Source organism: Martes martes (genome assembly GCF_963455335.1).
Source record: "Martes martes genome assembly, chromosome: 2".
In the NCBI taxonomy this organism is placed as follows: Eukaryota; Metazoa; Chordata; class Mammalia; order Carnivora; family Mustelidae; genus Martes; species Martes martes.
In genome coordinates, this window is record NC_137889.1 from 25,669,885 (window position 1) to 25,741,973 (window position 72,089).

General features: G+C 39.9%; 2 protein-coding genes across 2 annotated transcripts in view; one reads left to right on the forward strand and one right to left on the reverse strand.

Annotated features, from left to right (window-relative positions):
- Positions 1-30,451: 30,451 nt before the first annotated feature.
- Positions 30,452-36,502, reverse strand: TRIML1 (tripartite motif family like 1; the record flags this gene model as incomplete). The annotated part of the gene is made up of 6 exons (XM_080797018.1): positions 30,452-31,002; positions 32,977-33,074; positions 33,266-33,288; positions 34,510-34,740; positions 35,737-35,832; positions 36,077-36,502. The coding sequence occupies 6 exons, from the start codon at positions 36,500-36,502 to the stop codon at positions 30,452-30,454; spliced, it is 1,425 nt and encodes a 474-aa protein (XP_080653144.1).
- A 23,346-nt stretch (positions 36,503-59,848) lies between these two features.
- TRIML2 (tripartite motif family like 2) overlaps positions 59,849-72,089 on the forward strand; it is a gene marked incomplete at both ends in the record, with an annotated part of 13,128 nt that continues 887 nt past the window's right edge. Inside the window, 6 exons of the mRNA XM_080796283.1 lie at positions 59,849-60,037; positions 60,300-60,395; positions 62,230-62,421; positions 63,538-63,678; positions 65,707-65,729; positions 65,915-66,015. Coding sequence (XP_080652409.1) covers positions 59,849-60,037; positions 60,300-60,395; positions 62,230-62,421; positions 63,538-63,678; positions 65,707-65,729; positions 65,915-66,015 — 742 coding nt within the window. The remainder of the gene's footprint in view (positions 60,038-60,299; positions 60,396-62,229; positions 62,422-63,537; positions 63,679-65,706; positions 65,730-65,914; positions 66,016-72,089) is intronic.

The following is a 72,089-nucleotide window of genomic DNA, read 5'->3' on the forward strand; positions in this document are numbered from 1 at the left end:
TTCATTCCTATGCTAACTTAGTTTTCTATTAGGATGTGAACTGGAAACCATACTAGCGAGAAATCTTGTCTCTCAATAATCTAAAGAGAATGGTTCTATAGAATTTGACTATGGAGAATGAAATTTATTTTAGGTTTTAAATAGATTTTTATCAGGTTAGAAATGTTTCCTAATTTGCTAAGAATTTTAGCATGAATTATTATGAATTTTACCAAATGCTTGTTTCTGTTCCTGTTGAACAGTGATGATATGAGATGATCATATGCTTTTTCTTCTTTATTTTCTTAAAGTGATTGATTGTATTAATCAATTTTCTACTATTAAAACAGCATTGCATTATTGCAATAAACCCCAAATGGTCACGATAAATGAACTTTTGTTATATTCTGCTGGGTTTTCTAATACTGTGTTTAGAATATTTATATATTTGTTCATGAACAAAATTACCCTTCTTTGATTTTGGTATTTAGAATTTATGGGGAAACATATTCTCTTTTTAGTCTCTGGATGATTTTACGTCAGAAATTGGGATTCTGGTCTTCATGCTTTCTTTGTGGAGAAAATATTTTTAATGACTATAAGAAAATATATTTATCTTTAATGATTATAAGATAAATCAATTTTCTTATTTCCTTTTAAGTCAGCTCTAAAAAGTGTGTGTGTAATATATACATATGAGATATATATATATATATCATATATGTATTAGTTCATTTAGTCTTTCAAATTTTATTTGCAGTGAATTATCTTATCGTTTTTTCTTTTTAAATCTCTGGTCAATCTATACTTGTTTGTAATTTTTTTTTTCCTAATCAATGTTGCCACTTGCTTGTTCATTTTTTTGTTTCAAATATTTCTCTGGAATGTTAAGAATGAATTCCAGTGTGTGACTCCTATTTTAGTATGAGAAGCTGCAAGTGTTCAGAGGTTAATTTATTGATTTTCCTTCCCTAAGCTTTCTTTAGAAGGCTTCAGATTTATATTTTTTCTTTGTTTGTTTTAAGATAGGAAGAGGGGAGGGGCAGAAGGAGAGAGAATGCCAAGCAGGCTCCACGCTCAGGGCAGAGCCCAACATGGGGCTTGATATCACAACCCTGAGATCATGACCCCAGCTGAAATAAAGAGTCCGGTGCTTAACTGACTGAGCCACCCAGGCGCCCCAGCCTTCAGATTTGTCTTCATTGGGTGGGGATCTGGTCTTCAGTTTTGGAAAGGCGGCTCTTTGAGCCCGCCTGGACTGGAAGAGTTCTATTGGATGGAGTGTGTCCTCCATACTTCAGACACCGGAAGATCACCCATGGTCAAATGCTTGACGCCTCTACCTGGATCAATGTCGAAGAGACCTCTGAATGCAAGATTCAGCCTTCCCAATGGCACCAGACGTCTTGGGTAATTTCAGTTATTTAAATCTGGCAATAATGTGCTGTTCACATTGTCCAAGTCATTCGTTCATGAGTGGCTTTCAAGCCAGGCATCCCTGGCAATGGCAACGTCACAGTTACACCATGAAATGTATTTGCTTTGTAATAAAATGCAGCAATTTCTGCTGGATGTTCAAATACAAAATCCAAAGGATAGAAGAGAAGCAAAGAGAACCAGCAAATAATGTCTCCAGGAAGTCATCAAGGCTTCGTTCTTAGAACTTTCCATTGAAAACAAATGAACACAGGATGGAGAGGGAGAAGGGTGGCACGCAGAACATAAATTATTGCATACCATGTGAGAAAACAAGAACTGAAGGAGAATTATGAGTGACTGGAAGGAGAGGACCGTGTTTGCTGAGCACTTCCTTGTGATTCTGAGTGGGGACACTCCCCAAGAGCAAGCCAGGAAGTCTAGGCAGATGTCTGCATTTGCAGGAAGTCTCATTCCATGCCTGGCAATCCCACGGAAGCTTGACTGTGAATTCTGATATCCTCGATTTCCAAATCTCCTTCTCTTCTAACACATGGGTTTAAAATTATAAATTTTCCTATAAAAATCATTTTAGCTAAAGCCTTCAGATTTTAATGTTGTGCCACACTTTCTAATTTGCAATATAATTGTAAATAGATGTGTTAATTACTTAGAAGTGTGGTTTTTAAAAAAACACATGCAAGGAAAATTTGTATGTTTTCTTACTAACTTCTAACTGAATTACACTATAGGAAGAAATGTGGAGTCTGTGAAACTGACATTTTTTAACATATTGATACTTGCTTTATGACTAAATATATGTCAATATATACAAATTACGTGTATACTTCACTTATTATTATAGGGATCTATGTGTACCCTTTACATAAATATTGGGATTGTTTCTCCTCAAAGGTCCTATATTTTTACTCAGATTTTTTTCTTGCTTAATCTCTCAGTTTCTAAGGATGCTATAGTCTTTCACTGAGAACATAGTTTTGTCAATATCTCCTTATAGTTATACCAGTTTTTGTTTTATATATTTTAAGCTATTCTATTAGTTACATAACCATTTAGAATTACTATAGCTTCGTGTTTAATTGAACCTATGAGTGACTCTTTTTTTCCTCCTACAATGCTTTGTTCATAAAATACATTTTGTTGCTCTTGTTATAACTGTACATATTTCTCTTATTTAGTATCTGTGCAATGAATCTCTTCTGTTCCTTTGCTTTCATCCTCTTATTGTCCTTATGTTTCAAGTGTGTCTTCTACAGAATTGGAATTGTTTAATCACCTCCTGGGGCAACTTGATTCTTTACTGAAAGAGTTCAATTGAGCAACATTAATTATTAGCATTGCTATATTTTTATCCCTTGATACCACCATATTTTTCATTTTCTATTTATCTTACTTTTCTATAAGTTTTCTTTCTGCCTTCTTTTCTTCTTTTTGAAATCATTAAGATTTTTCTCACTCTATTAGTTTCCTTCTACTGCTTTAGATGATATGCACTTTACCCTTTTCGTGGTTACTCTTGTGATTTTGAATATAAAAACTTTATGCCTCACTCCACCTCAGAGCCACCTGTCACACAACTCCAGGAACTAGGGTCAATCAGCCCAGCCCACAGCCTAACTTTTAAGAAGAGAAGAATCTTAAAATGATTTAACCCTCCCAGGCTCCTCCTGGTTGACAAGTTACTTTTGCCCTATATTTTAGCTTCCTCCATGTTTTAGACATTTTTATTATTGTTATCCAATCAGTATTTATTATGACTTATCCACGTTTCTAAATACTTGTACATTTTATTTTTTTCTTGAATCTCAGACCTTCATTTCAGGATTCTCTTTCTTTTATCCGTAAATGTGTCCTGGAGTGCCTGGGTAGCTCAGTTGGTTAAACATCTGACTCTTGTTGAGGCTGAGGCCATGATCTCATGGGTTGTGAGATCAAACTCCATATCTGGCTCTGTGCTGGGCATGGAGCCAGCTTAAGATTCTTTCTCTCCCTCTCCCTCTGCCCCTCCCCCATGCGCTCTCTCGCGCTCTCTCTCAAATAAATAAACAAGTCTATTTTTTAAAAAATATCCTTCAGACAATACTTTAGTGATGGGTTTTATTTTTTGTATAAACACGTTTTTTGTATGTTTAAAAAATGCCTTTTTTTCATGCTTGTTCTTGACATTTTCACAATATACAAATTTTAAATTTACAGTTGTGTTCTCTAAACACTTTGAAAATATAATTATACTGTTGACCATCTCCAGTTGTCATTATGAATGCCAGCTAATAGTCTGATTCTTGTTCCTTAGTAGGCAATCTGTCTTTTTAACTGACTGCTTTCATGATTTATTATTATTACTACTACTTTTAGACTTCACCTTTTATTTATTTATTTATTTATTTTTAAGATTTTATTTATTTATTTGACAGAGAGAGATCTCAAGTAGGCAGAGAGGCAGGCAGAGAGAGAGGGGGAAGCAGACTTCCCACTGAGCGGAGAGCCCGATGCGGGGCTCGATCCCAGGACCCTGAGATCATGACCTGAGCCGAAGGCAGAGGCTTTAACCCACCGAGCCACCCAGGCGCCCCAAGGCTCATTTTTTTGTGTTGCACATTCCATGGGGTTTGATAAATGCATAATAACCTGTGTCCCCCATTACAGGCTAGCTCCCCCGCTCTTGCCATTTCCTCATTTAACAAACCTGCTGTTGTAATCTTGCCATCAATTTGTGTTTTTTTACTTCAGTTGTTTTAGGTTTTATTTCTATTTTTTTCCCCTAAACCATCTGGTAATCTTGGAAATTTCTTCATCCTTACTTATATTTCTCATTTCTGCTTTTATTCATTTAAACATATTAAGCAAGCCCATTTTACATTCATATTCAGCAACTCCAATATCCAGTGTCTTTGCAGGTCTGTTTCTTTTGGCAATTGCTCATGACGACTCCTTCTGATATGTTTTACGACTTCTTTTTATTAGTTCAGAGTTGCTGCCCCTCTCTCTGTGAGGCAGTTCTGAGGCCTGGATTGAGAATTTATTCCTCCAAGGAGTTTTGACATTGGCTTTTCTTAATTACCTGGGAGTCCTATAGACTCTCTGTGCTTTAAAACTATCCGTTTGCTGAAAATTAAAATTTTCAGGCCATCTAAGCAATAGAAATTCAGATTCTCCGCCCAGGTAAGAGCTGGCAAGAGGAATTTTTTTTTTTTTTTTCAGTTCCACCCAAACCAGTGCAGAAATAGAAAATGTTCATTTCTGTTTTCCTCTGGCTCCATGAAAGGGATTTCCAACTCAACTCCCTACCCTGTAAGGAGCAAACATTTTGTACTCCATTGCCTTTGCCTTCTGGAAGGCAAAGATCTGTTTCAATACACCTGGTGCTTCAGGCACTCCTTGGACTCAAATTGTCTTTGTTCCTGACCTCATTTGATTTCTGTTTTGTAACCAAAAAATATCAGGATCACTGGCTCATCAGAGTACCAAAAAAAGGAGTCTGAATATTTACTTGTCATATGTCTTCTTGCATTTGAAGTTTAACCATTCATCTGCATTATGTAGTACAAATAAGTAATATTTAAATAAAATTTAAAATAAGCATTCTTTTTTTTAAATTTAATTATTTATTTTAGAGAGAGAGAGAGCACATGCGTGTAAGCTGGTGGAAAGGCAAAGAGAGAGGGAGAGAAGCAGACTCCCTCCTGAGCACAAAGTCCTGACATGGGACTGGATCTCACAATCCTGAGATCATGACCTGAGCCAAACGCAAGAGTCAGATGCTTAACCAACTGAGCCACCCAGGTGTCCTTAAAATAAACATTCTTACAGTCATGAACAATTGGGTTATAATTTAACCAAAATTCTGCTTCTAGATTTGATGATAATTTTAAGGCATATTTACTTATATTGTCTTTGTCTTCAGCTTGGTGTTACAGTTTTAAATACCAAAAAAAAAAGTCTTGTCAGCTTCAAAAAAAAAAAAGTTTTATATTTAATTCACCTGAGCAGAATAACTCTTCAAAATGGCATTTCATAAAGAGGTAGGGGTAAGGCCTCTAACCTCATTCTACCATAGAAAGCAGAACCTAGGGGGTTTTGATGTTCACAAAGGATTTCTACAGAATAACTAAAGTCATTATTACTCTGTAGTGAAAAGGATATACTATTCATCTTCCAAATTTATTTACAAAAAGAATTTTTTTTAACCTACATAGGAATATAGTAAATTTCAATATCGATTTGTCTCCAAATATGTGATGACGGGGAGAATCTCCTCGCTGGCTGGCCCGTGGCTGGCTAGGTGCCACCCCGCGGTTCTCCCACCCTGCCTGCCACCTCTTCCTTCAGAGCAATTCCTAATCCCTGTGAATTGAAACATTTGCTTATCCACTTGTTCAGACCCTAGTCTGCCCATCATTATCAACCAGTCATTTCTGGGAAGCCATATTTCCTTCCCCTGTTCTGTGGGGGCCCTAGCAAAGCTATTCTTCCCTTGCTTTTCTCACTCTGAACTCTCTAGTCTGCAACGTCACTCATTCTGCTTTTCTCTCTGTGTTATCAGCCCTCCTTGTAGATGTGTAGCAGCGACAGTGGCTGGAGAGGGGGCACCTGAGGTCCTTCAGCTGAAAACCATTTCCCATGTGGGACTGCAGCTTAGCCCTACAAACGTGTTCCTGCGCCCTCCACCACAGCAGTATCTCCCCGAAGATTGCTCTAAACCCCACTTTTGGACCAAATGAAGAGACAAAAAATATTTAAAGTTCAAATATGAGGTATTTGATGAATTAGGTAATTCATCATCCATAAATGTATTTTTATTCAAGAAACAATTTTTAGGGGCTCCTGGGGGACTCAGTTGTTGAGCATCTGCCTTCAGCTTAGATCTTGATCCCAGTATCCTGGGATCAAGTCTCACATTGGGCTCCCTGCTCAGCAAGGAGTCTGCTCCTCCCCCTTCCTCTGCCCCTCCGTGCCCCCCCCAGCACCCACTTGTGCTCTCTCTCTCTTGCTCTCTGCCTCGCAAAGATAAGTAAATAAAATATTTAAAAATTATTTTAAAAAGAAACAACTTTTCTATTTCAAAGCCCCCAGTTGAAAACTTCATTATCTCGCTCTAAGCCAATAATAGAGGACATCAGGATAGAACACAACATGAAAATGCTGACTTTTTGGTCTTAACTGCCCTTCATTTGTTTGTGCTGAAGTTTTCTTTTCCTTTCTATCATAGGGAGTATTTTCTCCTGCTCCTGGAATAATGCCTACCTCCACCCCGGTTTTTTCTTTAAGTCTGCAGCTACCTGTGGTAACTGCATGGCAATCAATTGAAGCTTTAGGCTGTAGGCATCAGGGACTGGTGTCCATACAGGGCTGACTCAAGTGTAATTCATGAAAGACTGAAAGGGAGCTTCCAGCCCCTTCTCCCAGTCCCTCCTGCTTTGCCAAGGCAAAACATATACCAAACTCCAAGGGAGGTGTGCAAAGCCATTTGATACTAGACTTGGTGAGTTTCAAAAGAGCATTCTTTTTTTTTTTTTAAGATTTTATTTTTTTGACAGATAGAGATTACAAGTAGACAGAGAGGTAGGCAGAGAGAGAGAGGAGGAAGCAGGCTCCCTGCTGAGTAAAGAGCCTGATGCAGGGCTCGATCCCAGGACTGTGGGATCATGACCTGAGCCGAAGGCAGGGGCTTTACCCACTGAGCCACCGAGGCACCCCTCAAAAGAGCATTCTATGCACAATCCTATGTAACCTACATTTTCTTGTATCAAACAAGGGGAGGAATCCTATAGACTGGGAAGTGAAAGTGTCTCCATGGGCCCTCCCCTTATCCGTCTCTCTCTCCAGCTCTTCTCTTTCTGTGATTTCCCTGTTTCCATCCCTCCCTCCCCGCCCTCTCTTCCCCCATTAACAGACTACCTCCTTCTCTCTTGCAATACAAATCTTGGGCCCGCTCCAGATGCCAACAGCTAATGGCTCCTTCTGCTGGGTCTGTCACTGCCCGTTGCTGTCGCACTGGGAGGGAATCACGCCCACAGTGAGAGTAGGCAGGCGAGAAAGGAAAAAGCTGCTCCTGACAGCTGTTAGCCCAGAGCTCACGGCAAGGCCTGGTGTTCCGTGGAACATAAGCGATTTCACACAACATGAACATCAGACAAGGTCACTCAGTGACTGTGATGAGGGAGACAAAACAAGACCACTTCATAAACATGTCGGAGCACAGATAAAAAACAAGAACACTGGGCAAACCACAAAATGCTTAAACATGTCCTTCATCCGGCTAACAGGAAGGACTAATTCTTCACAGACTCCAGCTCCAAAGGTATGCTCCATTCCTCCTGCCTCCTCGATAAAAATTAAGATGTTTTGTCATAGGATCTTCACCATTTTCTGACAGCACCAGAGCAAAACCATGTGTCATGGATTCCTCACCACAAAACACCAAACCTAAGCCCAAAATCCACGACAAGCCCCTCTAATACTCTCTCCCTGAGATACCCGTGGTGTCTCCAACAGTGTGGTCTCCTTGACGCCAATACCAATAACCACCCTTGTTGAGGGAAGGTGTCCTGGGGACCTTTGGTTGGAACCACTGATGGTCATTCAGACTCTCCGCTGCTCTGAGGGCTGTGGAAGCCTCCTTAAGACTCACCCAAGGAGCAAGTGTGCCTCGAAGATGAGCTTACATTTTCTTGGAAAAGACAGACTAATTTCATATGAGAAAATAATATTCTTCCTGTTACTAGAACTTGGGTCTTCCCTTTGTGGGTCAACAATCATGGCCTCACTGTATTAAAAGATATTTAACTCTTTTTTGGCCTGTCTGACATTCCAGTAACTACCACATTCACCGTAACAGACTCTCTCAGAAACCTAAGAGCATTAATATTACTTCCACTAATTTGATTTTAAAGATCTCACCTGTTTTCCACCTGTCCCTGGTGGTGGAGAAGGGGTTATCTTCAGGACATCTGACCACAGAACACATGTATATACCCAAGTCATTCTTACACAGGATTATTTCCAAATTTGAAGGTTGACCAAAAAGCTCAGTATGATTTTCACCAATCTTTGGAGTTACCTTCATTCTAATATTGTTTTCATAGTTGTTATTCTAAGCCAGTCATCCCCAAGGCACAGTTAGTATTACTTGAGAAGCACAAATAAAGATTTCCCAGCTGAAACATTTCCTTCCCACTAGGCTGCCACCAGGGAAAGAAAGAAATTAACATTTATTGAGTTTCTTCTAAATGTGAAGCACTCTCATAAAAATTTATCTCATTTAATCCTCACAACATGCTGCAAGATGGGTACTATTATCCAAATTTTGACACTTGAGGAGACTAAAGGCTAATGGTTTTCTCTGCAGGACAGGGGCTCTGTCTTTTCTCTGTAATGCCTCTAGGACGGCTCCATGGTGAACCCAGTGTAGGTAGCCCATAAAAGGTCAGTTGAATAAATGAGCCTTGAAAAGGTAAGAAAACTGTTTGAGGTCAAAAACTTTGGAAGAAACAAAGTGAAGACTCAAACCTCATTCTGATTCCGAATTTTGAACGTATATTAAGCCCCTAACACTTAGCTGTCTGACGAAGAAATCTATACCACGGTATAAATATAAACATGGTAAAGTGGGGCACCTGGGTGGCTCAGTGGATTAAGCCTCTGCCTTCAGCTCAGGTCATGATCTGAGGGTCCTGGGATCGAGTTCCGCATCGGGTTCTTTGCTCAGCGGAGAGCCTGCTTCCCCCTCTCTCTCTCTGCCTGCCTCTCTGCCTACTTGTGATTTCTCTCTGTGCGTGTCAAATAAATAATTAAAATCTTAAAAAAAAAAAATGGTAAAGTGAAATGTTAAAAAGAAGAAGAAGAAGAAGAAATGTTTCTAACCACCTTGCACTTTGATCAGTACCCAGAGCATAGTAGGCATGCGGTATTTATCATTCCCTTTTCCTAACTGAATAGCTTCAATAGAAAGTGTTTCTGGAGCCAGGGCTCTCCGGATCACTCAGGCCAGAGATGTTCCTGAGATTTCACATTGGAGAACTAATTGTCGTCCCGATATCTTCATGGCTTGAACCTATAGCACGATTTTCTGAGACTGGATTCTGGACTTCTGATATGTGCCCGCCCCTACGGCAGGTATTATCGTAGAAGGATCAGACAAAAAGCAACATTTGTGCCATAGTCCATATGTGCCAGCAGGCCCTGGGCCTGGTCAACCAGCTAGAAGGTGAAGGGCCTGGAATCCAGCCCCACTTCACCTGACTTCCATCCCATGTCCTGTAAAGGGTTGAAAAGCAAAACAAAGGCGAAGAGGTTAGAGAGTAAAAAGATCAGCAGACAACTGAAGATGAACCCTATTTCTGTCAAAATCAATGAATCTAAGTGCAGAGTCAGGTGGGAAAGAGAGAGAGAAGAGAAAGTTGAGGAGGAGGAGAAAACTTTTCTAACTTTTCACTTCCACTCCTTCACGGTCTGAAGAAACACTTGAGCTCTTTCAGCCTGGGCTTCCACTCAGCTGGGACAATTCGAAGATCTTTCCACACACAAATACTCTGAGCAGCTCTCCCTCTTCCTTGCACAGTGGGCTACTCGGGGTCCTCTGGCTCATCGCAGAAGGAGGCTACTCAAACTGGAGGGCATAACGTGGATCTCTAATCTAACGGGCCCCACGGAGCTTATTGAAATCTTTTATGCTTTGGGTACCTCAGTGTCTGTTTTTTGAGCATCTGACTCTCAATTTCAGCTCAGGTCATGATATCAGGGTCCTGGGTTCGAGCTCTTTGTAGGGCTCCACACTCAGCAAGGAGTCTGCTTCTCGCTCTCCCTCTGCTCCAACCCCCACTCGCTCACGTTCTCTCTCTCTCTCTCTCTCAAATAAATAAATAAATCTTTTAAAAAATTATACTTTCAACTTTGCTTGTCAACAACATCATTTCACTCGTGGAGAAAAGAGATTTTGCCAATAGCAAACCAAATATGTCATCAATAGAGTTAGTAGTATGTGTCTACCCAGATTGCCCCCCTTGCCACTGGCTGTGGCATTATGAGATGGTCTCAATACTTGGAAGTGTCTTCATCCTGGTCCCAAGCAAAGTCTGCCTTGGCCTCTGAAGCTAAGTTTGCACTCAGTGGACACATGTGATTGTGATCCATAATTTCCAGTAGGAACCGAAGGTCTTTCCCTCTCCTCCCTCTTCCCCTCTGCTTCTGCCCTCAATAAGCATTTGTTTTATATTTTGGACCAAATTATTCGCCAAAATTATTCCTCTCATATTACTTCAAACTTGGTGACTTAAACTTCTTATCTTGTAGTTCTGAAGATCAAAAGCCTAAAATTGTTTTTCACCTAGATTAGAATCAAAGTGTAGGCACCTGTGTTCCTTCTGGAAGATCTAGGGGGAAATCTGGTTTTTTGCCTTCTTCAGCCCTAAGAGGCCCCCTGCATTCTTTGGCTCATTGTCCCTTCCTCCATTCTTAGAGCTAGGAGACCAGTTAGTATCTTATCTTCCTCTGCTCTCTGCTTACATCCTTCCTTCTTGTCCGCACTTCTCCTGGGCCATCACTTCCACTTCTTCTCCTTCCCAGTGTCACCTGACTGAATGGTTACTTCAAGTAGTCATAGCATGATACGCAAAACTGAGTGCCAATCGGTATATTTCAGAATGCATCAGCCAGTCTGTAAGTTTTTTTCAGGCCTAAGGCCAGTGCCACCCTACTGTGTAATCACAAGCTCTGTGTGGTCACAGGAAGCTAGCTTGGTGGCTTAAAGTCTCTCTTACCAGGCATGGGGGTGGGGAGAGTTAGCTGTATCCCTTTCCCATAGAGAGTGGATCCAGGGTCCCAAGTGCACGGTCCCTCTCTCCAAAGAAAGCTTCCAAGTTCCAAAGAAATGCCTAGATGCTTAAACTTTAACACTAGCCCACCTAAAGCCAGAGTATGTGAAAAAGTGACTATTTTCCCAATGCTTTTGTGAAGTTTAACATGGGAAAAAATGAGGAGTTTGGCACAGAGATGATCTTGATCCTCAGTGGAACCTTAAAGAGCAGGAGTTCCAGTTTCACATCCTGTCCTATAGAGTCAGCTCTGCTAGGATGTGACACATGTGTTCCCAAATCACCACTTTATGCAGAATAATGCAATAAAACCCACAGGAGTTACGGGTTTGTGGGCATAGTACTTAAAAACTTTCCCAGTGACACAATACAAAAAAAAAATATATATATATATATATATATATATGCCTAATAAATATCACAACACAGTTTCACACTTGTTAAATAGTTAAGAAATACATAAATGCTACAATAAATATGACACTGTACCTTGAAAAAGACCTGCAGTCTGCTTGGGGACATAGGCATCAGAAGGACAGCAATTGTGAGTTACTGTGAAGCTGTGAAAGAAGGGAGGGTGATCCAAAAGGAAGGAAAGGAGGGAAGTCAGGTGTGAGGTTGTCATGCCAAATGTGAATGGGTGTGGCTCTAACACATGCCGTGAATTGAGGTAGCTGGCAGATGTTTGAGGGGTGTGTGTGTGTGTGTGTGTGCATGCACTTGTTGTGCATTCCTGGGTGGCTAGATTCAGCTAAATGCTGTGCTCACCTAGTGTTTCTCATGGATGAAATCATGTGTAAGCAAACATGAGATTCCTGTTATGCTCAAATTATCCTTTGATACATCAATTCTGCTGGAACAAATTTACATTTTCAAAACAAGAATTATAGCAAAACTGACTGCATTTTTGTGTGAGTGTTCTGATCAGATCCTCCTGGGGGAGATATGCTAAAGGATAGTAGCTTATCAAGCTATTAAACATAAGTTGTTTTCAGTTATCTGGCATCTTGGGGTATTACCAGACAGATGGTGAGAACTAGGATTCATTCCCTGATATTAAAGGCAAAAATCAAGAAGAGATTGTAAAGATGTCTCACAGAGACACAGGAGAAAGGGTAGGTAAGGGAAAGTTCCACTGAATTCTTGGCCCAAAAACTTGCAGCTGCATAGCATATAATTATTCCGATTGTCTAACATTCTGGCAATGGCAAAACTATGGACCCAGCAAAAAGATCATGGTTACCAGTGTTTAGGGAGGGAGGGCTGAATAAGCAGAGCACAGAGGATTTTCAGGGCAGTGAAACCATTCTGTATGATGCTACATTAGTGGATACATGTCATTATCTCTTTGTCCAAACCCTAAGATTGTATAACACCAAGAGTGAACCCTAATGTAAACCATGAACTTTGGGTGACGATAATGTGTCATTGTAGTTCCATCAACTGTAGGAAATGTAACACTCTAGAGCGGGGGGCGCTGATAATGGGGGAAGCTGGGCATATGTGGACAGCAAGGGATATATTGGAAATCTCTGTACCTTCCATTCAATTTTGCTATGAGCCTGAAGTCTATGTTTTTAAGCCCCTTCTTTGATAAGAACTTTAACGCAGACATTACAGATATGTATACAGGACAAGCTCAACCCAACTATTAGTTTTCATCAAAAAATCCTTAAGACTTCCTCAAGTGATGTCATTTCTCACATAGAGGTTTTCCAACCCTCACTGTGCAGTCATGGTGCCCTGAGAAAAGTTGAGAGCATCCGGAGGAGAAGTACCAAATTTGTATTTCCTTTTTTTTCCTTCCAGTTATTTATTTTTTTAAATTAACATACAATGTATTATTTGTTTCAGGGGTACAGGTCTGTGATTCTTCAGTCTTACACAATTCACAGCACTCGCCATAGCACATACCCTCCCTGATGTCCATAACCCAGCCACCATATCCCTCCCACCCCTTCCCCTCCAGCAACCCTCAGTTTGTTTCCTGAGATTAAGAGTCTCTAATGGTTTGTCTCCTTCTCTGGTTTCTTGATTCATTTTTTCCTCCCTTTCCCTATGATCCTCTGCCTTGTTTCTCAAATTCACATATCGGTGAGATCATATGATAATTACCTTTCTCTGATTGAATTATTTCACTCAGCATAATACCCTCTAGTTCTATCCACATCATTGCAAATGGCAAGATTTCATTTTTTATGGCTGATTAATATTCATATATATATGTATATATATATACATATATATATAACACATCTTCCTTATCCTTTCATCTGTCAGTGGACATCTAGGCTCTTTCCATAGTTTGGCTATTGTGGACATTGCTGCTATAAACATTGGGGTGCACACACCCCTTCGGATCACTACGTTTGTATCTTTGGGGTTAATAACCAGTAGTGCGATTGCAGGGTCATAGGGTAGCTCTAGTTTCAACTTTTTGAGGACCATCCATACTGTTTTCCAGAGCGGTTACACCAGCTGGCATGCCCACCAAATTTGTATCTCTTACACTGATCAGGCACAAACATCTGTTACGGGAGACTCCTGTGCCTGAACCAGTTTCTTCTTGAGAAAAAACTTGAAATGGTGGTTTCTGTACCCTGCAGAGAAACAAATGAGCGCCTCAGTGTGAGTGCACAAGGGACAGGTAACATGCCCATGTTTCTGAAAGTGCATCCAGTGTGGGTTTCTTTTGCAGGCAGGCAGGCAGGAAGGAAGGAAGGAAGAGAGGGAAGGGAGAGAAAGAAAGGAAGAAAAGAAGGAAGAAAGGAAGGAAGAAAAGGAAAAAAGTGGGGGAAGAGAAGGAATGTGCAGGGCAGTGCTTGAAGACAAGAGGTCTAATCTGGTTCTAACCAAATACGGAGAGATACTGGAATCAAGTTGAGGAGAGTCCATCCTGAATGAGAGAGAAATGGTATTTTTGGTACCATTCATTGACTACCTTCTCTGGCATGCATGCTGCTTTCTCCATGTTTTGTTCATCATCTTAACAACCGCAATGCCAATATATTCTTTTATTTATTTTTATCTTTTTTTGACCATGAGGAATGTATTTTATTTAAGATTTATTTTATTCATTCATTCATTTTTTAATTTAATTTATTTTTTTTTCAGTGTTCCAAAATTCATTTTTTCCTAGGGAGCACAGGGACTCCCCCTTCTGGTCTCCCATCTTGTCTCCCTCGTTGTCATCACATCCAACATCCCTGGCCTTGTTGCTCTGGACATGGAACTTGTTTTAGCTATTTTTTCCCCTAAACTTCCAAGCCATCCTGTCATTATTTAGGTTTAGTTGTCACAAAGATAGATGTGTATAAAAGAACCATAATTTTAAAGGATAGAACTTAAATAAGAATTCTTTGGCCTCTTACCATTATTGTTGCTTTTAAATTTTTGCTTTCAAGTTTCTTAAATTCTGCTTAACTCTACAATCTTACTATTAATTCAGCTCCACAATTCCTTATCCACTGTTTCAAAATTCAAAGCTAAAAGTGTTTTTCTTAAGTTTCATGCAAACTTACACAGAGGCCAAACCTGCCGCACATGGCCAGGAAGATATCATCTCAGTATGAATAATCTTACATTACACTACAGAAATATTAATTGATTTGATTAGTAGGTACTGCTCAAACTCCACCGGCATGTTACACAACACAGAGTATGTGTAAATTATTACTTTTCTATCAAGCAAAAATTCTGATTTCCAAAATATATTTAGCCCAAGGTGATAAGGAATTAAAAACGTGAATGATTTTCAAAACATTCCTGCAGCCAAGAAGCAAAAAGTCAAGTTTCAGCGTAGCCACCGAAAAAACTGCTGGTTGCCCCAGACGTGTTCTCTCTGATCACTTGGCTACCCAGAACGTTGCCATCCCGTGCAGACACGTGTGACCACACGCCTAAGGGATTCTGAGATGAAGGATACCGTGCAGCTGCTCTGTCTCATGATTCAAAGTACATCTCTTGCTCTGGACTTCAGCTTTTCCATACCCCGAGGCTCTCATTCTCTTGAAACGGTCAAGGCTGAAACTAACACGGAAGCTACGGGCTGGGTGTGGCAGAGACCACTCTGCTAGCTGCAATCCCTGCGTGACTCTGTAGGTGGAGGCTACTTTATTACTAAGGACTGTTGCATGAGAGAAAGGTTAAACTCTCTGCTGTTTAACCTAGTTTGAGGGTGTCTTTGTTGCAGCACTTGGCCTTCCTTGGAACTACTGCAACAGCCTAGGCTCAGGAGATCATCAACTCAAAATCAGCATGTGTTGACGTAGTGAGGCTTTTCATTATTTTAAAAAGAGAGAATTTGTCCACAAACTTTTGAGTAGGTTTCTTAATTTAAATAAGATGGCCTTTCAGCTCATTGATTTTTTTCCCCCTCTCTCTCATTGAATTTTAATTAGCATGCAAAACAATTAGCTGCTCAGCCTTGACCCAAATTGACAAAATTGTTTTCCTTTCCTTTGTTTCCAGTCATTTAATAGGAAGTTTCTTAACTACCAACTTTTCTCAAACGTTTTTTGGTATTTGGGGGTTTTGTTTGTTTTTTCCCTCTCAGGTAAAGTACAGAGTTCTCAGTCCTTGAAGCTGTTGTTGTGTAGAAGTCAATAAAGGAAAAGGCAAAAATAATCTTGAATTTCTTTTTTAAAGACCTTTTTAAAGGATGATAAAAAATAAACATGTACAAAATCCATTCTTATAAATCCTGGGGATTATTTTTTTTTCTTGATTGACCTTGTGATTCCCCACCAGTTCTTAATCAGACTGGTCTTGAGCCACCACTTATTATTAATATGCTAAAGGCAAACATGGTACCCAAGATGTTGACACTCTATCCAATTATCCCAGATTGTCAGGAACACACTGATGGACATCTCCATCTGCCAATCAGCAAGTCCTCAGTCCTATTGAGAAAACTATTGGTTGTTTCAGGATCCAGAGTACTGATACTTGGTTTGAAGTATTGTTAATACCTTCTGGTGACTTAATAACCAAGAAAATAAGATTTTACTAGAATGATCCCAAGTTTTATGACTAAATTTTATTGCCATTTAAAGATCTTACATTTTGTGTCCCCAAAAAAACAAACAAACAAAAAAATCATTCACCTGTGCTGGTTATCCAACTAGAGAATGGAGAAGGAGAGGAAGGAAACTCAAACTTGGGAAGGAAAAAAAAAAAATGAGTCAATTATAACATGCTAATCCTTCCCGCTAGTAATCTTTTTTCTCTTAGAAATTATTTACAAATGGGGGCGCCTGGGTGGCTCAGTGGGTTAGGCCGCTGCCTTCGGCTCAGGTCATGATCTCAGGTCGTGGGATCGAGCCCCGCATCGGGCTCTTTGCTCAGCAGGGAGTCTGCTTCTCTCTCTCTCTCTCTCTCTCTCTGCCTGCCTCTCTGCCTACTTGTGATCTTTCTCTGTCAAATAAATAAATAAAATATTTTAAAAAAAGAAATTATTTACAAATGAATTATATACCTTAAAATAGTACTATAGTCCCCAGTACTCCAGCAACCACTGCCTTGATTCCAAAGCTTTCAACAAACCCTTATTCGACATTCTTCCACCTTCCTGGTCTGCTGCTGCTGCTGCTTCTTTTTTTTTTTTTTAAAGATTTTATTTATTTATTTGACAGACAGAGATCACAAGTAGGCAGAGAGGCAGGCAGAGAGAGAGGAGGAAGCAGGATCCCCACTGAGCAGAGAACTGGACTCGGGGCTCCATCCCAGGACCCTGAGATCATGACCTGAGCTGAAGGGAGAGGCTTAACCCACTGAGCCACCCAGGTGCCTCCGTCTGCTGTTCTTTAAGCTAAATGCAGAGTTTCTTCTAAAGCTCAATACTTGACCCTGTGTTCTTGATCCTCAGTCTTTACTAGAATTAAGTGATGCTATCTTACAATTTCAGGCGTAAATTATGTATATGCCAGGAGTTATTATGTATATGACAATCACTGGAAAAATCTTTCCTCAAGCCTTAGCAAAACTGATTTTTATCCCTAAAAAATAAGTCAAAGGATTCACTCTTCTTTTCATATTAATGTATCACATGCTCCTCTGAACTGCAGTGCTCAGCTACACAAACTGGTTCCTTGGGGAACCTGCATGACTTACTCGGTTAGGCATCTGCCTTCAGCTCAGGTGCTGGGATCAAGTCCCACATAGGGCTCCCTTCTCAGTGGGGAGTCTGCTTCTCCCTCTGCCCCTGATCCCCACCCCCCACACACACACTCAAGCTTTCTCACTTTCTCTCAAATAAATAAATAAAATCTTAAAAAAAAAAAAAAAACTGGCTCCTTCACCTAGCTAATTTCTACTGAGGAATAACATGACACAATGTTAAAAAATGGGCTCTGGAGTTAGTAGACCTGGTTAGATATCTAGTTCCTCCACTTGACAGATGAGTGGCATTGGCAACTTCTTTAACCTCTTAAAGGCAGTGGAAATATTATGCGTGATTGTTGGTCTGTAATAGGTGTTTAACACATGTAAGGAATTATCTTCATCTGGGATACATTAGCGAAGAGCTATCTTATTAGAGATAAAATACATATGCATAGAAAATATCTCCTGCAGTTCTTTTTGTCTGACCTCATAAATACACTAAATAAGTTTCAAAGCAATGGCTCAGAGTATCTGAGTGGGCTTATTTATCTAAGCACTATGCTGTGATGATTAACCGTGGGGATAGAAAAGCAGGGTACAGTCCCCAAAAAGCCACGCTTTCAGGAAAAGGATAAGGATCTGAACCCAAACACAGAACCAAGATATTCTCCATAAAGTGAAAGGTAAAGATGAGAAGAAGTATATAGAATGGAATCTGATTCCAGGAGCACAGTGCTAAAGCCCTCCTAAACAGATCATGTGTCTTCCACAACTTGCTCTTTTTATTTTATTCATTTCTTTATTTACTTGGTGGATAGGAAAGCAAGGTTTATTGAGTAAAGTCAGAGTACAAGGATTCCAAGGAAGGAGGGTATCCCAGGGGGTTGCCCCGGCTTGCTCTTTCCAAAGACTTATACTTAACCTCTTCCCTGTAGGAGATAATGAGAAAAAAAACAAATCAGATTATTTGTCCAACTCCTGAAGAGTTAATAAGTATAGCTTTGTACGTTTAGTATATGAAGGGTTTGGGGTTTTTTGTTTTGTTTTGTTTTGGTTTTGTTTTTTGTTTTTTTTTTTTCTGCAACTAAGATAATGGTTGAAAATTGCAGACTTGGAGCTAGCCCACCTGAGAAAAAGGAAGGCAAATTTCATGAATGGCCTTGTAATGGATTTGTATTTTAAAAAAGAGTCCGGAGATTTTCAAGAGCAGCAAAGAGAGGTAGCAAGAATTTGGAAATAGAGGGACAATTGAGAAAAGGTTGCCCTATGATGATAAATGAATTGAGGGAAGTAAAAAATACATTTAAGGAAAAATAATTCCCAGTGACGAATTTGTAGACAAGAAGCCTGGAAGCCAAGTCAGTTTTGGAAGGTTTTAGAGGCCACAAAACCAGAAAAGGTGCACTACCTGAACCTTTGGAGTTACTTTTGTTAAAAGCCAATATACTAAGCTTTAGTTCCTGAGGGCAACAACTTAGTCTTGGCTGGTAAATTTCCTACTGGAGAAAGCAACCTTACTTTGATGGTCTTGGTGGGTCTCAAGATTTCTATCTGCTGTATCAGCATGTCCAAAACTGATTTTATCTTTTCTCCTTAACCCTTTTGTGTTAATATGGGTACTCCAAGAAACAGACACCAAAGGGAATTAAATGCACAGGGATTTTATGAAGGCAAATGCTGATGAGGTCAATAGCATGCAGATAATTATCCAACCAATAGGTCTCTATACGGAGAAGACCTGCTGTAATGTTTGTATATTACTTGTTGTAGTTACTCCCACTATAGCCTATTTCAGGCTATCAACATGGTGTCCCTGAGCCCCAAGTTAAGAAGAGATACACACAATCCTCTTGAGCTGGTCCCAGGCCAGGGGGATCCAGTATACCCTTTTACAAGTGAAACAGGTGCTAAGGATGCACCCCAAAGTGAAGGACATAGGGAAAGAATGTTGGATGGGAATTTGGATGACTGCTTAGGCCAGCCAAAGTTTGGCCATCAGAGAGAATTCTGTCTGTCCCAGGAATGAGTCTGCATTAGTATCCCTTCTGCTCTGGGTCAAGAGAAGCCTGCCGGAAGCATGGCTCATGCACAGATGCTTTGATGGTTTTCAAAACTCAGCAGCTGGGCCCTTCGTCAATGATATTCCTTGTAATTAGGGGTCTTCCACATGCATTCTCATGGCCGCCATAGCTTTCAGACTTCTTTCTCCCACTGAAATGTGTTTCCTATTTGAATGCTCTTACCTCATAAAGGCTAACCAAGGGAGCAATGAATTTGATAAAAGTTGACTAAAAGCATGTAAGGAAGAGCAAATCAGTCCCATCAATTAAAAAAAAAAAAGCTGATGTCCAAAATAACATGAAAATTCATGAATGGAAGTCAATCAAAGTAAAAAGTAGTAAGTAAGGCAAATGCTGAATAAAATAAGACAAATATAACTTCCAGGGAAAGAGTACTTTGTGAAAGACTCACATTGAAACAAAGTAACATACACATGAGCACTTACATTTCAATTTAGAATAACAAGCTCTCATTTAAATTTCTATGGGCAAAAGAATCATGTAGTAGATATGATTTTAAAGTAATGATTCTACTGTGTGGACATGTCAAATACTACTTTGATTTAGTTAAAGGAATGCACCCACACTTTTTGTTTTGTTTTGTTTTGTTTTTAGATAATAGAGAGCTTTAAAGTAAAGTCCAATAGAACCCTGTTCCTCCCCTCTCCTATTCAAGTCCTGGTCTCTGGCATTGTCGTGATGGACATTTTGATGCGTCTCCCAGATCCTCCAGCAAAGAAGGCCTTGCCGTCCTTGTTGCTGAGAGGACCATGGGCAGAGAGAGTGCAGCTATGAGCCCCTTCAAGAAATGAACTTTTGGGACTTCATCAAGATAAAAAGCTTCTGCATAGCAAAAGAAACAGTCATCAAAACAAAGAGGCAACCCACGGAATGGGAGAAGATATTTGCAAATGACAGTACAGATAAAAGGTTGATATCCAAGATCTATAAAGAACTCCTCAAACTCAACACACACAAAACAGATAATCATATTAAAAAATGGGCAGAAGATATGAACAGACACTTCTCCAATGAAGACATACAAATGGCTACCAGACACATGAAAAAATGTTCATCATCACTAGCCATCAGGGAGATTCAAATCAAAACCACATTGAGATACCACCTTACACCAGTTAGAATGGCCAAAATTAGCAAGACAGGAAACAACGTGTGTTGGAGAGGATGTGGAGAAAGGGGAACCCTCTTACACTGTTGGTGGGAATGCAAACTGGTGCAGCCACTTTGGAGAACAGTGTGGAGATTCCTCAGGAAATTAAAAATAGATCTTCCCTATGACCCTGCAATTGCACTGCTGGGTATTTACCCCAAAGATACAGATGTAGTGAAAAGAAGGGCCATCTGTACCCCAATGTTTATAGCAGCAATGGGTGGAAAGAACCAAGATGCCCTTCAACGGATGAATGGATAAGGAAGATGTGGTCCATATACACTATGGAGTATTATGCCTCCATCAGAAAGGATGAATACCCAACTTTTGTAGCAACATGGACAGGACTGGAAGAGATTATGCTGAGTGAAATAAGTCAAACAGAGAAAGTCAAGTATCATATGGTTTCACTTATTGGTGGAGCATAACAAATAATATAGAGGACAAGGGTAGATGGAGAGGAGAAGGGAGTTGAGGGAAATTGGAAGGGGAGGTGAACCATGAGAGACTATGGACTCTGAAAAACAACCTGATGGTTTTGAAGGGGCGGGGTGGGAGGGTGGGGGAACCAGGTGGTGGGTATTAGGGAGGGCACAGATTGCATGGAGCACTGGGTGGGGTGAAAAAACAATGAATACTGTTACGCTGAAAATAAATAAAAAATTTAATTAAAAAAAAAAAAAAAAGAAATGTCTCAGTGGCAGAGAGCCACCTCACTCAAGGGCACGCATATGCAGGGACACCCCACATCGATGGCACATCAATACAGCCTGGGCCAACTCGATCGGGTTTTAGATGACTCTAGTCTAAAAGGCATTTGAGCTCCAGAGCCCCTCCTGTGCTCAGCCAAGGCAGTCTGTCGCTGGGCTTCTATCTCAGCTAGACTTCTCCCTCTGCATATTCCTGCTTTCTTCCCCTCCACTGAGAAGGCCTTGGTCAAACTCAGAGAAGCAGAGAGGAGGATGCCGGTTGCACCAGCTTGGAGAAAGACAAATGGGGAGTTGCTAATCAGCAAGTATAAATCTTCAGTTATACAAGATGGTTAAATTCTAGAGGTCTGCTGTCCAACACCATGCCTATGTTTAACAACCCTATGTCGTACACTTAAAAGTCTATAAGGCATAGATCTCATGTTGTGTTCTTACCATAGTAAAAATAAAAGGAAAAGAGAAAAGAAAGTAAAGAACAGGGAAATAGGGCTATTCCACAGGATACTTTATTAAAACCTGTAGTTTAACCACTTGGAAAATATAAATCAGGTTTCAAGGAAGGAATGAAGAAAGGGAAGAGTGAGGGAAGGAAGAGGGAAGATTCTTGAACTCCAGAACATTCCCTAAGCAAATGAAGAATGTGCATGCTAAACTCCTAGTCGGCACCTGCTCCTGCGGATGGGGACCTGACCTGCGATAAGAAGCAGTCACTTTTTTAAAGTTTTTACCGAAGTAGAATTTACATACAGAAATTGGACTTATAAATTTCCAGCTCAATATATTTTCACAAACTGAACACAAGATGTAATCAAATAAGCAGAGACCATTTCCAGCACCTCAAAAGAGTCAACACATTTCACAGTAACGCTTTAAAATGTCTAATAAAATTTTAACTGAGTGTAACAGTTTTTTAGATGGATGCAAAGAGAAGACAGAAAGAAAGGAGCAATCTTACATTATTTCCTAAGATAGTGCCCAGAGCTCAAACAAGGGAAAAAGAGATTTAGACTTTAAATGCAAAGCTTAGAGTATTGTATGTAGCATGATATTGTCCTCAATATTTATATGGCTTAAAACTGAGCTGTGGGGGCACCTGAGTGGCTCAGTGGATTAAGCCTCTGCCTTCGGCTCAGGTCATGATCCCAGGGTCCTGGGATCAAGCCCCGAATCGGGCTCTTTGCTCAGCAGGGAGTCTGCTTCCCCCTCTCTCTCTCTGCCTGCCTCTCTGCCTACTTGTGATCTCTGTCAAATAAATAAATAAAATCTTTAAAAAAAAAACTGAGCTGTGAGTGATGCTCATTAATAGAAAAGGGCTAGTTATAAAATAAATAGGATGTATGTAAAAGCAGCATGAGTCCCTCCTGGTGAGCTTCGGGAGGGTCTCTGACTTCTGCAGAGAAGCAGGTATGCGTTGGGGCAATGTCACCAGCGGCCATCTGGCCCCACTCTGTGCCTTCCGCAGCAATTCTTGCTCACCCTTTACCGCCCCAACTGCAGAAAGAGAGTCCAAGAAACCCCTGAGGAGATTCTCTTCTCAGAGCAGATTTACAGAGCCCGTTCTTTATTTCCCAGAAACTGGAGAATTGGAAGATGAGAATTGAGGGAAGGTAGAGTGGCAACATGAAGGGGAGGGTACGATTTGAAGTGGATCAGAGAAGAGACTCTGAAGAGAAACTAAGCTCCCTCCAGGACTCTCTCTTTACCACACCCCCCTCACCACACATCACACACACAGAGTACACACACTACATTCCATACACACCACATACCACAGGCACATGCAGCACACTACACACACACCACACACACACTATACCACATGCCACAGACACATATCACACAACACATATACCACAGACACACACAACACACACAACACATATCCCACACCATATACACCACATTCCACATACCACACACACACACATAACACACCCTGTTCACATTCCTCAACCAGAGGGCAGTCTGCCTGTCCTGAGCACCCTGGACATTTGTTTCCTGTCCGGATGGTGAGCAGGCGACTCCGACACTCTGTGAAGAGAGGCTCTCCCTCACCAAAATGAAATCAGACTGGTGGAGGAAGAATTTCCCTTTGAACCAAGAACTTGTAGATCCATCATCAGTGTTAAAAACACACCCCAGAAAAACACACACACACACACACACAACCCAGAAAGAAAATGCTAGCTCTGAATATTGTGATTTACAATTCAGAAGAGTGTACTGTTTGAATCATGAACTGGAACAGTCAATGAGTTATAAAAGGCAATATTTGAAATGCTCAGGAATTTTTAGGAAAACTTCCTAAGGGATGAGGAGGGAGAACTAAAATTAGGAATGCAAAAGGACCAGCAGTATGCTTTGAGGTAGAGCTTCCATCAAGAGTAGAAACCAGGATCTCAAGGGCAGGACTGTACGTAGGAGAAGAGGCACTATTCTGAACTTGGATATAGGAAATTCACGGTCAGAACGGTAGGAAATAGAGCCATAAAAGGCAATATTCAAAAATGCAAACAGAGCCCAGCTAATATTGATGCCAAAGCTCAGAAAGGACCTATGAACAATTAACACCTATTTCATAGTTATACTTTAAATTAGGCAGTGTCCTAAATGCAAGTGTTATGGCATTTGCTGCAACAGTCCTGTGAAGCAGATAGGCTGTGGACCCCTTGTTGATGGTGAAGGCACTCCCCTCGCCCCAGGCTATACAGCTTGGGAGTGGGGAACCAAGGAGGTCTGGCTTTCCTGCCTTTGCCCTTTGGCTTCGCATCCTGTCAACCCAGAGGCAGATACACCATGAAAATAGGTAAACTGTAGCTTCAGGCCCCTTGTGGTCTGACACCCTTCAACACCCTAGGCCTAATGTTAGATTTTGTAACTTTGTATCATTTTACCTTACAAATGACTCCCCTCATTTGTATGAGCTTCAGGCCTCGCAGAAATTGGTTCCTTCCTGCCAGCTTCAGTAAGAAAGCTGTTAACAGGCCATCCCAGGTAAATGAGTCGTAAATCATGTTCCTGTTATTTATAGGGTCCTACTGTGGGGGAAGGGCAATACTTTCCAAACCTCTCCATGCTGTGGCACATATCTAACATGTTTTTATAAGGCTTTATACGTTCTTAACATGTTTTTATGATTTTTTTATTTTATTTTTATTTTTTTATTTTTTTAAAGATTTTATTTACTTATTTGACAGACAGAGATCACAAGTAGGCAGAGAGGCAGGCAGAGAGAGAGAGGAAGGGAAGCAGGCTCATGCTGAGCAGGGAGCCCGACGTGGGGCTCGATCCCAGGACGCTGGGATCATGACCCGAGCCGAAGGCAGAGGCTTCAACCCACTGAGCCACCCAGGTACCCCAACATGTTTTTATGATTTTTTAAACACATCTAACATGTTTGACAAGAAGGAAGATATTCGCAGCTGGTGGTGGCCGTTCCAAGTCCCACCCGCAGGCTGGCGGGCTCAGTGTCTTAGGACACCTCTAATCTCCTGGAGTGCCATTGAGCGAGGTGAAGTGAGTGAGGAAGGCTGTGTCCCACTTCCCCAGTGAAGTGCTTTAAGGACTGACAGAGCTCATGATTAGCAAAGTTCTTACCAGGTCTTCAGAGACCAAAGGAAAGGGTGTGAGACTGCCAAGGAGTGAAAATGAGATTATGACCATAAAGTCGTTTTTATTTGTACTTATTTCCTGGTTATTATATTAATTTACTTTTGAGTCCACAGCTAGTTAACATGCAGTGTGATATTAGTTTCGGGTGTACAATATAGGGATGCGACACTTCCGTACAACACCCAGTGCTCATCATGACAAGTGCACTCCTGAATCCCCATCACCTATTTAACCCATCCTCACACCCACCTCCCCTCTGGGGACCATCAGTCTACTGTTTCTTGATTTGTCTCTCTCTTGTTTCCTCTTTGCTCGTTTGTTTCTTGAATTCCACAAATGAGTTTTCAAAATCATATGGTGTTTGTCTTCCTCTGACTCACTTTGCTTAGCATTATATTCTCTAGCTCCATTCATGTCCTTGCAAATGGCAAGATTTCACTTTTTTATGGATGAATAATATTCCATTGTATATTTAGACCACTTCTTCTTTATCCACTCATTAACTGGTGGGCATTTGGGCTGCTTCCGTAATTTGGCTGTTACAGATAATACTGCTATAAACATAGGGGTGCATGTATCCCTTTAAATTAGTGTTCTTACATTCTTTGGGTAAATCTCTAGTGGTGTGATTGCTGGATCATAGGCAGTTCTATTTTCATAATTTTAATATTAATTTCCTTTAAAATTAGGTAATATATGCTCACAAGTGTGAAGGTCAAAAGGACGTCCATAAAAGATAAGAAAACAATGCATAGAGGTTTTCTTTTCCTTCAATTGATTTTTTTTTTAAGATTATTTATTTATTTGAGAGAGAGAGAGCATGAGAAAGGACAGGTCAGAGGGAGAAACAGACTCCCCACCAAGCAGGGAGCCTGATATGGGACTCGATCCTGGGACTCCATTATCATGAATGAGCTGAAGGCAGTTGCTTAACCAACTGAGCCACCAGGAATCCCTTCAATTGAATTTTATGTTAAAACTTTTCCCCCTAAAATAAGACACCTATTTGGAAACATTTCAACAATTTTTGTGCCAATGTTTTCTATATTTCACACAAGGTTTCTGTGGCTCTTCTGTACCCTTTCTAATAAATTGCAAAATGGAGTCTCTAAGGGGAAAGGGAAGGTAGGGGAAGGGGACTAAAAAAAATTCATCAGGCACCATGGATTAATTGCTTTTCTGTGTTTTCCCATAATCATCACAACACATACCTATTTTCCACATTTTTGAGAAGAGAAAACAAAGGCTCAGAGAGTTAAAAGAATTTGTCAAAGTGGAAACAGTTACCTTTCAATGAAGTTTAGTGTTCCAGCTAAGGGCTATTTATTTCAAAGCCCTGGCACTACTGCCCAATTCCTCCCAGGATGGGCTTTTTTGAAATAAATGCAGTGCTTCTGGCAAGACCATAGGGCAAGGGGAAACATGTTCTCTCACTTGTCTCAAAACTATGTGTCTGCATCTTCAGTGTGGAAATGCCAGTGAGTAAAAGCTTTCAGACTACCTGCAGTGCACATAAAACTTTTGTAGGGGAATGTATAAGCTGGAAACATGCCCCCAAGATCCAAAGGCAGCTTTCCTGCCTGCAGGAGACATATTGGTGAATAATTAGAGATACACGCAGAGGTTTATGTACGTGTGCATTCATCACAGTGTCATTTATAATAGCTACCAATGGAGAACAATCTAAATGTCCCACAGTAGGGGGATGATTCAATAAATTAGGGACACTCATATAACGAAATATTACTGACATTAAAAATCATATTTTCCAAGACAATTACATTTAATGCACAATCCTATATTATTCCTGGATACTGGAAGACTTAAAAAAAAAAAACAAAACAAAACCATCTACAAAGAACATTAAAGGACTAATTGGGAAATATTTAATATGCATAATTTACCAAGTAACATCATTTGTTGAATGTTGAATGTAAAAATAAATGTAATTTAACAAAATGGGTTAATTCTTAGAAAATACATGCTTATATATTTGGGACAAAAAGTCGTGTTTTGAAGAAATACAAGATGCTCAAAATATAAAATTAAGATAATTAATTTTCATGTTGCTTAAAATACATATGCATAGAAAAAAAATAGACACACACTGTAATGTAAGCATTCGTAATCTCTGTGTAGTGAGGCCATTTGCAAGTTTTAAAATTTTATCCTTTGTGCATCTTATCATTCTTGAATTTTCCTACTGGGGCCTACTATTAATCTGTTCCCACACCCTTAGGGTATATGCACAGGGAGAAATTCAAGAGTAGAGAAAGGTTGATTGGGCACACTGCTGACTTCTATCACTAAGAGGACCTTGTAAAGTAATCCAAAGTAAGATGAGGTGTCAAAGTAAGTACTGGAAGCATAATAGGTCTAAGTTACATTGTTGGGGCAAGGGGTAATTAGGGCAGGAGTGTAGATAAAGACCTCATTTGAAGAGTTAATAGTTTTATTAGTTAATTAGATCTTGGGGCAAAAGAGGTATAATATTTTATTTTTATTGTTATTTTTTAACTAGGCTCCATACCCAGTGTGGCGCCCAACATGGGGATTCAACTCATGACCCTGAGATCAAGACCTGAGCTGCGGGGCGCCTGGGTGGCTCAGTGGTTTAAGCCTCTGCCTTCAGCTCAGGTCATGATCTCAGGGTCCTGGGATCGAGCCCCGCATTGGGCTCTCTGCTCAGCAGGAGCCTGCTTCCCCCTCTCTCTGTCTGCCTCTCTGCCTAGCTCTGATTTCTCTCTGTCAAATAAATAAAATCTTTAAAAAAAAAAAAAAAAAAAACCTGAGCTGAGATCAAGAGTCAGTCCCTCGACTGACTGAGTCACGCAGGTACCCCATAATATTTTATTCTTAAGGTACTGTAGGATAAGCAAAGACAATTTAAAAAAAAAATGAAAAAATCAAATTGCAGTCCTGTGTGGGAGACAACTCTTGATGTCCTCTGCCCTCAGGAGTTGACATACCCCCTCTCCTCTAGTCAGTAGGTAAAGAGGGAAATGGCCAGGATTCTGGATTCCATTTTGTAATGGGCACTACAAGAGGCTACTTGTGACTTGCTATCTCCTGGGGAAATCTTCCCCAAAGGAAGGGATAGAAGACAGATTTGGGAGGCAGAGAAAGCATTAATAGGAGGGAAAGGGGATAGCTTGAGGCAGGTCCCACGTGGGACACTATTCGTATTTGAGAAAATGTCTTTGTCAAATGCTCAAAGACAGGTGCAGAAAGACGAGGCCCTGGAAAAATGCAAGGGGGTGAGTTTGCCCTCAAGGGGGTGCAACTCTCAGTTGTTCATTCCAGCTGCTCTTCCTCCCACACCCCCCCACCACATCTGCTTGGCTTAGAGTTTATGTTGCGAAGCCTTGGGTGAAAATTTTCTTGCCATTTTTTCATGGTGTCTTATGCAAACTCAGCAGGGTAAAAATAGTATAGATTCAGGGGCACCTGGGTGACTCAGTGGGTTAAAGCCTCTGCCTTCAGCTCAGGTCATGATCCCAGGATCCTGGGATAGAGCCCCGCATCGGGCTCTCTGCTCAGCAGGAGCCTGCTTCCTCCTCTCTCTCTCCACCTGCCTCTCTGCCTACTTGTGATCTCTGTCTGTCAAATAAATAAATAAAATCTTTAAAAAAAAAATAGTATAGATTCAGTGGCAGGCCCATACAGACAATGCTCTCCATGGGATGACTTTGCCAGAGGAAAAAAAATAGGCTGGTTTCCTTGATAACATCATCCCCTTTAGGACAAAGGAAAAAAAAAAGAGCTATCACCTCAGTTACACCACACAATTCAATATATGTATGTTTAATTTAATTATAATGCACACTAAGTTACAAGGTATGAACTTTCTATTCATTTATTAAAATTTTTAAAAATCAGTGTTTGGGGTTTTTTTGTAATTGAGAAAGATACAGTCCAAATATATTTGTTTGCTGTTCATGATTTGTTTCTTAGCTTTTTGAGGGGATAAATCAAGAGTAAAATTTAATAAAATTTTTTAAAAAGGGGGAACAGCTACAAGTTGTTCCAGGAAAGTGTGATTGGCTCCCCTCCCCTCTACAGTTCTCTGATGCAAAATATATGTGATGTCAGGGGGGAAATGCAAACAGTGAATACAGAGAACAAAAGGGCATGATTTGGGAACCAAAGTCTAGTTCAGATCTGCTCCCCTGCCTGTGAGGGCACAAGATGAACATGCATAAGTTTGAAAGAGAAAGCAGATCTAGATTAACAAGAAGAGTGAATACCAATCCTAAAATAAAGCTGCTTCGCTAGCCTCCCCCGCTTACTTACCTCCCTCCCTGCTATTTTCTATGCTCGTTAACAGATTCAATTATCAATCTTCTCCAGCTTAGTGTCTCATTTAAAGACCAAAATCTGTGATAAACATTTTTCTTAATAATCTTGCAGTTGTGTGTGGGTTAAATCCCATCAGTTTTCTGGTCTGAGACTGAAAACGTGAACAGTGAGTTCTGTGAGTTGGAAGAGGCAGTAAGGGCTACCCTCTGTGACGGGTGCCATTCTGCAAGGTAAGCATGAAGAAAAAGTTAAAACAAACAAACAATCCTACAGAGAAACAAACAAACAACAGAAAAACCTCTACAGGGACAGAGCCCTAAGAATGGAGCACATAAGGGCAGACCTCCAGCAGAAGGTTATCTGAGAGCAGTCGAAAGAAGATCTGCTCACAAAACTTCTTCACAAACCCTAGCATGTTGGAATGGAGAGTAGACTTGATTTCCCCTTCCAGTGATTAAAAGCCTTCTGCTCATAGCAAGTAGCAAAAGCACAGAAAATAACCTTATAAAAAATTCAGTGAAGTCATTTGGCACCCACAGCCTTGATACATTTATTGAAAAGAGACTTTGCTCTGTGATCCTTGAACATATTCACAGAAGGTTCCAGCCTCTTGTGGGTATGGCGACATGAATAATATGATATCCACGCCTATATTTGCAGCATTCTGAAGACATAAGCCTTCCTGAGTGCAGATACTCCAGGCCCCATGGGATGGGAAGAAGGGCAACTTTTTAGTGGAGGCTGGGTCATGAGTCCCTCTCATCAACCCTGAAAAGAAGACCCTTGCATCTGTTCCCGCCTCCCAGCCCAGCCTCAGAGGAGTTAGGATTGCCCCAGCATGCAGAGCTCTGCACAGAGAACAAAGACACATTCAAATAGCAGAGTTCTTCTTTAGAGTCAAATAAATAAATACACTCATAAACATGACATATATTTATAAAACTGGCCTATGACAGTGGGGTCGGGGATAATGAGGGCGGGTTCTATCTCTACAGTTTTAGTGGCCAGCATATATGTGGGGCAGTCTAAATAATGAATTTGGTTAAAGACGGGATATGATCGGCCTTCTATGGTGTTGAAAGTTGGTTGTCCAGTTTGGCTGTTGATTGTGGCTCAAGTCAATGGAAACTCTTTGGTGGGGCGGGGGTGGGGTGGGGCTTTCCTTTCAGATCACCTGATGTTAATAGTGCCATTGCATTAATCATCTTAATTAATAATCATCTGTTGGTCTTAGACCTCATACTTAGTGAAAGCTCGGGGGTATCTTCCTCAGACATAACTGTTCAGTGAGCAGATGGTAAGAGGGCCTGTGTTCGTCCCCTCATTTGGGAGGCAAGGGGAGAAGATAGGCCTGAGAGCCTCCTGGAAAGAGGCCTGAGGGAAGCTGTAGATAAGGGACTCATCTGTCACATTGTAGAACGCTATATGTCCAGACTCATAGTCTAAGAAAACACCAACCTTATGCACAGGCTCTCTGACATGTTGACCTTTTAAAGGTGATGAGACCCAAAGACTATAATCATCTCCAATTTTTAAGCCTATAAGTGAGAAGAGGTCCCCCGGTGGCTTTGGGAGATTGCCCTTTCTGCTCACTGAGTCCTTGCAGATGCCCACTTCCCACTCAGTCTTGTTGCCCACTTCCACCTCCCAGTAATGTCTCCCACAGGTGAAGATCTGAGTGCCCAGCACCGTCGCTGACTGGTCAAATCGTTCCGGGTTGTCTGGTAAGTGCTGTCGGACTCCTCCGTGCCTCACGCTCTTCAGATCCTCAGACAGGACTAGATAGGCGTTGGCTGTGGCTGGATCCAGAGTTATATCCGCTGCAAGAGGAGAAGAGAGTGAATCCTCCCTTCTGTTCTTAAAGACCCTCCTATACATGTGGAATTTAAATTAAATTCTTAGTTTCCAATTCAATTTTTAAAATATGTATAATTGAGGTGAGTGTGGTAAAGAGTTGTTCTGCTCAGAGCAGAATCTCTGAACCCTTCTCACACTATTTCACTAACACCAAGGATAAATTCCTCAAAAAACACAGATTGGGGCACCTGGGTGGCTCAGTGGGTTAAGCCTCTGCCTTCGGCTTAGGTCATGATCTCAGGGTCCTGGGATAGAGCCCCACATCAGGTTCTCTGCTCGGTGGGGAGCCTGCTTCCCCCTCTCTCTCTGTCTGCCTCCCTGCCTATTTGTGATCTCTCTCTCTCTCTCTGTGTGTCAAATAAATAAATAAATAAAATGTTAAAAAAAAAAAAGACACAGATGTAAGTCATGGGATGGTGATGTTTAGCGTGTCTGAGAGGGAAGAGAGGAGTCTCTGATATAATGGAGTGGAAGTTGTTCTTTTCAGAGTACAGGTTGAAAACTCAGAGCTATTTGTCCACATGGGGCATACACTGTCATTTGTATTCACTTCAGCCAAGGTGGTTCTCCACCTGCGGGGGTAGACAGAGACAGGGGCACTTCTGTTCTGAACTTCTGCTTACCTGCCAAGCGTTTTCTGTACAGTATCTCACCTAATCGTGCCATTTCCACCACCCCCCCCCCCGTCTTTATAAAATTGGAAACTGAGGCTTACAGAGGTTAGGAAACTTGAACAAGTTTACAAGATCACTGAGTGTTTGCGTAGCAGTTTCCAGTCGGCAGGTTTCATTATGTCAGGCTTCAACGCAGGCTCCTATGAGTTAGTGAGACCCTCCCCCCACCCACCCGACCAGTCAGTAAGTACATCGTGAACCAGTGAGAGACTCTCCTCTCCTATCTTCTGAGAGGAGGTCACAGAAGAGGCTTCCAACCGTCACTGACCCCCAAGACAAGACTAAGTGCCCCTACCACACAATTTCATACTCTTACTTTTAGATCAAATCCCAATCATCACTCAATATTTGAGAAGAAAGTCTGTCTCCTCAATTCCACTGGATGTTCTATAAAAGCAAAGGCAAGCCTGTTACTCATCACTGTGAGAAAGCTTAGAACTGAAGAGCATGGTGCAGGGCATATAGTAGGCACTTAACCAAATCTCCACTGATTCCAAAGTCCATTAGACCTTCCTCTGAAGGTCAGATTGTCTTACCTCTGAAGGTAAAAGTTGAAAACTAAGGCTAACCTCTCTTGGTCTTAGCCAGTCTAAATATCTAGAGCATTCTAAAAGAATAGTTTGAGGGACACCTGGGTGGTATAGTCTGCTAAGCGTCTGACTCTTGTTTTAGGCTCGGGTCATGAGCTCAGGGTCTTGAGTTCAAGCCCCGCGTCTGGCTCTGCACTGGGCCTGGAGGCAGCTTGAGATTCTCTCTCGCCCTCCGCCCCCCTCCACCTCACTTCTGTCTCTCTGTGTCTCTCAAATAAATAAATCTTTAATTTTTTTTTAAATAAAAGGATTGTTTGAATGTTGCCTCATGAGGACTTTCAAGTTTAAGTAGCTTTTATGCTGACAAGAACAGAGGTAGAAATGCAGAAACCCCTGAGGAGGTGTTTGTGTATAGGCAAGGGGAAGAAATGGACAAAACAGAACCATAAAAACAAACAAAGGAAGTGCCAGGACTTTTTAGACAGAAAACAAAGGCAGATGAGACATCAATCGAGTGTGCTTCTGTCTGCTCCAGAACAGAGAGGGTCTATGGCCCCAGCCCTCCCTGATGTTTCGTGCTGACTCAGGGTGCCTTTGTGAGAGAGCCTGGCATGCAGATGGTGAACAGTCTATGTCAGAGGAAACTGCCTTAAAGCTCGATTTTGCATTCCTTCGTACACCCTGAAGTTAACTCCACAAATCCCTGGAGGTTTGACAAATCAGGCTGACTTACTGCTGAATTTTTTTAGCATCTCCCTCATTCCAGTGATGCGGCAGAGAGTCAGTTCCGTGGTGGTGGCCTCTGGACACTGAAGCAAGAGTGGCTCAGTCCTGCAGGAGGACAGAGAGCGTCACTCTGTGTCCCCTACACGGACCGCGTGACCTGCTCCAGCATGAGGGTTACGCTTGTTTTGCCCCAGCAGCTGGACACTGTCATCCCCACTCTCACAACCTGATCTCCACAGCAGTGCAGCCCTATAACTTATACCCACATGTCCACTGGACACGGAATGCACACTTACCTTTCCAGGGTGCCTTTCACATCCTAAGGGTATAAAAGAAAGAGGGTTAGTATCTGTGCACTTCGATCTCTAGCAAAGCCAGAATCCAGAGACAGAATCTAGTCCTTGGTAATCTCACAGAAGCCACTTTCCGTGGCTTTAGCCACTTCCGTGGGCGAGCATGTGGTAGGAAAACATCCCCAGCTTCTTCCCAGGGTAGGGGGCAGAAGTCTCCTATGAACAGGGGATGGTTCTCACAATGACTAGACTACTTTGTCCTTTTCTTTCCTTATACCATCACTTTGTCAAGAGAACCTGATGCTGATGTAGGAACCCAGGGAGTCTCCGGTTGCCTCAGGGAGTCAAAGATGGGCAAAAGCAAGGTGCCCTCTGAGCGCTGAGGCTAAGCCTGTGTGCAGGTGGGGTGGGTTGCTGGAAAATCACCAGCGAGTCTAGGAAGGAGAACTACAGCTGCAGCCGGGTCCCACAGCTCGTGTTTACGGAGGCCCTGGAGAATAAAGCAGGAGCCCAGGAAGGCCGCCGAGCAAAGATGGTGAAGAATCCGGGCTCCATACCGAATACCTCATTTCGATCACTGATTAGCTATCTGACGGGGAAATTTCCTAACTGCTGTGGGTCTGCCGCTATAAACCCACATCATAGACAACAATCACCTGTAGTGCATATTAACAATAATTAACTTCATCAGGTCTTTGTGACGATGGAATTTAATGTGCCAGCAGCACCTAGGAAATGTTCATTAAACTTAAAATAATGGATGAAGCTGAAGTTGCAGAGAAGCAAGCAGAGCAGAAATTGGACTCTTCATCAGGCTTGGTTTGGACAGGTATTCCACTGTTTTGTTTTTGTTTTTTTCTCTTTCTCTTTGAGACTTTATTTATACTATAGAATATTAATTCTTGGGGTGCCTGGCTGGCTAAGTCATTAAGTGACTGCCTTCAGCTCCGGTCATGATCTCAGGGTCCTGGGATTGAGCCCCGCATCGGGCTCCCTGCTCAGCGGGAAGCCTGCTTCTCCCTCTCCCACTCCCCCAGCTTGTGTTCCCTCTCTCTCTGTCTCTCCCCTCTCTCTGTCAAATAAATAAATAAATCTTAAAAAAATAATTAATTCTCAAGGAAAACTGTTTTGGGGCCAGAACTTAGTTTCTCGGGTAAATAAAGAAAAACTTATTTTGCATGCCTTGAAAAATTATGGGTTACTACACACTGTTGTTGTTATTCCATTGATTTTCCCAACATTCTTACCTCAAAAGATTCTATAATGGAGTTCAGACATGTGGACTGTATCTGTTCAATCATTTTGCTCAGGCTTCTTGTTTGTTGGGTCAGCTTGATCTCGTTGTCCCTTAGTTTCTTCATGTTCTCTCGTTCCTTCTTTTCCAGTAACTGGAGCTGCAGCTGCTCCTCCTCCTTCAAAAACTGGTGCATTTTTGCATATTCTGACACAACAACCTGTTTACAGGCCTTTGTCTCTTCCTGCCGTCCACACACACACACACAGGAATGATATAATAAAGTTAGCAGCAGAAATGCCTATGTAGATTTTCAATCCTTACAAAGTCCTAGAGTTCTGCTGTGACAAGTTTTGAAGCCTGACACACAACAGATATTAAGTATTAAGTAATTAAGTAACACATAAGTATTAAATAATGGGGTAGATAGCGTGATATTTTAGAAGGTATATACATACACAGTAGTAAACAAAACCAAAACTATTCCCAGAAGGCTGTCATTCTAGTGAGGAAAGAAACAAAAATAAACTATGACAGGTGGTGACCCATACCATGGTAAAAAAATAAATAAATAAATAAGGACAAAAATACAAAAAAAGCATGTGTTTGCTTATTTACTAAATATCCAATGAAAGTAGACATTGGATCACATCCTAGAAATAGAGATGCACATCACAAATACTCCCATTTAAGAACTCAGTGTATTGGGAGAATCAGATACACACACATTTTTTAAGTATTTAAACAGTTAGGTCTTTGTTAGACACCTCAACTTCAAATCTGTCACTAAGTCAAGCATTTGTTCAGGTGTATTAATCCAAACTATTATTTGGCCTTTATTTCCCTTTGTCTTTTTTTTTTTTTTAATTTGCACTCTCCTTTTTCCCAAAAGCATTTGAGATATTCCTTTTCTATGGATTTTCATCCTATGTTGTCTATAACTTATAATTTTAAATAATTATAATCAGAGCCATAATAGAGGTAGCCATCAAGTTGTATGGATGGACCAAAAAGGAAAAAATAAATAAATAAGCAGGCCTAGGGATGGGGGAATTGTTTGAACTGAGTCTTGGGATTCCCAGGTGGACAAGCAGAGGCAGACAGCCCAAACTAAGGACACTGCATACTGTAGGACTCTGATTAGAAAATTGTGTCTTTTCCCCCTGGTATTTCACTAAGTATCCCTTCAGTCTCCCTCATAGAATCATCTACAAGACCCAAAAGTAAGACAGATACTGACCTTGCACAGTATTACTCTCTCCTTCTCATGGGTTAATACAACCTGAGTTTCCTTTCTCTTTTTATGCAAAAGATTTAGGATTTCCTGGAGTTTCTCCTGCAATAGAAACAAATTCTCTGTGGCAAATGAGCAGAGCACCAGCTTGTGAAGAAGCCTCGAGGACCAGTGAAAACAAGATGAGCGGGATCTAACGCAAAGGGTGAGGCAGGATCCACACCAAGTCTGTGGTCTGTTGCCTGAAGACCAGCACCCGTAATCATCACCAATAGAGAATTATTATGGGAATAAGTGGCGGAACAGGATTTGTATTCTGAGATTTATACTGAGCAGCCAATCTTACTTTGTGACGCTCCTCAGCCTCACTCAAGGGATGCAATCTGTTTATTCCATGACACTGAGTTGAGAAAATGTTTACACCCTGCCCATCCTCAGAGAACACCTTAGTGCCTGCCAGCATTCTCCCATAGATGTCTTGTTCACCCTCACTCTGCAGCACTTGGGATCGGAGCTGCTTGCCGATGCCAGCCAGCCTCCCCAAACGCTCATTGGGCTGGAAGTGTGGGCTCCCCAAGGACCTCCAGCATTCAGGACAGGATAAAGGAGTGTTGTGTTCCTCCCAGCTCCTCAGGAGACACACTAGACAAAAACTGTGCCCACACTCAGTAGTCACGGGACTGGTGAAATAATCCAAGCAGATGAAACAGGTCAGTTCTTCCCTCAGATTCTCCATCAGATCTGCTGTAGACATTTTCTCCAATAAGGACATCAAGGCAAGGGCACGCCTCTATTCCAGCATTAGAAAAGTCCTCCCTGGCATTCTACTGTTTTGAATAACAGGTGGGTGATCAGTTGTTATGCTGTTGATACAAGAAACTCTTACTCTCCTCTCTGCCTGATTTCACCAGTTGACACATACTGTCCCAACACAAAGCCAATTATGACTTAATGTGGAACCCTTGTACACTGGGTTCATAATCAACCCCAAACTTTCAAGGAATATTTCACTGTGCAAGCTATATGCTGGATACTGAGGGTACTTGTCCTGAACAAAGTTCTGCTTTAAAGAGTGGGCTATAGTGTGTGTATAGTGTGTATATGTGTGTGTATAAATATATAGCATCAGGAAAACATTTAGGTACATTGATTTTAGGCTGGAAGGTTAGGTAATTTGGTGTAAGCCGGTACAGAGATTTAAGTTACGATGAACTCTAATAATATCTAAATTGGAAATATGGTCCAAATCTTTTAGAAAACTCCACTAATAGAATCTAGTTGAGCAACCGAAGGCAGAAAATTGTAACATATATTCCTCCTCTCATTAGGCCCTTTTTATGTGCTTGACCAAAGCCTAAAATCTTTTTGCTCCTTAATCAGGTACCGTGTGCTTTTACTTAATTTTATTCAACCCAACAAAATGAGAAGGAATCCATGGAAATATTCCCTGACTTTAAATGTACAAAGGATTACCAGAGTTATATTTATTGCTCTGTCCTACAGACATGATACTCACCTCTCTGCCACCATAAGCAGCATGCAAAACATCATTCTTGTTGGGAGTGGCTTCAAGAGTCCACAACACTGTGGACTGGATGGAAAAAAAAATTGTACTATAGTGTAAATATAATTTTGTTCACTTATTTTCACTCTTTGAAACTAGGCCTTCTTAAACCCCCTATCTACTCTTACTGAAAAGAAATCCAATGCTCAGATATTTTTAGACCTAGGGAAAAAAATGTATAGTATAGAGATTGTATACAATGACCACTGAGATTATGAGTGCCTTAACGTATAAATTTGCATTGCCATATGGATCTGAGGCAGTACTTGTCATGGTCTACCACTGCTCACTGTCTGCCAGAAAGTGCAAAACTCAAAAGCTCTTCCTTGAAGTCTAGCCCATTTCGCACCCCCTCTAAGTTCCTCATACCTTATTTCTTTTCTTAGCCTGTCACACTCCAGCACTGACAACCATCCATGGGTCTCCATCACCCATACTTTTTTGTTGATTTCTTTCTGACTTTTGTGGTTCCCACTGATTCTTCTTTCCCACTTATCTCCAACAGGATGTTGGGTGTTTTCATATCTTGAACTTCTGTAAAAAGAAGTTTTCTGGACTAAAATGTTTTTTCTCCATGTTCCTTTCTCTTAGTCAAAACTCATCTTTCTGAAGTTATTAATCCCAATGTTTTAATCATATGTCCTTTGTGTAGCATTTGTGAATTACTGAGATGAGAATTTACAAAAACCAACAACAGCAGCAAAACACAGCAGAGTTATACTAATTTAGATAGAAAGAGAGGTAGCCCCAGTTTGGGGTCATTAAGCCTCTACTCCTTAGACTCCCTCTAGCCTAGTAACTGAGGTACAGCTTCACAATATTGTTTGGGAGTTAGTCTTAAGTAAGGGTCTTGCAAAAAACAAACAAACAAACAAAACCAAAAAACCTGTAACAACACTAACCACTTTCACTGGAAAAAAGGATTTATGAACTACCACCTACATTCAGTGTGTTATTCCCACACAAACCTAAAAGGAGACTTTAACACTGACCAGGATGATTAGAATAAACCTTACAATAGAGAAATGGTGCATCACAGATCCTATATTCCAATTTGGAATGAGGAAACTGGGATGTTCTAAGTTCAAGTCACACTGATCTGTTCCATCCCATGTCCCTCTGTCAAGCAAACTCTTTTCATAAACTCCTGAATACAATGACCATATCTTACTCATCAGTAACTTGAAGAATTCTTTGCATATAGCAAGGGCTCAAATTCTTTGTAAATAAGTTGTAAATGAAAAAAATATAGGAACCATATTCTTATAGGATCACAGTCTTTTATCTAGCTGGAAACCAAGAATTATATAGTCCAACTACTTTCTATAGATAGTGAAGAAATTGAGATAAATTGAGTTGGTCCCCTGACTACTTGCTTACTACATGAATCAAGTCAGGACGAGGAAACTGGGCTTCCTACCTCCCATTCTCTTTTGTCCATGTACTACATTGCATCTCACTTGCTGACTTGGGAATGGTTGAAATTTTCCAGGTCTCTCAATAAAATGAACATTGCTCAAATGTTTCAGAAGGAAACTGGACAGCTGTTGTGATGGTATGATGTTGCGACTAGTATCTCGAATCACTGGCTACACTCATTACTGGCGATACAGACTTCTTTCCCCTCTCTCCCAACACACTGACTGAGCTTAATTCATAGATGAAGAAATTTACACATAACTCATAGAAAAAGAGTGGTCCAGCCATCCCAAAACACATTATACCAATCTTCAGGACACTGCACTGCCAGACATGATTTCTGAGATCAACAACTTAGAGCTTCTTCTCTGACCTGTCTCCTGCAGAGAGAGGTGACAGTAGGAATACCTTAAGGTGACCAAAGTCACAACTGCCATCCACATGTTATTAGGGCTGGAGCACATGGAAAAGATGAATCTTAACAATATAGTGAGAGCGTCTTTATTGGTGAAGGCAGTGGGCTAGATGGGGACTTATTTGAAAAACATATTGCTTGAAAGCCTGGTTTAAAAAATATGTCTGTCATTTCATATCAGTATGGAAAAGATAGATTATCCAACAACTGGTTTGGGACAAGTGGGGGTAGCCATCTGGAAAAAAAAAAAAATAGACAAAGTTGGATCTCTACCTAACAAGTTATACCAATGTGTATTCCAGATGTGTGTGTATGTGTGTGTGTGTGTGTGTGTGTGTATTTTCCCCACTCTAGTCATGAATTTATACTCCTATTATTTCCCTCTGTATTGTATTTTTTTACCTTATTTATATTATTTTATTTTTGAATGTGTTACTGTTCTAGAGTACCCCACATCTATTTAGCAAGTGAGGAGAATATTTGTTAAATATGTGGTCAATTATTGTGTCCAAAAAATGAAGCACATCATAAGAGGAGATAATTGGTAACATAGAAATTTAAAATAGACTACTTAGAAAAGACTTTTTAAAGCATGCGTCAGAGCTTAGACACCACTAAAGAAAAGATTAATAAATTTAAATAGAAATTAAACACTTTTATACAGCAAAGTAAATAAAATAACTTTATTTTTTTCATTACAATCTGGGAAAGAGAATTTGGAACATATGCATAAAATACCTAATCACAAATTACAAAAAAAGAGCTTACATAAATATATACTTAAAAATAATAGTTCTTCTTTAAAAAATATAGCTTTTCTTACTACTAAATGGCCATTTTAGAAATGACAGATCAGTATATACACACTGACATGATATGATATCCATTATATGATATTAACAGGAGAATACATTTTTACTCCCACAAATAGTTTAAGCATAAATAATAAAAAATAGGTTATATATGTATTTTTTTCCTACAAAAATGAGGTCATGCTATAGATATTGAAAATGCATCTGTGTACATGAAGGCATAGAAAGAGTATGGATTCTGGGGTGCCTGGGTGGCTCAGTCAGTTAAGCAAATGACTTGATTTCAGCTCAGGTTATGATCTGAGTGGTGAGATTGACTGCTTAAGATTCTCTCTCTCTCTCTCTCTCTTCCCCTCCCCCACTGCTTGCACCTACACACACTCTCCCTCTCAAAAAAAAAAAAGAAGAAGAAAGAAAGAAGGAAGGAAGGAAGAAAAGATATCATGAATATGACACCAAAAGCACAGGCAACAAGAACAATAATAGACAAATGGGACTACGTCAAACTAACAAGCTTCTGCACTACATAGAAAACAACAGAGTGAAAAGGCAACCATTGGAATAGGAGAAAATATTTGCAAACCATGTATCAGAATGGATTAATTTCCAAAATACATAAGGAAGTCCTATAAATCAATAGCCCCCCTCCCCCCCCAAAAAATCCAGTTGCCCAATACAAAATATGGGCTAAAGACTTGAATAGACATTTCCCTAAAAAACATACACAAAAGACCAATAGGTATTTGGAAAGATGCTCGATGTCACTAATCATCAGGGAACCATAAATCAAAAACCACAATGAGTTATCACCTCACACTTGTCAGGATGGCCACTATACATTAAGAAAAGGAGAAAGAAAGAAAGAGGACAAACATTGGTAAGGATGTGGAAGAATTGGTACTGTTGTACACTGTTGGTGTATTCTCTATGGAGATGTCTCAAAAATTAATAATAGAACTATCATAGGATCCAGCAATCCTGCTTCTGGGTATTCACCCGAAAGAAGACTGAAGTTCTGGAAGAGGTGTTGGCACTCCAGTGTTCACTGCAGCCTTATTCACAAAAGCTAAGATGTGGAAACAACCTAAATTCCCATTTATATATGAAAGGACCAAGAAAACTGTGCATATATACACAGGGAATAGTATTCAGCCTTTAGAAAGAAGAAAATCCTGTGATAAGTGACAACATTGGATGAACTGTGAGGACTGGAAGTTCCACTGACATGAAGTATGTTATTTTAAAATAGACTCAGGGGCGCCCGGCTGGCTTAGTCAGTGGAGCGTGCGACTCGACCTCGGGGTTCTAAGTTTGAGCACCACCTTGGGTGTAGAGATGACTTAAAAAATTTTTTTTAAATCTTAAAAAATATAAAAATAGAAAAAACAGACTCAGAATCAGAAAGGAAAATGGTGGTTGCCAGAGGCCAGGAGAAGACAGAAATGGGGAGATGTTAATCAAGGGGCATAAAGTCTCAGTTAGGCCAAGTAAAGAAATTCCAGAGATGTCTTGAACAGCAGTGTGCCTATCGTTAACAGTATTATACGGCACACTTAAATTTTTGTAAAGAAGGTAGATCTCACGTTAAGGGTTCTTACCACAATAAAATAACATTTAAAAGGAAAGAAAACATATGGAAAGATACATACCGCCGCAGTGGAATTGGAGAATTGGAAGGCATCACTTTTACTTCTTTATTTTACAAAATTTTGTATAAAAGTATAGTTTCTCTCTCTCCCCCTCTTTTTAACTTCTTAATGTGTTTTCAACATTTTGGCAGTAAAGAAATTTTGGGGAATAGGGCAGGAGCAAAGAAACCTGAGGTGTGACTTGCAGTAAACCAATTAATGAGGTGATTTTCTTCAGGTTGAGGGATAAAAATATCTCAGAGGATTGGTTTCAGCTGTGATATAATAAAATGTTGGTAGTGGCTTTATGATTTCAACATAGTTTTTATGTAACCAATAGATATTGAACCTCAGCAAGTGATATAAATATGACTAAAAATTATTTCTCTTCTTTGGGAGAAGGAGATATGTGTGCAAAGAAAAATTGCAAAGCGTTTAAAGAGGTGTGCTTAAAGCACACATGGAGTATTTAAATTTATTAAAATTTTGGCATTTTTAGTGCTGGGACAATCAGGGAAAACTTCTTGGGAGAAACTGCATTTGACTTAAACTAAGGGCTTATGTACATTTCATACAAAAGGACAGCTACTATTTAGAAGTGAGAAAAATTTTGGTAAATTTAAAGAATAAAAGACGCTCTGACAGTGGGTCAAAATATTACAATAACAAAAAGTCTCTATTGTAACACTCTTTTTGTCTCAGAAATAGTTTTTAAAAACCAACTCAGCTTGGAAATAGTCACCTCTCTGATTCTTTGTAGGTAGCAGGTTGGTCCGACCTGTGATACCTGGAGGCCCGCTCACCAGGGAAGGAGCCCTGGTGCTGTAACTTTAGGATTCAGGATTCCGGTGAAAAGCTGCAACCCAGCCATCACGCCTGCTGACATACGCAGGTGGTGAGTCCGCTTCCAGACTTCTGACCACAAACAAGAATTTCAGGGGAGGTGTTTTTGTTTGTTTGTTTTTCTCTAGAGTAGACCCTTTCTTGTTCCTCCCTTTGCTTTATGAAAAGTTAACTGTTGGAAATGTACTTGCTCCCGGCTTCATGCTGGGCGGTTTATGTCCTTTGTCTCTTAAAAAGATGAAAAGAGAAGCCAAAGAAACTGTAGGAGTTGGGTTAGGAACAGAAAACTTTTTAAAAGCCGTTCAAACACATATTGGCAATTAAGAATAAAAAGACATAGTCTAAAATGAAGATGGACAGCTAAGAGACTCTTAACGTCTTTCTCCTTTTTAATGAGGATTATGGGGCTTGAGATTATTACAGATAATTTGAGCTACTAGGCGACTAAGATTACCATCCATAAAGGATAAAACAAAAACAAAACAAAAAACAACAGCTTAAGGGGCACCTCGGTGGCTCAGTCGGTTAAGCACCTGCCTTAGGCTCAGGTCATGATCCCAGGGTCCTGGGATGGAGTCCCACCTCAGTTGGGGAGCCTGCTTCTCCCTCTGCCTCTCTCTGTCTCTCATTAATAAATAAAATCTTAAAAAACAATAAATAAATACAAATAAAAAAACTTAAGAGTGCAAAGCTCACTTGTTTTTGTCCTACTCCTATCATAGGACACCCCTTCTGTCTGTCACTTAATTCTGCAGGAATTATGAAACATCTTCACGTAGCTGGTGGTGTCCTATACCCAGTAGATTACATAAATATGAACAATCACTCCTATTAAACTAGTATTTTATAGGTAGGAAACTGATGCTTATGTCTATACATGTAGGTCCCCATCCTTTTAATGGGGAAGTCTACTTGTCTCTTAAGAAAATCTTAACATTTGTTTATGAGATTCTTAACCTCTCATCATAAACCAGTATTTTTATGGGGGAAAAAAACCCATGAGACTGACTAATACAAATAGAGTGTGCTGGCTCTGTGCCAGGCACCATTCTCAATCCTTTAATATATTTACTCATTTAATCCTCCCGCAGCCCTATGACGTGGGTCTTCTAGCACCGTTTACAGATGAGAAAACAAACTGGTTATGAACCTTGCCCTAGATCCACAGAGGTGGCCTGACTGCAGAGTCCATGCTAGTACCCACAGAGCAAGTCTTCCATTGTGCCACAAATATTAAACTCCAAGTGTTTACAACCGTGACCAAACACTGGTTTGCTGATTGTGCAAGGATCCAGTCAAGCCGGCACTAAAGGTGGCCGGCTGAAACTCTCCCAGCCTCTCCCATCTATCTAATGGTAATTGGCTCCAGAAACAGCCAGGGGGCGCTCCTCACAAGTTTATATGTTGTTTGCAACCCCAGGTGTTAGGGTCAGAGAGGGCGCTCACTTTGAGGTATATAAGTTTATAATGACACAACTTCTTACTTATTTTATGTCACTGTTCAAAGTTATTATGGTATTGACTATACTCCCTATGATGGACGGAGACATAGCTTTTTAAAAGAGCTAGTGGGATCTCTTGGGAAGAAACAAAATTGGATGCTGCCTTCACCATCCTAGTCCTTTCTTGGCCTTTGAGGCCCAAACTAAAAAATATTTGTGGGGCTAGAGTACCAATATAGTTGGAGAGAATTTTAAAGAATGTGGGTCCTAGCCATAGGAGCTCATGAACCAAAGCAACGCATGCCATTTACAAGACACTGTGTGTCTCTGGGGGAAAACTACTGCGTGTGTAAGAACTGAAAGCTGAAGGCCTGTAAGGAGCTGTGACCTTGGGGGTGGGTGGGGAGGCAGGCAGTATTGCTGTGATCCTGGTTGAAAAGCTAAGGAAAACTAAAGAAAGATTTTTAGGGGTATCAGGGGTGGTACACCCCCTAAAAGACTGAAGTCTTTGCCGGCAGGGCAACTGGGGCACAAAGCCTATTTTGTGGTCCCAGGCTGGGCTAGGATTTTCGTTTCACATGTGCTTCCTTCTAGGTGCCCCATCATGCCTCCTTTCAATCCTTCTAGTCTTAGAGTTGTAGTTCTCAAGCTTAGCTGCGTATGGAATCACCTGAAAACACCTGAAGCCCATGGCCTCTTCCCAGAGATTCTGATTGAATTCCTAGTGCCCTGATTGGAATGGAGGACTTGGACTCAGCATCACCACAACTTGTTAGACATGGCAGCTCTTGGGCCCCAACTCAGACCTACTGAATGAGAATTTTGGGGGCAAGGTCCAGCAATCTGATGTTTGGATTCTAAAGTTTGGAAGCCACAGACAAAGGTGTCACAATAGCTACAGCTCTCCAGGTAATTCTGTGCAACGATGTTTGAGAACCACAACTTTAACAAAACTACGCTGCACACATGAGGTTCCAGAGCAGCTGCGGGTGAGTCCCCAGCATGGACGTAGGTGGTGAGGAGCATCTGAGAGAAGTCAGGAGCAAGGCCTTTAAAGTCCCAGACAACTTCTCAGCGGGGTAAGAATGGCATTTAAAAACACAGCCGTGGGGGCGCCTGGGTGGCTCAGTGGGTTAAGCCTCTGCCTTCGGCTCAGGTTATGGTCTCAGAGTCCTGGGATCGAGCCCCACATCGGGCTCTCTGCTCAGCGGGGAGCCTGCTTCCTCCTCTCTCTCTGTCTGCCCGCCTCTCTGCCTGCTTGTGATCTCTGTCAAATAAATAAATAAAATCTTTAAAAAAAAAATAAAAATAAAAATAAAAACACAGCCGTGAGTGACAAGAACAGATGAGGGAATGTGATGGTGAGCCAATGCCAAAAACAAATCCCTGCTCCTGCCAAAGAGTGGATTGGAATGAATGATTTTTGTTTCCCCTTCTTAATCTTTCTCTGCCCCACTGAAAAGGACAACGATCGCTTCCTGGACAATTGACCAGGCTTCCTGAAAGAGTGACTTGTTCTAGCTGCTTATGCTCTTTGAACAATTTGCAACTGAACGTGGACACAGGTCTTGCTATGAGTGACTCTTAGGAAACTGGAAGGAAAGCCCCCATTGCACATGCCTCAAGGTCAAGGATATGTACAAGGTGAGAGACTGGAGGTGTACCCTGCAGGTGGGGATGATGGCTGAGATAACAAAGTCCTCAGGAAATAGACTTAAAAACTCATATGTGATCCTAACCGAGAGAGACTGAAGGGGGTCTGTGTGATAGATCTGATGCTCCTTCGTGAGATTTGTTTTCTCTCTTGGGAACAGGAGTCTCACCGTGTTTACCACTGAGAAGGAGACAGGAATCTTCAAGGTAAGATTGTCTTGTCCTTCAGTCTCAATCTTACTACTTTGGGTCTTTAATGTGATATGCATTTAAATTATTTTCCTATCCCTGAGCTGTCAGTCATGGAGGTTTGGGAGCCCCAAAGGATGCTTTTTGGCTAGGAGTCATTTTCACCCTGTAACTCCCGCCTAAGTGTGCTATAACTTATATTTGTATAGCTCTAGCATAGCAACCTCTGAGAGGAGTGAAGAGTGAAATTTTCTTTTCAGAATGAGGTCCAAAAAATCCTGACAAGAGAGCATGTCCCTTGGAAGAGAGAAATGAGTAGGTAAGCGTAGCTAGACTCTGCTGAATCAGAATGCGCACATAATCAAGGAGGAGTCTTCAGTGAACCCAAGGCTGCAGCTCCGTTTTTAGGCTATAGTTCTGCCTTTACCAGGGCATCCAAACACCAGTTAACTCCAATGCGAGGACCTGAACCGTACTAAAGGCTGGCCTCGATGCAATGATCATTGATGACAGGTGAAATTCCAAGTCCAACTACCTATCAGACGTCCTTGGAATTATAGTAGGTCTAGAAATTGATCACTGGGCTAGAAATTCCATGCTCTACAATCCAAAATAAGAGAGTTGGTACAAGAAAATCACGTTGGTTTAAACAAGACTGGTTCAAACCAGCATATTGCAGGTTTGCTCCAAGTAAAATTCACTGAGGGTTAAGTACGTGGACACAGACAAATGCAGGAACCACCACTGCGGTAACCTGTCCACTAACATGATGGCCATTAACCTCATACACTCCCTGGCTCGGTTTAACCAGGTACTAACTTGGAGATGCTTACTGGGTTGTTCCTGTGTGCATTTTGTCCTTGCCTCCCCACCTCCTTCAGCCTCAACCCTTCCCAAAGCCTGTCAAATAATTTTACTCCATGAAAAAACTGTTGAGATTTTTTTGTTGTTGTTCATCATGTATTTTAATCTACTCCATGACTTTTTTTTTTTTTTTTTAAGACAGTTAATGTTTTTATAAGCTTCTGGTTCAAGTTGCACCGGGATTAAGTGTCCTGTTCCAACACTTATAAAAGCACTATTAGTGTATGATTTGGTGGAGTGAGGGGTTGTGTGTGTGTGTGTTTAGGAAAATATGTTACATAACAAATGCCTGTATATAGAAAATAGAGCATTCCCCTCAAGATCAAGCTGGATTTAAATGAAAAGGACACTTAAAGAGTCAAAGAAGACAGTCATATAAAAATCTATCAAATGATAGGTGCTTGTTAAGAGCAGGGAGGTGTGTCTTAGGCTTAGGAATAGAAAGCTGGGGGGGCTATCGGGTCACTAACATGGTAAACTTGAGAGTTACCCAGTAAGTATCCCTGTGTATATATCTATTTTGCCACTTGAAGCAGGCTGCAAAGGAACTGCTAAAAATAAATAAAAATGCACCTAGGATGGGATTTACCAGTTATGGTGTGATCTCTGGTTCCTAAGTGACCCTGATGGAGGAACCCTCTGGCTATCTGTAGCCTCCACACTCATACCCAACTGAGGTTCCCAGTCCAGTGTAACTTCATTTAATGAAGAAGCTAAATATTCCCTAGTGCATTAGCACATTTTTAACTGAAGTAAGAACTATAACCAGATTCTTAAGATTTTTGTATTGAACATGTGAAATCTACTCCTTGTCCTTCCTAATATGCAGGAGAATGTGGCTTGTAGTAATAGCCACACAGTTCCAATTACAACCTAAAACTGAATCATTAGATTTGGGTTCTAAGTAGATCTTAGAGATCTAAATATATGCAAAGAACTGTAGTATTTACCGACTTCAGGTTCATTATTTCTGTAAGCTTAAGTTACCACAAGAATGTCATGCCTAGGGAGGTTTTAAGTCAAACCTCTGAAGTAGTCAAAGATACTGATTAGATTCAATCTATAACTACAGCCCGACTACCTGAAATGGTTTAGCCCTACAAATGGAACCAAACACAAGGCCTTTTGTGTGGTAAAGTTTGCTAGAATTATATAACAAGACTCAACTAAAACGTAGACATTCTTGAGTTTGCAAATTTGGTGTTTTTAAAACCAAACAGTCTAAATTCCTTGGAGGCACACTTTACCCCCAGCTTGTGTTCTATAGGAAAGCCCGTGTGTGGAAAACCCATAGGCAACACCATGTGAAAGTCTAATAAAAGGTTTTGGGAAGGTGGAGACCAAACACATCTAGATGATAGGGAGAAAAAACAAAGAATGTGTTCGTTCTGTATTTAATAATAGCTTTCCCTTCAAACCACCAATCACTTTAAAGAAGATATCAAGCTTTTGCTTGACTGTTTGCCCAACAAGAAGCACCTTAAAAAACGAGTCCGAGAAATGAATGAAAGCTACCTGGGCAGGATAAGGGGAATCCTGGCTTTCCTAGCCCTCCCCTATGTCCTACCTTCTTAGTGTCAGCTTCCTTGAGGCAGCATTTCCAGACCTCTTTAGGTAACCAAATTCCTCTTCTCCTCTAGAAGCCTTCTATTCCTTTGTACCTCTCCTTCATGGTCTTTGTGTATCTCTTGCATTAGATTGCAATTTCCTTGTGTCAGTGTTTTTTCAAACTCTTGTGCATGACACATTGGAAGAAAGGCTTTTAATATGAGTGCTTCATGAACTGTGTGTCCCAAATTAACTTTGCCAGGAGAAGGTACTCAGAGTCATTATTTTTTAATTGTGGTAATGATTCAATAAACTGATAGCGACATACAGGCTAGACAAATTAACCTACGAAGGTAAGAAAATGTTTGTTTTTATACCATTGTGTTGTAACAATTCCGTGGGTATGGAAGCAGATAATTAGTCAGATTTTAAAAAATGGCTGGATGAGAAGTTTAACTTTCATCTGTATGTTATAGTTCTTTGTAAGACTCCCTTTGAAGGATTTCACTTCTTAAACTAGACAACTATAGCTAAGAATAGGTACTTGTTACTAGTCGTAAGACTGAAACATGCCACTAACTTCAACCAGGATGGAATTTCACAGTTCACTGACAATCTGACAACAAACCTTTTTATAAATGGGTGAGAATTAAAGCTGTTGCAAAAATTTATAAGACTCTTCATATCTATAGGAGACTTCTCTGTAGGAGAGAGTTCTGCAGAATCTGGTCAGAAAGCTGCTGAAACCAACAGCAATTCACTCATTTTACTGAACATGTTAAGACATTCAGGTAACTCAGATGAACAGGTAAAGTAGGGCAAGTCCTTAGAAAATAAATTATGTCCAACCTTTTGATTTAGGGAGAAGGAAGTGTCTTCCCCCTCTATAGGAAGTATAAATTATACTGGTCATGAAAAAAAAAAGTCCCAACTCAGAAATTCTTTTTCCAAGTTAAAGTCTGTGTCAAAGCTATCCCAGGCTCACGTTTGAGGCTCTCATTGTGATCTAACAAAATCTTGTTAAAACAGAATTCTTAATGTGTTCTCCATATCCAACATAAGCTGTAGAAGTTGCCTGAAAAATCCATTTCTAACCCTATTTCTCTTCTTGGGCACCAAGTGGCAGTTCACCAGTGTCTGTATCAGTTTCATACTGCTGTGTAACAAATTACCACAAATTAAGCAGTTTGAAAACCTCCACTTATAAGCTCATTATTCTGTAGGTCAGAAATCCGGCATGTCATGGCTGGGTTCTCTGCTCAGGATCTCACCAGGCTGAAATTAAGGTGTTGGCAGGGATGTGCTCTCCACTAAAGTTTAAGATGTTGTTCCAAATGCATTTAGATTGTAGGCAGAATTCAGTTCTTTGCTGTAACACGACTGAGGACCCATTTTCTTATCAGGTGAGGTTGGTTCTCAGTTCCTAGAGGCCATTCCTTGATCAGTGCCCCATGTGCCCCACCCATCACCTAAGCCCCACATCCCTCCTGTAGAATCTTTCTTTCCACCAAGAGCCCAGCCCTCTGTAGGGGCTTACTTGATTAATTCAGGCCCATTTGGGGCCCTGCTTACCAGTGTCCATTTTGTATTTTGTTTCAGGCAGGATTTATCGAGGGAGTCCAGTGAGAGAAGGGAATAAGGAAACACAGTAACTCCATCCTTGTTCACAGACACCATTTTAAGATTATTAACTTTTCCAAGGTGGTTTTGAGTCTTGACCACAAAGATAGTTAGAACAGATGAGGATTTTCAGGTGAGGTTCAGCAATGGTGAAATTGAGCTAACTTAACAAGAACATAGACAGTTCTATCATTTTACTACGTCTCCAAGTTTGGAGCAATCAGTAAAGACCAAGGCTCATCCACATAGGACTAAGGTCAAATGGAACTGTTCCTGACACACAGAGCCTAGATATAAATACTGTTTTCTTTTCCTACCTTCTTTTGCTAGGGACTGCCAGTTTTGAGAGAAATCGTTTGGGTTTGCTGCTTTCCAATATATTCTGTCTTTTTGTTGTTGTTGTTCTTAAATGCAGGTAGTTTAGAAAGCACGCATAGTCTGAGTTCTTCACCACTTTTCCTTGCCTAAGCTCCTTCCTAGCATCCCACCTAGGCAAGGACAAATATTAAAGTCCTGTATCACACCCGTCGAGATTACTGTAAGATACAGTCTTTCATACCAGAGGAAAATAATTATTCATACTAGCCTCCAAAATGCTGGGCACAAATGGCACATTGCACATATAATTTCTTATAGTTCTCTGTAGAGGTCTTTCCTCCCTAGGTTCAACCTTCCCTCCTTAGTTTCATCTCCTATCCCCCAGCACTTCCTCTAAAACAAAACAAAGATAACCAGAATGATCACTCTTAGTCCCACAACAAGCCATTTGTGTTGGGTCTTTCAGAGCTAACTCTGGGACAAGCGGTGTTATTAAAGGAACCCTCAGGTGTTGATGAAGGATAGTGGAAGGCTGCCAGGCTGGGACAAAGGACCACCCCACCCCCAAGAGGAAACCACCTTTGAAAGGATTTTACACCACCTGGAAGGAGCCCTCCACCCTTTCCCTCGTGATAGATAGATGACGAAAACCTGATTGGATGACAGGCTCTTGGAGGGTTAACCTGATTAAAACAGCCCCAAGAGCCCATAAAAACCCCTAGACATAGAAACTTCGTGGCAACGCGCTGCAGTCCCTTTCCTCTTCAGCAGGTTTGAACTGTGGCTCAATAAACTTCGTTATCACTCAGTAAACTTTGCTTTGTTTCTCACCACTCCATCAGGTTTACCAGTTGGTTCTTCGAAGCGGCATAACCAAGAACCATGGGCACTAAAGGAGTAAAAAACTAATGGCAGGTTAAACAAGATGGCACAGTACCAGTAAAAAACTAATAGCAGGTTAAATAAGATAGAAGAGAAGTTCTTTTACTCAGTCTACTATCTGGAAAGGCACTGTTCATCTAAGGACCTAGACTTCTCTATTTGTTTCTCTTAATATGTATAGCTTTCCCCCATAGAATATTTGACCCAAGATAGCTGCTAGAGCTCCTGCTATTACATCCACATTGCAACCAGTTCTGGTCAAGTCTATAAGGTTGGCTTTTGCTCATAGCCAGTAGTTTGAGCCATCTTTATACATTTGATGTTAATCTTTTAAAGCAAGTGTACTTTCAGGTCTTGCAAGATGTCCTCTTGCTCAGATGACTTCAAGGTGTGCAACAGGCTTTTTGAGTCCTTGTTTTCTGTGAAGGCATAAGGATGCATCACTTACAGTGATCGTGCGCAAGCACATTTTAATATCTTGGTGATGGAGATATGATTGAAAAGTATTTCCTTCCTAAGTAGGGACATGATAGAGACCAGTGATCTTGAAATTCTAGGATAAACATCTAATTAATAAAAACAGTATGTGCTTCAGTATAAATTAGTTAGTACTCTAATGTGTATTAAAAGAAATTAAAGGGGCATAAAAATGCTCTGTTTCTCATTTCCCTGTAACTCCTCTGTACCTTCTCTGCCACCTCAGTTGCACACTCCCTTTTCGGGAAGGCAATGCTCTTGACTCAGGGAAGGATAGGATATTACCGCAGAGAGAAATTTCTCGTTACCACCTTGCTCCTGTGTTTCATACAACTTCTCGTAATGCTCCCATGTAAACAAAAGATGGTCATAATGATTCTCATTTTGCAGATGATATTCAATATTCAGTGGCATGCTGAAGGTCATGGCAGTTAGCTGGCAGAGCTGGAACCAAAATCCACTTTAGGCTAACTTCATCAGTTAGACATGACAGTTTTCTCAGTGGGTGATCTTGGGCAAAAATCTGACCTTCATTTGCTCAGGGTCCTAACTGACCCCAGCTACAGTGAGCCCCTCTGCTTTGTTGAAGATACTCTGGTTAAAAGAAGAGGACCGATCCCAATGTTGGACTAGATGAGGTAAATCCTTCCTCTTACCTAGAAGGATTAGCTTTCTTTGAAAGAGTAAAAAAAAAAAAACTGAAAGGTTGGGTTTAGATAAGCCCTGATCTGCAAGGGAAAGGCAACAGTCCTATCATAGCAGTCTGCCAGGAATGTTTATTCTTAAATAATGCTTCAAGGAAATAGCTGGACGTGAACTTCTGGATCTCTTGGGAGTTGTGGGGAGCAGGCCAATGAGTGCTAAGCCATTGCTGCTGATAGAACCACCTTGGAAAAGAAACCAGAGAGCAGCTAGCCCTTCCTGAAGAATAACCACAAGGTGGCTGACCAAGAGCCACATCTCTACTACTTTCTGAAATGGGATGAGGGGGCTCTAATGCAGCAAAATGAGCCCAGAAGTAACAACTAATATCTTGTTTGGCACCAGCCATATTTGTCCTCCTCAGAAGCTGAGCATATGATACCTTGTGGTCTGTGGTGAGGGGACCCATGGCTAACAAATGTGATAGGACTGCGCATGAAATAAGCTACAAGGACCATGACCCAATCATTTTGTTCTCTGACAATGTAGAAAAAAAATTGTTTTTAAAGATTTTATTTATTTGACAGATAGAGATCACAAGTAGGCAGAGAAGCAGGCAGAAAGGAGGAAGCAGGCTCCCCGCTGGGCAGAGAGCCCGATGCGGGCCTCGAACCCAAGACCCTGGGATAATGACAAGAGCCAAAGGCAGAGGCCTTAACCCACTGAGCCACCCAGGTGCCCCGAAAAAAAATTTTTTGATCAAGGGCATGCCTATGTAAAAAGGTAACACTTTAAATGATCTGTGCTCTTTATAATGTTGCTCTAGGCCTATAAAAGAATCTTGTGATAAACTGTAATGCAAACCTGAAGCATTTTCTCTTGTAACAGGCAATGTACCTGAATAATGCTTAATAAAGGTAATGAAGTATCATGAAATTTGGCATCACAGTCTTGTGACTCAAAATCTAGATCTGTAATTTTCTGTTACTGAGTACTTTGGGTCAATTACTTAACCTCTAAATCATCAGCTTTGCCAGCTGGAAAATGTATTCTGATACCACCTGTCTCACAGGACTGTGTGATATATAAACAGAAAAATTTCTTAGCACACTATGTAACACAACTACTAGAATTATTTTAAGTTAATTATTTAATCTTCTAGAATTGGTAATTTACTAGTTGCTTAAAATCTAAGATAGGCTTTAAGAGACTACTGTAGTAGACATGAAAATTTTGCTTGATGTTTTACCTTTTGATGTGAAGATTGTGAAGGGTTCCTTGTCAAAATGAAATCTTATTAACTATGAAGCTTGGATCATGAGAATAAATGACAAAGTAACTGATAAAATCTTCACAAGTTGGGGGCATCAAGGCTTAGAAAAAGAGGATTGGGTAGAAAAAAAAAATGAGTAGAAAAGGAGATTGTTCCAGCTGAGAAGAAAGGAGCAAGCAAAAATGATTGTGGTCTCTCTGAAGGAGCCTGGGGGATCCTGATTTAGAAGAGAAGTAGGAGTGTTGAGATAAAGGAAAAAGATGTACTTAAAATTCCATGGGGTGGAGCCAGGTTTTGGAAAATCAGATTACATAGATAGCAAGTGTGGAATTTCTCATTGTCTTGCTTGCAGTTAAAAAAAAAAAAAAATCACTGTAGTTTGATTAGCAGGGGATTGACGGATGCAGTAAAAAATCTTCCAGAGGCAGAATTGTGAAACTTGGGAAGTTGTGCGTGTTTCCTCTCCACTGCTGAGGCCAAGGATGAACTATGGGATTGTCCCCGGACCTCCCATCTGTGACACTTTCCTCAAGCTGTTATTTCTACTCTTGATTTTTCTACCCACAACAAATGCCATGATCACTTTCTTCAGTGAACGTTGAAAACTAACAGTGAACTCAGGTATTATTCTCTGATGACTTAAGATTAAGTGGTATGGCTTAGTTCTGAGGGAGCCTTCCCCACCCCACGGACCTCAAGATCCGGGCATCTCAGGACCTTGCAGTCCCGTAGGTGGGCGGCCTCAGCGCTGGGCATGGGGGGGGGGGGGGAGGCGGTTTCTGCTGCCTCTGGACTCCAGTGCTCGCGGTTAGTGGTCAGGTTCTAGCCCCTGCTGTTTCTGTAACTGGGATCGCCGTCCACCTCTACTCAGTGTGGTTGCTTCATGTGGATTAATTTATGGAAGCGTCAATCTATGTGTGTTCTGAGTATTTCGATGAGAATGTTACTGGAACGGAAATTTCTTAATCCAGAAGGTAGTGTTTATAATGCATCATTTCCTTGTAGTGAATTGTTTCAAGTTAACACTTGTTTAGATGTTTTTACACTACACTATTTATGCAGTGGTTTACAGAATTCATGGAATTATTTTTACCAGTCCAGGAATTAATTAAAACTTTGAATTAAAAAAAAATGGTATGGCTAAGGAGAAAACACAGTGAGATTCTGGGGTAAGGGCTTGTAGAAGGATTTCTTCCTGTGAATGAATGAATGAGCAAACTAATTAATTTAAAAGGATATATATTTATTATATTTACTATATATAGCTATATGTAGTATATATATAGTTACAAAAATTTAATTAATAAATTAAAAAAAATTAAGGGGCTACTTTGTAGTAGGCACTATTTAAGACCTTGGAGATAGAACAAAATAGTGACCCACCCAAAGAGATTAAACCAAGATCACTGGCTATACTGCACCTTTTAGAAGCTCATTAAAATATAAAAAGACTCCACCCAGCTCTATCAAATCCGAAGGGGGTGGAGCCCAGAAGTCTGATTCCATAAACTCAAATGATTCTAATGCTTGCTGAAGTTTGATAACCACTATCCTAGATTTATTATATGGATAGAATTTGAAACGTCACAGGTTTACTACCTGAGGCTGGGAGTGGAAGACCGGGGAGCAGCTGAACAGATAAAGGCCTTTCGGTTACCACTCTACTCTTTGGCTTTTTCCCTGAAGGGAAATACCCAGGATTACAAAGGTGAGCTTTCTCTGAATACAGTTTCCATAGTCATGGTTTTCTTTAAATATCTAGACTTGATCTTAATGTTTATGGAAGATTTAATGTATATTATGGAATGTAACCATATAAAAAATGAGAAAGCCAAGTCAGAGAAAAAAAATGAAATTAAGAAAAATGAAATAAGTGTTGGTAAGTTTAGCACATAGTCAACATTCTAGGAAGACACACTATTCTCCAACTTTCCTTTCTCTTGTTTTCTGTAAAAATATCTAATCTCTCTTTTCACTGTCCTCTTATTTCCTTTTAACTTTATGCTGATTTAAAACATTTTTTAAAAAAAATATTTATTGAGCATCTAGTATGTCAGGTGCAGATACATCTAAGGAACTTTAGTTTCTTGTGGATAGAGAGTGGCCAACAAATATATTCGTTCATACTTTGTATTAGATACAAAGAAAATGAGAATATGAATGGTGGGAGGGTATTTCCAATTAGGTATTTCTAAAAGGGCCTTTTGAAGGGACATTTGAACTGAGAACTGAAGGTAAGAAAAAAGGAACTAGAATTATAAAAATATGAGAGAAAATCATTGCCAAGTTAAAGAGCGCAGATAGATTTATCATCATAACTGGAATGGACAATGGTTCGGGGAAGCTAGAGGTGAGATTATATGCAGGCAGGAAGACCACAGAGAACTTGGTTAGCCATTTGGATTATATCCTAAGTGTACTGGAAAGTTGTTAGAAACCTTGATTTAGGTTTAAAATAGTACTCTGGTCGAGCTGAGGATATGGAGGTGTGAGTAGGGGCAGGGCTGAACATAAACTAGTTGAGATGTTATAAATGAACGAATTTTAGGGTGAGCTGGGGAAAGGAAGGCATTGGTTGAAATCCTGGATAGTGTTTTAGAATTGCTAATTTGGGGTACTTACTAGACATTTAATTGCAAATGAGTTGGAAGTATTGTATGGAGGTAGAAGATTAAATTGGATAGTGGTACTTAAGTTTTTGGATATATAATTATCTGGGGAGACACTGGAACTAGAATAAGGGATTAGAATTGACCCTTGAAGCACCCCAAAACTTAGAGGCTCTGGAGGATGTGAGCTCAAAAAAGGTTGCTGAGAAGCAGGCCAGTAAAGTAGGAGGGATATCAGATCTATGATCTTGATAGCAAAGGAAAGAAAGCATTCCAAGAGGAGGGTCTTAGTCAACTTTGTTAACTGCTGCTGAGAAATCAAGTAAGATAAAGCCAGGAATGGCTGCTGGATTGTGAATGTGTTCGTTTGGCAACTGATCAGTCTTTTCAGTTGAGTGGTCTGGGCCTTGTTCAGGGAAGCAAAACAAAGGAAACTACAAGGAGGTTCAAGAACCCAAGCAGTAAAACAGAAATTGGAGCAAATTCAAAATGGATGGCAAGGAGAGAGAAAATATTTGCAATTTGTGTAACAAGGGAATGCTCTTTTCACTGTATAAATAGCTCTTAAAATGAAGGAAAAAAGACCACAAAAACCTAGTAAAAGAAAACGGGTAAAAGTCTAAAACATATAGTTCACAGAAAAAAGAAATGAAATAGCCCTTTAGCATATGAAAATAAAATGTAGGGGCGCCTGGGTGGGATGGGCAGTTAAGCAGACAACACTTGATTTTGTCTCAGGTCAAGATCTCAGGTGCGCACGGAGATAAAGCCCCATGTTGGAAGCACGCAGTCTGCTTGAGATTCTCTCTCCTTCCTCTGCCCCTTCCCCCTGCTGCTCACACTCATGCACACTCTCTCTCTAAAATAAATATATATATATAAAATGTAAACTGAAAATATATAAAGATACCATTTCTCACCTACCAAGTGGGCAAAAAATTTGACACCCTTTCTCATGTTGCTTGGAATGCAAAATTGTACAACCTTATGATTGGAATCTGGAAAAATGTACCAAAATTATAGGTATATTTTTACCAGGAATCCCATTTCTAAGGAATATGCCTTCTCTGAACTTTGGCCTCATGACTACTCTGCACTCAAATTATTGATGAAGAGCCCAAAAAGCATTTTGTTTGTCCTATCTGTAGTCCCTGTATTACAAGTTAAAACTTAGTTTTAAAAAAAGTAACAACTTATTAAAAGTAAACCTAACATTTTTATGAGGAATCCTCTGAGTGGCATGGTTTTACAATTTTGCAAATCTCTTTAATTTCTGGTTCATTCAGTAGCTGTTACCTATTACATCTGCTCCAGCATTCCATCTATTGCAATGCTATTTTACTTGAAATGTATGAAGAACATCTGTCCTCATACAAGTACATTGTTGGAATAGGAGAGCATATTCTAATAGCTTTTTTTCAGGTAATTGTGACTTTTCTTCCTGAAATCACCAATAATGTTTTCTGTTATATTAAAATATTGGTCTATCTTACACTTTGCATCCACATTTTACCCTTGCATAATCTCGTAATACCATGTATTGGTCTTTCAGAAAATACTGGTTCACTGAGTTTTCAGACTTTCCACATGTTGATGTATTTCAATATACAATATCCAAGTCACATTTGTTAATATCACCACCAACTTTGTCAGAAAAGAAGCTGTCAAAGTCTTGAGAAGCTGTCAGGCTTACAGTAGTGGATACAAGTTTTCCAAAGCCAGAATTTTATCATTGACAACTAAGACACTCAGTTGGTTTCCTTGAAATGACAGGGTCACTCTGTTAGTGTTTGAGAAAATATCTTCCAATTTGCTACATCTGAATAACCACATTTGTCTCATTTCTTCTTTCAACAAAAAAATGTTCTGTGAAAAAGTGTGGCTAGTATGGCTTGTAACTTAGTTATAGAAAGTGTTTTTCTTGAAACAACCACTGTATTCCTATATGCAGCATAAGTGCTTTATACATAATTTTCATTTTGTCACCCAGAATAGCAATTAAATCCTGTACTCAAAAGTGGAATTAAGAAATTAAGAATACTCAAGTAAAAAAAAAATTAACTAGGAGTATGCAAGTATGTAGAAATTGAAAAATACAGTACAGGGGTGCCTTTGTGGCTCAGTCAGCTAAGCATCTGCCTACAGCTTAGGTCATGATCCTGGGTTGTGGGATCAATGCAGCGTATTGCTCCCTGCTCAGCGGGGAGTCTGCTTCTCCATCTGCCCCTCCCCCCAACTCATGCTTGTGTGCTCGCTCTCTCTCTGAAATAAAAAAAAATTTCAAAAAGAAAAAAAGAAAAATACAATACATGACAACAGTTGGTGCTACTTCCTTGATTAATGGAAAGATGCCAACAGTTTTAGCCATGATTAGTGCACATGTCAACATGGTAAAAAGGCAAATCAAGTCTTGAGAACCACACTGTGAAAACGGCTGCTTTATTTATATTTATCCTAACAAATAACGAAGTTATCTCATATATACAGTTAATCAACTTCAGAATTATAAAAATGTTTTGCATATCTTAAAAATAATGAAAGGACAGGAGGTCTAGTTAATGGCCAGGTTTCAGTGGTAGTGAGAGCATGGTGGGGGGGCAGGGGAGAAGGTAGTAAATTCACAGATTAGGGGGTTTTTAGGTCTGTCAGGTTGATTTGTTTCAAGGGACATTGTCCAAAGAGGTGGGTAATGAGATGAAATGGGAACAAATGTAAATAGGCTAGAGGAATTTTTTTAAAGAAATCAGTACTTTGTACTATGGTGTGCCCACCATAACAATGGCTGGAGATGGAGTTAGAAAAGAATTAAGGCAAGGCAATTCCTCATTGGGGAAAAGTTTCCCAAATTCAGTGGTTAACCCCTTTTGAGATAATAAAATGTTTCTAGAGAAGACAGAGAATTGTTGCTCAAAGGTAATCAGAATTGTCTGGAAATGGGGATGCTGGAGATAATGCCTTGTTCTGTTTCCTGAATTTAAAAAAAAATCCCTTTAGTATTATTGGAAAGTTGTTATTTTGGGGGTTGCCTATATATATATATATATATATTTTTTTTTTTTTTAGATTTTATTTATTTATTTGACAGAGATCACAAGTAGGCAGAGAGATAGGCAGAGAGAGAGAGAGGGAAGCAGGCTACCCGCTGAGCAGAGAGCCCGATGCGGGGCTCGATCTCAGGACGCTGGGATCATGACCCAAGCCGAAGGCAGAGGCTTTAACCCACTGAGCCACCCAGGTGCCCCAACCCTTTATATTTTTTTAACCGGTGTCTTTAGTAGCCAGCTCTCAGGCGACACATGCGTTGGGCTTTGCACATGACACTTGAGTTGCCGGTTCTCAGGCCATGGGGACTTAGAAGAGCCTGAAAATGGGCGCCTCCTTAAAGTTGGCACCCACGTACCGCTCCCCCTTAAGGAGGCACTGGAAGCAGCCAGCACATTATGGTTTGCGCAGTTCCTGGGAGAGGGAGCGCTTCCTTAAATGCCTAAAGCCAGGCTTTGCTTCACTCTAGTCCCGGATGTTCCTCCAGCGCTTATTAATGCGCCATGCTTTTCCGTAAGTACCTTTTCTTTTATCTTTTACTGCCTTTTTTTTTTTAACACCTTACAGGAAAATGATGTGAGAACATTTTTAACTAATTCTCAGCCAATTGCTGTAAATCCTCAGAAAACATGAGAGCCCCTCCAATCTGAGGACTTGGTGTACCGCCTTGTGTCTTCTCCCCCAAGCGTGTGGCCGAGGAAGACCTGCTGGTTTGAGGAGTTCCGAAGGCGCAGACCTGCTCTGATGCTTGGTTGTGGGTTGCACAGTGACAGTGAGGTCGGCAAGTGTGACTGCCCCAATTCACCGTGACTCTCTTCGGTTCAGAGCGCAGGGGAGTTTTCCACGGTAGGAACCGTCGCCCAGGGACACCTGCAGGGATGTCCAAGAAGCTCAGCTCCCAGTTACAGCAAAAAATCCCAGAAGATGCCTACTGTGAGGAACACCGGCAACCACTGCAGCTGTTCTGTGATGACGACCAAATGCTGCTTTGTGGCCAGTGCTTCCACTCCGAGGGGCACGAGAGTCACGTGGTGTATGGAGTCCAGGAGGCTGCTGGCAGTTACAGGGTGAGGCTCCTGCAGATCCCAGAACACTCAGGCACTGGCTGCCTCCTCTTACTAACTTATTTGGAGGACAGATCTCCTGACCCCCCAAGACCATTCCCTCAGGCACCGTTTATCAAAGAATACTAAATAAGAACCATATTTAGACAAACTTCGAGGCTAAGCCAACGTGGGGCTATTGGCCTTTTCCGTGGTCTCCGATTAAAAAGCTAACTGTTGTAAAGCAATTACTTGAGCTAGAATTCTGTGATCTTTTTCTCTGCAGGAGTTATTCCAGGAGATATTGAACACATTGAAGGAGAAACTTGAAGTAGCTAAAAGCATATTGGCTGATGAGCAAGAAAGAATGGTGATGATTCAGGTCAGTGCTTATCTCCAGTCTGAGCAGGGAATTACCTATAATGTTGGATAGCAAATAACATAAAGTCAGAAGATAAATAACAAAGCGGGAAAAATATTTGAAATCCATAGGTATGAAAAGTGTTAATTTCTTTACGAATAAAGGGTTCTTAAAAGTCAATAAACAAAAGGCTAGAAATTCAATAGAGAAATGATTGAAGGAGTTTTCACAGAACAGAAAATGCAACTATCTTTTGAGCATTTAAAAAGATCCTGAACTTTGTTTATGATAAGAGAAGTACAGGTTAACTCTTAAATTTGTGAAACATCATTTGCAAGCCTTATTGATAGGCAGAGAAGATTGATAACACAATTTCTACCAAGCCAGGGGAGAATGAATATCTCCTCTCTTGTTGGTAGCCATATAAATCCTGAAACGATTTAAAAAGGCAGTTTGAGAATTACTGTCTGAAACGAGGGCTTGTCCTCTGTTATGCCAACATTTCACTTCTGATTTCACATCTTTTCTTCATATTTAATTGTGTTCTGTGCCAAGTATCCCAGATTCTGGGTCTTCTTCCTTTCAGTTTTTAAAGAGAATAAATGGCCACTTGAGGATAGTAGAGGAGGAGAATTGACTAGCTCTCCAAGAATTTTTCAACTGATCCCCATTTTTTCAGCCTTAAGCACCATATATTCAACAGATATTGGGACCCCACTTTTGCCAGAGACTATACTAGGTGCTGGGGATTTAGCAGCAGGAGGGGGGAAAAAAAGTCATCCCTTCTGCAACTGAAGGAAGGTGAACAAAGCAAGTAAAATGAATGTTATGTGGTAAATGCTATGCAGTCTTTAAAAAAAAAATAAAAAGGAAAGCATAATGGGGTGTACTTTGAAAGAAAGTGACCTTGTTCAGAAAGGGGCGTTTGAAAAAACTCAAGCTGGTGAGGAATTAAGTTACGCAGTCTTGGGAAGAATCTGGTATGTACTCATTTGGGGTTGGGAAGGCAGTGGAAGCTGCTGGGTGAGGTCAGAAGATAAGGGGGCCAAATCATATAGGGCTGCTGACTTTGAATGAAATAGGGAAACCAGTGGAAAGTTTTGAACAGGGGTAGCTTGATTGAATTTCAGTTTTCACAGAAGCACTCTGGCTGCTGAGGTTAAGACTAGACTGTAGGAGGGTGAGAGCGGAGGTGGGGACACCCACCGGGGGACTGTTGAGGTCATGAGCAGTGGTCAGGTTCTGGATAAATCTCAATTCCATGAAGTCTCATGAGATGAAATATAATAAAGCTGTCTACTCCCAATGTACATCTCTAGCTCAGTCTTCCAGGTGATAGACTTTGATGTTCATCTTCCTACTGAGCATCGCTCTTTGGGTGTCTAAGTGACTATTTAGAATCAGAATGTCAAAACCTGAGCTGCTGATACAGTCCCCACCTCGGATCTATCCCTTTTTTGTTTCCCTTTTTCTGTTCCAGTTGCTTTCTCTAAAAACCTTGGGAGTCACCCTTTCATTCCTATTTCCTCACTGTACTATCCAAAGCATCAGCAAAAGCCATTTGCCCTACCTTTCAGTTTTCCTCATCTCCTCTTTGTCATGTTGATCTTAGATTTCTCAGTTTTCTAAGTCAATTAACATTTTTTTACCTGCATTTCACGTTTTAAGTTTATGGTGATGTGTTAGTTGATCTTGGCTCAAAACTTTCTTTGTCCTCTGTATTTATGCCTTCTGTTTCTTTCCCTGTACTTCAGATTTTCTTGTCTTTATATCAGAGTTAGGTCTGGAAACTGACCATAAATATGTATCCGTGGTGTTTAACTTGAAGTCTGTCATACCTTTATCTGTCTTGAAGGGAGAAGAACAAGATTTTAAAGACATGATTGAGTCTGAACATAGGATAAGGTTCCAGTTGATGGTTGAAGAGAAGACGAATTTCCAGAGGCTACAAGGGTGTGTGTTCAACTCCAACATGAGGGAAGATGGTCTGAATCAACTGATGGAGTTTGCCACAGAGCTGAAGGAGAAATCCCAGGAAACGCTACAGGTGAGAGGTAGAAAACTGCATGCTCACAGTGTTTGGGAAATGAGAGAAGGGAGAGCTGAGCATTAGGCCAATTCTAAAAAAAAATGAGACATCCAGTGACAACCATGAATGTATTAAAAGAATATATATATTCACCCAGCAGTTCTATTTCTTATCATCTTCTTATAATATACTTACATGCCTATAAAAAGATATAAGGATAGGGAATGCTGTAAATATTCCAGTATAAAGCCATGGTTTAGAGGTAGTCTTTGAAGCTAGATTGATGAGGTTCCTATCTGGCTTCTGCTATTTACTAGTCTGTAAGTGGCTAATTTAACCTGTACACATTGTTTAACCTGTGACTCAGTTTCCTTCACTATTAAAATGGGGATAATGCACCTACTTTATAGTACTACTGTGAGGATTGAGTGTGATAATCTACATAAAGCTCTTTAAACAGTGTTTTGTACATATTATGCAGTCAGTAACTATTAGGCATTATTATTAACACTGTAATGTTTATGATAGCAGAAGATTAAATACAACCTATATCCATCAATAAAGGACTCTCAAAATAAGTTGTATTATGTACTTACAATGGGATGCTCTTCAGCATTTAGAAAAGATAACACAGCTTTATGTGTACGGATAAGGAATGCTCTCTAAGAGCATATTATTTTTTAAGAAAAAAAGCTGTGGCATCAGCAATAGGGTATAATACGCATCATTTGTGTTCTTTAAGAAAAAAAAATAACAGCATCTTTGCAAGGATTAAAAAACATCAGCGGCTTGTTTATTTCTTATTAATTGATTAAATTATTAGAATCAAATCTTTATGAAGGAAATAGGAAACTTTCTGAACAAAATGGCAAAATAATATGATCAGTTTTATGGTCGGGTTGTTTTCTGAATAAGTGGACTACATGCACACCTTCCACATCAATATAAACATATTGTGTCAAAGAATCAAGTTTCAATTGAGATGTCTTCATTAACACAGAGGGGTATTGGGCCTTATCTAATTATATGTATTTCTGAAGTGGCAGGCAGTGAATTGGGCTTAAGGGATGGTTAAATTAGGGAATAAAAGAAGTTAACCACTTGTTAAATAGTAATAAGGAGATGCTTTTGCAGAGACTGAGCGATTTGGGGAAAGAGAACATGAATAAGCTGAAGGAGAGTGAAGTCAGGCTTTCTGAACATATCTGCAGCCTCCAAAGGATCATTGCAGAGCTAGAGAAGAAGTGTGGGGAATACACCTTAGCGTTCCTCCAGGTAAGATTCCAGAAATGATCATCATTACAGTATTTGAGAAGGGAGAGGTGGACAGGACTCATTAGGGGTCAGTTGTAGAATATTCAATGGTTTTTAAACATACATGAGGGTGGTATAGGCTATTTTTCAGTCACCAAAAACATTATGCGTTGTCTAAAATCCTGGCCTAGTGGAAAGCTACTTCATGATATGAATTCTCATCTTGAGGCTGTCAATAATTAGCTTGAATTGAGAGGTCCCTCGATAGGGTAAATAATTGATTAGTCAAATTATGACACATCAGTACAGTAGAATATTCTGCAACCACAAAAAGAGAATGAAACAATTCCATAGTGGTAAAAATTATTTTCAGGATATTTAGTTAAAGTGAAAACATGCAGAACTGCCTTTTGTTTGGTTTTAGTGAATATGTATCTATGTATAGACATATGCTAATTAACATTCACAGACTGCCTTTGGCAAAATAAGCAGATTAGAACACAAACATTGAGCGGTAACCTTGGAAAAACAAGGGTGAGATTTATTTGTATAATATTGCATATTTTAAACCTTGTAGCATGCATTACCTTTCAACAAGTAAATTATTATCTTTTTAAGACTCTATCCATATCCTTCTGCCACCAGGCTTATGTTTGCAAAGTGAGTGCTCTTATTTGAGAAGCCCTAACACTTAAACCATTAGGTTCTATTCTAGGGCCAAACCTACTTCAGGACAGGTAAGGTAGGTGTGACTCAGTTAAGCTCAGCTTCTGACTTAGCTCCTTCCACTGTCCTCAGTTTATTAGCATGTTCCTTCACCTACTCAACGCTTGTTACCCAGTGTATGAAAAGAAAGTAAATGGGCAGAGTTTGAGTGATGACTGTTGAGGGTAAGATAGCTGAGGTAAGGTATGGAAAATACGGCCTTTGAGAAATGCAAATCAAAACCACAGCTGTTAGGTAGATCCTCTCAGCTGTTAGATGGCTATCATCAGTAAGAGATGATGGGTGCTGGTGAGGATGTGGCAAAAAGGGAGGGAAAACAATATGGAGGGTTTTTTAATTTTCAAAAAATTAAAAATTGATTTACTGTATGGTCCAGCAATTCCACTTCTGGGCATATACTTAGAGAATAATGAAAACAGGATTTCAAAGGGATACACATACTCCCATGTTTGGAAATAAGCCAAATGCCCATTAACAGGTGAATGAATGAAAAAAATGTAGTACATTTATATAATGGGATTATATTACATTTATATAATGGAATATCAGGAGAAAGGAAAATATCCTTCCATCTGGACAACATGGGTAGACCTTGAGCACATGATTCCTTAAGCAAGATAAGGGAGAAAGACAACTATTGCATGATGTCACTTATATGTGGAATCTAAAAAAATTTAAATGTGTTTTAAAAAACAAAAGTAAAATGTTGGTTATTGGGGAAGTGGGGTAGTGGTGGAGGGGCATTGATAAGAGTAATAGTGTTTCAGGGTACAAACTTGTAATGAATAATAATAAACCATAGAAATCTAATGCATGGTATAATGAATATATAAAACAATACAGTATTATAATTGTAGGATATCATAAATATTGCTATATTGGCAATCATTACATTATACAAGGGTATCAAAATAACACACTATACACCTTAAACTTACTGTTACGTGTTAAATTTATTTAATAAAAGAAAAAAAAAGTTACCCAGAATAAATATAAATCTTGCCAAGACATCATCTGAATGAGCAGGTTCCAGATTCCGTATAAAATAACTATACAGTACCCAACTGTAATAAAACTAAGAGGACAAAAAACACGAACATTTCCCTTGGGAATGTAACAATAATTTCAAGCATTTTTCTGACTTTTACTAATCAGTGTTAAAATCTGATCTCTGAGATTTAGCACCACAAAGCTGGGGAAATTACATACAAATCAAGTTTCATCATTAGAACATAATTTTCAGGGGCACAGCTCAGAAGAGGCATGGCTCAAATACCAGAAGTGTGTCTCAGATAGTAACCTTCTCTCTTTTTCACCCTGTAGAATGTGAGATACTCTGTGGAAAGGTAAGTTTTCATTTTGGAAAGGAATGGAAACATTGGGGTGGGATTCAGGGTCTGAAACGTGAGCACACAAGAGTAGAGATATTGGGGTAAGTAAGGATCATGAGGTCATGTAATGACATCCATTCTCTGGATTGGTGGGGGCCTTGGGTCTGCACAGATAGCTGAGATTGTCCTTTCTTTAATAGGAGCGAATCAATACTGCTTCAGTGTCTGGAGCCCGCCCATGTCACAGACCTGAGTCTATGCCAAGTAACAGGAATGAGCAGGATGCTCAGCACTCTCCAAAGTAAGTTGACACACATCCATGATAACAGGGCACTTGATTTTTGTATCTGAGAATCAAGTGAACATCCTACCATAAATAAAAGTAGATTCCGGAGAGCTTAAGGATTTAAAATGACTGGAGAGTTTAATACACTATATACATTGGATAACTATCAAGAAAATAATTGTATGATCTTATGTTGAAAGGCTCTCTTTTGAATATCTTTTCCCACTTTTCCAAGCCTGAAACAGGATTGCAAGCAGAGTCTGATAGAAAAAAAAAAAAAAAAAAGACTTCTAGGGAAAAAATGTTGGGGTGCCTGGATGGCTCAGTCGGTTAAGCATCTTGATTTTGGCTCAGGTCATGATCTCAGGATCCTGAGTATGAGCTCTGCTTGAGATTCTCTCCCTCCTTCACCCTTTATCCCCTCAGGCTCCTACTTTCTCTCTTTTTCTCTTTCTCTTTTTGTGTCTCAAATAAATAAATATTTAAAAAAAGAAAGAAAAAATGTCAAGAAGTATAATGAAAGATTTATTATCTCCTACCCCATAGTTCTGCCTTTTCTGGAATGTCCTGTCAATGGATCCATACAGTATGTGGCCTTTTGTGTCTGGCTTTTTTCACTTAGCGTAAAGCATTTGAGGCACATCCAGGTTTGTTGTGTATCAGTAGTTTATTCCTCTTTGTTGTTGTGAGTTACTCCATTTTATGAAGATACCACCATTTATTCTCTTGCAATTCCAAGGCCACTTGAGTTGTTTCCAGATCTATGCTATAAATAATTGCTTACAGAGTTTTAGCAGCCACGACTTCATTTCTCTTCATTGCGTATCTAGGAAAGGGATTGTAAAATTTGTTTTCCAAACTTACTGTGTCATTTTGCATTTCCACTGGTGATGTATGAGATTCAGTTACTCCACATCCTCACTAGCATTTCATATTGTCATTTTTTTTTTACTTACTTAAGGCAGACCTGGGATCCCTGAGTGGCTCATTGGGTTAAGCGTCTGTCTTGGACTTGGGCCATGATCTCCAGAGTCTTGGGATTGAGCCCCACATCAGACTCCCTCATCAAGGGGGAGTCTTCTTATCCTTCTCCCTCTCTCCCTGCTCATGTTTTCTCTCTCTCTCAAATTAAAAAAAAAAATTAAAAGAAAATTATATTTAAAAAAGTAACTTACTTAAAAAAATAAATAAAGCAGACCTAGTAGGTATGTAGTTATATTTCACTTTAAATTTAATTTGTGTTTCTGAAATAACTAGTGATTTTGAGCATATTTTCATGTGTTTATTTGCACTTTATTGTATCTCTTTGAAATATATCTATAAACATTTTCACTATTTTTTCAAATTGTGTTGTGTATTATTTAGTGCTGTGATTTCTTTATGTATTATTCTGATTACCCGTCCTTTGTCAGATGTTTTGCAAATATTTCTCTCACTCTGTGATTTATATTTTCTTTTTTATGGTTTTAATCCTCATATTGTCATCAGGCAGTGTTATATTAGTTTCAGGTGTACAGTATAGTGATTCAGCAATTCTGTTCATTACTCAGTGCTTATCATAAGTGTACTGTTAATCCCCTTCACCTGTTTCACCCATCCCCCACCACCTTCCCTCCAGAAGCCGTCAGTTTGTTCTGTATAATTAATAGTCTTTTTTTTTGTCTCTTTTTTCTTTGTTTGTTTCTTAAATTCTACATATGAGTGAAATTATGTGGTTATTTGTCTTTCTCTGACTGACTTATTTCATTCAGCACTATGTATTTCCAACCTTGTTGTTTGAAATGGCAAGATTTCATTCTTTTGTATGGCTTAATAGTATTCCATTGTGTGTGTCTGTGTGTGTGTATATATATGCCAGTTTATCCATTCATCAGTCAGTGGACACTTGGGCTGCTTCCAAATCTTGACTGTTACGAACAGTGGGATGCATGTAGCCCTTGGAATTAGTGTTTTTGTATTTTAGGGGCAAATACCCAGTAGTACAATTAGATTGTAAGGTTATTCTATTTTTAAGTTTCTGAGGAGCTACCATACTTCCACAGTGGCTGTACTAGTTTGCATTTCCACCAACAGTGTATTAGGGTTCCTTTTTCTCCACATCTTCACTAACACCTGTTGTTTCTTGTGTTGTTGATTTCAGCCATTCTGACGGGTATGAGATGGTATCTCATTGTAGTTAGATTTACATTTCCCTGATGATGAGTGATGTTGAACATCTTTTCATGTGTCTGTTGATCATCTGTATATCTAATTTTGAGAATGTCTGCACACGTCTTTTGTCCCTTTTTTTAGTTTTATTTTTTTGTTTTTCAGGTGTTGAGTTGTATCAATTCTTTATATATTTTGGATGCTAACCCTTTATTGTATATGTCATTTGTAAATATCTTCTCCCATTCAGTAGGTTGTCTTTTAGTTTTGTTGATTGTTTCCTTCACTGTGCACAAGTTTTTCATTCTTATATAGGCCCAGTAGTTTATTTTTGTTTTTATTCCCCTAGCCTCAGGAGACCTATCTAGAAAATGTTGCTATGGCCTGTGTCAGAGAAATTGCCACCTGTGTTCTCTTCTAGGATTTTTGTGGTTTCAGTTCTCACATTTAAGTCTTTGATCCATTTTGAGTTTATTTTTTCATGTAGTGAAAGAAAGTGGTCCCATTCCATTCTTTCGCACGTAGCTGTCCAGTTTTCTTTTTCCATTGCATGTTCTTTCCTGCTTTGTTGAAGATCTATTGACCATATAGTTGTAGGTTTATTTCTGGGTTTTGTGTCTGTTTTTGTGAAGTACTATACTGGTTTTTGTGTTTGTTTTTTTTTTAAGATTTTATTTATTTATTTGAGAGAGAGAGAACACAGGAAGAAAGAGAAGTAGACTCCCTGTTGAGCAGGGAACCCGACGTGGGGCTCAGTCCCAGAACCCTGGGATCAACACCCAAGCCAAATCAGATGCCTAACCAACTGAGCTACCTAGGCACCCCCATACTGTTTTGATTACCACAGCTTTTTGATATAATTTGAAGTCTGGAATTATCCTTCCAGTTCCATTTTCCTTTCTCTTTTTCTTTTTTTTTTTAAGATTTTATTTATTTATTTGACAGACAGAGATCACAAGTAGGCAGAGAGGCAGGCAGAGAGAGAGAGGAGGAAGCAGGCTGCCCACGGAGCAGAGAGCCCGATGCAGGGCTTGATACCAGAACCCTGGGATCATGACCTGAGCTGAAGGCAGAGCCTTCACTGAGCCACCCAGGTGCCCCTCCATTTTTCTTTTTCAAGATTTCTTTAGCCATCTGGGGTCTTTTGTGGCTCCATACAAATTTTAGGATTGTTTGTTCTAGTTCTTTGAAAGATGCTATTGATATTTTGAAAGAGATTGCTTTGAGTAGTGTATATATTTTAACAATGTTTGTTCATTCAGTGTATGAGCATGGCATATCTTTCCATTTCTTTGTGTCATCTTCAGTTTCTTTCACCTGTGATTTGTATTTTCATTTACCTATTGTACCTTTTGAAGAGCAGAAGTTTTAAATTTTGAAATTCAGCTTATCAATTCTTTCTTCTATGGTTTGTGCTTTTTGCATCCTATCCTAACAAATCTTTTACAACTCAAAGATTTCTTTCTTCTAGAAGTTTTAGTTTTTACATTTAGGTCTGTTACTCTTTTGGAGTTATACATATATGACTCAAAATCTGGTACAACTCCCTACCCTGCCTTTTTTGTATATGTATATGTCCAGTTGTTCCAGCATTATTTGGTAAAAACACTATTCTTCATTAAATTTACTTAGCACCTTTGTTGAAATCAGTTGGCATGTACAGGCTGGTCTACACTGACTCTAGTAGGTCCATTGATCATTGTTTTTAACCTTTTGCTAATACCACACTGGCTTGAGTTTTACTCCATAGGAAATCTTAAAATTGGTGTATGAGTTCTTCAGATTTGTTTTAAAAATAATTTTGGCTACTCTAGATTTGCTTTTTCACAAAAAATTTAAAATCAGCTTATTGGCTTCTACCAAAAAAATGAAGACTTTGGTGTTACATTGAATGTATAGATTAATTTGGGATAAGATGATATATTTCTATTTAGGTCTTCCTTGATTTCACTCATCAGTATTTTGAAGTTTTCAGCAAACATATTGTGCATATTAGATGGATCCCTAAGAATTTTATTTTTTAGTATAATACCCATTTCTAATTGAAATTTCATTCATTTCTAGTTTATTGCTATTATATAAAAATAATATTTGTATATATTGACATTGATACATTATGACCATGCTAAACTCATTTATTAGAGCTAGTGGTTTTTTTATAGATTCTTTGGGATTTTCTACAGAGGTGGGTAATCTATTAATACAGGAATTTTTCTTTCCAATATGTAAGCCTTCTCTTTATTTTTCTCAACTTGTGGTACTGGCTCTAGGACCTCCAGTATAATGTTGAATAGAAGCAATGAGAAACATTTGCCTCATTCTTGATCTTAGGGTACAAGAAAGCATTAAGTCTTTTACCTTGAAAGTTCAATGATGTGAGCTGTAGGTTTTTTTGATAGTTGCCTTTCAACAAGTTAAGAAAGTTCTCCCTCTATTCCTAGTTTGTTAAAACTTTTTATCATGAACAGATGTTGAATATTGGATGCTTTTTCTATATTCTACCAAAATATTTTAATTTTTTCTTCATGTGTTAATATGGTTAAATACATTTTTTTCATATGTTGGCCCAACCTTGCCTTCCCAGAATAAACTCCTGGTAATGATGTTTTATCCATTTTATATATTGTTGGATTCAGTGTGCTAATACTTTAAAGAATTTTTGCATTTATATTAATGAGGGATATTGATCTGTAGCTTTCTTTTAATCATCTATAGGTACTTTAATTTTATTTTCATTTCTAGAGAATCTGTTCTGCTCTTTGTCAAATCCAATTGGTCTTAATTTTCAGCTTCCTATATCCTGTAGATATTTTTAAGCTTTTCTTTTTTCTTCAACCGTGTAAGCAAAAATTATTTTAGTTCTGTGCCTAGTAATCCCAATATCTAAATTTTTTCAAATTTATTTCTGGTCTCATTTAATAGTGCTTTCTTACTTTGTGTGCGTTTGATTTTTTAACATAAGCTTTGCTTTTTTCCTTGGATATTATTTTTAGAAATTGAATCCAAGAATGAATCTATTGCATTATACCAGAGAGAATTTGCATTTGTTTCTGCTGATCTTCTGGAAATACTGAAAACCTGGGACAACTTAAATTTAAATTTCAAGGCTTATGGCTTTTAAGACCACCCTAATAATGATATGAAATGGGCTTCAAGTCCATAAATATAAGTTCATTTGGCAGCAAAACTTTCTGCTGGATTAGACATTAAAGTAAGATATAAGGATCCATTCCAAGCTTTTTGGTTTATGATTAGCAACTGAAGAAGTAAGTATGCTCTTCACTGAAGTAGAACTGGAAAGGGGTAGTTTTGAAGTTCCATTTTGGACATAGTATGTGTGAAATGCTTGCGTTATTTCTAACTGGTATTTGGCAGCTTCCTTACGAAGTAAGCTGTGAACCTATAGAAGGTATTGAAAACTAAGGCTAGGTGAAGTCACCTAGGGAGAAAGGAGTATAAGCTATAAAAAGGAAGATCCAGTCCTATGCCCTGAGAAATCACAATATTTAACAGTTGAGGAGAAAGAGATAAGAAACAGTTTGAGATACGAAGTAAAGTGTCACTTTCATTCAAGTATAAGAAATCACTTTGAGCTCTCTTGTTCACAGCTTGATTTTTTTCTGGAGGATTCCCACAGGCTTTCCCCTCTGCTAATATGTTCTTTTGATTTACTCAGTATTAAGAGCCTGCTGGCAACAGTTTCTAGGCATCTGTGTCACACTGTGGTGATATTTAAGGGGAGAGCAATTCAGTCACAGGGAAAACCCAGGAATCACGAGGAATCACAGCCAGTCACTTGGAAACGCCTGCTCTGTTAGGAGATTCTTATGAGTCTTTAGGGGAATGAAGCCTGGAGTTCCAGGTTTGGAGATCTTTAGGGGAGCAGAGTTGGCTCCAAGCTGATATGTGACTAAAATTGGATACCATTTTTACAGTCTGCC